Consider the following 72089-nt stretch of genomic DNA (forward strand, 5'->3'; position numbering starts at 1 on the left):
CACGTCTGCTGCCTTCTTGTGGAGGACAGAGGACAACTTGCACGAGTCTGCTCTGTCCTTCCATATGGACAGACCTGCTGTCAGGATTACCTGGCAGGAGCGGCAGCCACCAGCCAGTTTGTCAGACTCTGGCTAGCTGGAGAAAACTCCCTTCTAACTGAGCTTTCTCAGGGCTTCTCACAGATGCTAGATCTCACCAAGTAAGTGTGCTTCCTCCCTTTGCAGACGAGCTCTGCCTTCTGCTCCCCAACTATTTAGTATGCAGTACCTGATTTTCTTATGTTAACTACATCTCACTTCACCGTGTACCCTAGCCTTGCTGTAGATCATTGTTCATGACTTTATCTCCACTGTTGCTGGGATGCTGACCTGCGGGTTTTTTGTAATATTTTGTCTAGGCATGGTATAACTGGGGTGATGCTGGCTTCACAGACTCGGTAAATGTACTCTGTTTCCTTATTAATGAAATATTTGAGGTAATTAACTTATAACCCTTTATTCTTCCTGTCAGTCTGGAGGCTTCAGGGACAAGAAGCCCTACTGAAGGCAGCACACCCTCCTTTTCTGTTTTCTTCAAGTATCCACAACTCATCTATAAAGCTGTCACGAGCCAAGTCCAAATTCTTATTACAGCAGTCCCTGCCCCCCCACACACACACACACTTTTAAACTGTGCATATGTGTGTTTTGTCTGCATGACCCACAAGTGTGCAGTGCCTACAGAGGCCAGAAGATCTCTTCCAGACTGGATTAGTTTTGAGTCATCATGTGAACGCTGGGAATAGAACCTGAGTCTTCTAGAAGAGCCAGAGCTCTTAAGCACTAAGCCTTACCTCCAGGCTCAAATCTTTAAATCTTTTCATGATTATTTATTATGGTCTCAGTCTCTGTCTGTCTCAACAAGGAGCTTAACATAGGACAGTAGCGGGACTGGGATGTAGCTGGTAGGCTAGGGAACCCGGCCCTGGGCTCGCATGGCCCAGCACGGGGGCTCACCCCTGCCATCCATCACCCTGGAGTAGCAGCAGGGGGATGCTCAGGATTACCTTCTGCCATACAGTGAACCTGAGGGGCAGCGTGAGGCATGTGAGATCCTAACACGTAAGTTAGAGCATTGAGATCCTAACACGTAAGTTAGAGCACAGATCAAGCTCTGGCTCAGACTGTTTAGAGCGAGTGAGTTGGAGCTGTACCTCAGAAATACAGCCCAGACACCTGAAAAACAGCTCACAGATAAAGTGCTTGCATGCAAGAACCCAAGGTGCCCTCAGAATCCAAACAAGAAGGTTTATAACGCAGGGTTCATCCTTAGTATTGAAACAGGCTGACTCCATGACAGGTTTCAAACTGACAGTTCAGGAGACTAGGCCTGAATCTGTTTCCAAGAACCAGGCGAGACCAGGTCTCAGAGGCTGTCTCAGAGGCTGACCTGAGGCAAGGACAATGAGTCAGCAACAGTTTTCAGCACCCCACGCCTCAGCAAAGATTCTAGAATGTTCCCAGAGACAGAGCCAACAGATTAAGATAGAGGTCACATAACCCCTCCCTGGAGTTCCCCTAATGTGCTTTAAACCGGGCCTGTGAGCTCACTGGGGTGCCTCCATCTTGGAAGATGGGAGACCCCAGCATGCTGGACTTCAGCAGAATAAAACTCTTTGCTTTTGCATACTACCTGAACCCAGGGTACCACTTTGGCAAATCATGAACCCTTTAAGTATTGCCTTTAAAGACCATTAAGGGGGTTCCTGAGAGCTCGGCCTTAAGAATGCCCGCTGCTCTTGTAGAGGACCTGGGTTCTGTTTCGAGCACTCACGTCGCTTCAAGGGGTCTGCGGGCCCACTGGCTTCCTTGAGCACTATGCACACACTAGTACACACTCTCTTGCAAACTCACACTCACACACCCTTTTAAAAAAAAGCTCAAAATTATGCTTAAGTGACTCTTAACTAAGAATTCTTAGTGTTAAGAAGCTTGTACAGGCTTTACTTTCCACCTAAAGATTGTTACAAAAGGAATCTGTTTTTTAAAAGGGGGAAATAATAGTTTCAGACTAACAAATCACGTGTTTATTGAAGGCCCCTAATATTAACTCTGAAAAAAAAATTAACTCCGTTCAGTACTAAGCCACCATATAACGAAATCAAAGCTACTGTCCTCTCTACAGTGTAAAGAAAACACCGACACAGCCCCTGGCTCCCAGAAGTCCCACCTCAACGGCTTCTTTCCTCAAGATACATTAATCTTTTTACGAAGAACTGGACAACATCTCACAGTATCCCCATCAAAAGCATCAGGCCAGCAGTGCTCACAGGAACAAGGATTAAGCTAAACACAGCAGTGTACCTGCAATCGCAGTACAGACAGGCTGAGGCAGCGAGATAGTCTCGGATTAGATTGAGAAACACAGTGAGGACCTGTATCCAAACAAAGGGTAATTTGCCCAGTCACCTCGAATACAACGCCCAGAAAAAAGAAAATTAACACCCCACTCTTCAGCCCCACTTGGATACTACAAAACCTGAGTGGTTTAAGGGATAAGGTTAAGGAATTGCGGGCCGGCAAGCTGTTGTGGTGGGTGAACATGCTCCCCAAGCAAGCATCGACCTGAGCTCGGACTTCTAGAACCTAGGAAGGAAGGAAGGAAGGAAGGAAGGAAGGAAGGAAGGAAGGAAGGAAGGAAGGAAGGAAGGAACGAACGAACGAACGAACGAACGAACGAACGAACGAACGAACGAACGAACGAACGAACACTGGGTATGGCACTATAACCCCTGGGCTGGGGCATGCAGACAGGTAGGTCCCAGAAGCCTGTTGGAACAGTAAATGCCATTAATCAATTTAATGTAACATAAAGTTGGACATTGCGGCGCTCCATGAGAGATTCCCCGATGAACATTTGAACCCATGCTCTCTAGTTAGCAGCACTCTGTGGGTACTCGGGTAGGCTTAGGAGGTGTGGTCTTGCTGGAAGTATGTCACTGTTGACAGGCAGGCTTTGGAGTTTAAGAACCACACTCAGTGCCCAGTTTACCTTGTGGCTGGTTTAGCTTGCTGCTCCAGCTGCCATGCTGTGACCCTGCCATGACTCTTGAACCCCTGGCACCCTAACCCCCAAGTAATGCCCTTCCTTCTAGAATTTGCCTTGGTCATGGTGCTTTATCACAGCCATAGAAAATAACAAAGACAGAAACTGGTAGCAGGATCGGAGTACTCCTGGGAAAGGCCTCACCATGCTGGCCTCTGGGTCAATGTGGAAGACTGGCAGCTTGCACTAGAGAAATGGCTGAAGATATATGCAGAGCCTAACGGGGACTATGCTAACAAAGCCTGGAAGACATCAGTGTCGAGCCCCGAGCTTTCAGAGGGGAGCAGTATGAGCAACAAGGCGGACACCGTTCCTGTGATATCTTTGCAAAGAACGTGGCTTCTTTCTACCCATGTCCTTCATGAAGGACACACAAAGGGTTGTGCAGTCTTCCCCCATGGTATCAGATGGGCCACTGAGGCCAATGATGTGGGTACACCTCTCCCATACACTTCAAAAAAGAAACTTCCACATCATGAAGACAGAAATGAGAACTTGGGGATTTCTCTGATAGCCATGGGAAGGACAGTGCATACGGGGCACCAGAGGAGCTGCCGCTGGCAGTGCCCAGCCAGCAAGCGGCCTGACCACTGTTCCGAGGATCTGGTGGAACAATGTGACTCCTCGCCAGCCAGCACTCTGCTGTACAGATAACCAGCCCTTGCTGAGCTTTTGAAGTATCTCAGACTGCAGTGTCTGCTAAGCCAGCAGCTGCAAACCATTTACTTCCCACATCCAAGAGCCACACCCTGGAGCCACACCCTCCCTTGCAAGGACTGGGATGCCTGCCGGGCTGAACGTGGTTACTGGCTCCTCAGTGCAACATGGGGAAGAGCCCTGGAAGTCATCCACTCCAGCACAGACAGTCCCGGCAGAGCAGCCTTGTCAACAGCCAAGTCTATTCACACAGCAGCATCACAGCAGGCATCATGACAGACCGACAGGAGTTTCTTAGGCCTCTGGCCCACTTCACTCCTATTTCTGAAATTTAGCAAAAGTAAGTTATTCTCTTCAAAACAGAAACTCCTATTATTACATATAAAGGAACTAAGTGTTCAGAGATGATCAAGAAAATCCTGTAAGAGGCTCAGAAGTGAAGATCAGAGCCCGGAGTGCCAAATCCCTGCCAGAGGCTAGTCCGTAAAGCCTGCTCATTTATTCGAGAAGTCTAGCAGCTGTTCCATCATGGCTTTCAGGTTGCTCAGCATAACCTCAGGGAACTCCACGGACAACTTCTAAACATGTCACCGAGGCCGTAGCTCAGTGAGGATAGTGCTTGCATAGCAAGATGCCTTGGGTTTGGTGTGTTGGTACACTTACAATCTTAGCATGCAGGAGGTGGACTCAGAAGCATCAAGGTTGTCTTTAGCAACATAGTGAGTTCATGGCCAGCCTGCAACACAACACACTGTCTCATAAGACAAACCAACAAAAGCTTCCCAAAACTTGTAACAGAAACAAATCTTAGAAGTCATTTCTGCTGACTCTGAGGTTCAACGGGTGACATACTTTACAGTTCATATTATCTGGGGGAAAATGCAATCTTCAACACAAATTAAAAACTCATAATTAAATGGAGAAATAGCAAGATTAGCCACATACCTATTTATTTTGTTCCATTAAGGTATTTTATGCTCCACCTATAGAGAATGACACAGGAGAGGGCGTAGCTCAGTCAGGAGAGCTCTTGAATGTGGCGGTGCACACTGTAATCAGACCATGGGGAGGCAGAGGCAGAGGCAGAGGCAGAAGAACAAGTCGGGGCCATAGGAGGGTTAGACGGGAGGGCTGGGGAGGTGGGAAAGGGAAAGGGGGAAGGCTGAGTAGTCAGTCAAAGGAAAGCACAGTTGTGCCAGGATCTGAGGAGCATTAGAGCCACAGTGGGAAGGCCACCAAGATGGCTCTCTTGGCAGGAGAGGACTGACTCCCACAAGCTGTGCCCGACACCCGTGTGGTCATTTGTGAGAGCTAATAGTGTTCTCCACCCTAAAGAAATGCAATTAAAAACATTTTTAAAATCAACCTAGACTAGAAACAACTTATAACAAAGTCTTGGAGGACATTAACATCTGAAACCTTACCCTAAACAAATTTAAACACTTCCAGGTGTGTTCTCTAAAGCGTGGGACTGCTTATCCTTTTGAAAGGCAACCTAACTGTCCTCCCTTGCAAGAGCCAACCGCTGACCACTGCTGGCAGCCACATGGTGCACAGCACCACAGCCCCCCGGGAAAGAACATGGCGGATTTACAATTACACCTTAGAATTTTAAAATCAAAACCATTCCGTGCTTGGAGCATCCGTGAGCAGAATGAGATGCGGGGGGGAACAGCAGCTGGTTCTTTTCAGTTGGCGGATGAAGAACCACACAGCATAGCCACACCGCGAATGTTTAGCAGTCAGCATCCAAAATCTAAGGTGAATTTTGAGTCGGGAAATTTTCTTCTAGAAGCACAAACCTACCAAACCTCTACAAAGATGAGCCATTTGGAACCTACTAGGGGGTGGATGACTGGAAACACGGCACAGGAAGAGCATTAACGGAGTGGAGGTTAGCGCCATGCTCCTGCTTCACACACACCCAGCAGCACCACATTCAAGGAATGTGGCCAGGAGTCCATCCAGAATGGCTTCCGTCTTCTGCCGCATAGCCTGGTGCTCCCACTGTCAGCTTCATCACCAAACACAGGTGCCTTCTTCCACAAAGCGAGCTTCCCAGGTCTCCTTGGCCTCAACCGGGCAGAGGACCAGAGTCTATTGTCCTTGCGGCTCTCGTGTATTCAGGAAAGAACTAGCTTGCTCAGACACTGTCAGGATGACACTCGTTCCTATGCCCGACTGAGGACCGCAGCCCCGGTGTGGAGTCGACAGAACATCTCAGACACTTTGAACAATTAATGTCTAGTTCTCCCCCGCAGGTGGAACCTGTAAAAATTCTTCTCCTTCCTAGTGTGAAGAGTCAAACTTAGATGAAGAGGGGTGAGAAACTGCTCAGTGGTTAAGAGCATCTGGGGCTCTTCCAGAGGGCCCCAGCACTCACGTCAGCTTGTTTACCACCACCTGTAATTCCCAGGGTAGCAGCACTCTTCTGGCCTTTAAGGGCACCCACTTTCACACTCACATACTCCAACACAGATACACCCACACTTATTACTACACATAAAATGTTCTTAAAAATTAGATTAATAAGCCCATGGTTGAAACCACTTCACCACAGAAATCAGGGGGAAAGTTAAAATCAGGTCTCCAGAACTGGCAAGATAGATCAGTGGGTGCTTACCACCAAGCCCAAAAACTTGAGTTTAATTCCTGGTACCCAAATGATAGGAAAGCCAGCAGTTGCCCTCAAACTTTCAGACTACCTGTGGCACATGAATACTCTCCCCATTAAAGAATAAAACAGGTAAAGTAAATAAACAATAAAAAACAACAAACACTCCAAAACAATTAAAAAGAAAAATAAAACCCAGGTCCCTAGTAAATAGCATACCCAGAGTTAACACAGCACTGAGACACAGGACAACTGTCTCAATAAGCTACAGGCGCTGTCCCTCTTCCTGGGTATCCTATGTCAAATCTTCAAAGTCCATGGTAACAAGTTCAGGACAAGAGATTCCAACACTATTTCGAGTATTTGAATCTGTGTATAAGCACCCTCAGGAGGTGCGCCCGTCCTGAGTCAGCAGCAGCAGCTGTCTATGTGAACTTCAGGATCTGAACATGACCTCCGACCCTCTCTCATCAGCTGGCTTCCGCAGTTCCGACAACAACAGCACTCTTAAGTCATGTATAACTGGCCACTCTTAGATGGACTTTGGGCAGTTCGTGTGCACCTAAAGCTTAGTTCTTTAAAGAGGTACAAAGTCAAAGGAGCCACAACCTTTCAAGAATTGGGATGAGCCTATTTAACCACTGTGACAGCAAATGCAGGAACTGTGACCTCACCTAATGAAGCAGATAGGACATCATTCTTAGGTAATCTCGTGTACTGAGATCAGACCCACCTGCTGCGGCTTATAGGTTCCAGTATCCACCAATCTGAAGACAGCTGTCGATCTGGAAAGACTAGTTCTCTGAAACACTGTAGCTGGGAACTGGTGTGAGCACAGGACAAACCACTCAGCATAAAAACTAGTATAAGAAGCATGCACTGGGCCTAAGAAATTCCTTACACAATGTTAATTTCTTTAAAAATTACAGTGGACTAGGCATGGTAGTGCATGCCTGAGATCACTGTGGCACTCAGGAGGATTAGGAGTTTGGAATCAGCCTTGGCTATGAAAATCCTGTGTTGAAAATCCAAAGTGGGATGGGGTGAGAATATGGCCTAGAAAGTGTCTTCCACAAGAGAAGGACCTAAGTCTAGATTTCCAGGGCATATGTAAAGAGCCAGAGGTGGCTGCACACATCCGTAACCCCCGCAGTGAGGGAGATGACGCAGGCGGGCTGGCATCCCTACCACTCTGGCCAGCCAGCCCAGATGAACTGGGGACTTTAAGCTTCAGTAGGAGACTGTGCCAAATAGAACAGGGAGAAATAAGACGACGACGACGACGCCTGCCTTCTACTTCCAGGCGCTACTGGAGTTACCCGCACTAGCAAGGACACACACAGAATACACACGGAGCCAGGGAATGAGCAATTAAATTGAGAGCAACGTCGGAACCAGTTCTTAAAGTTACAGAGAAACAAAAAGCCAGGAGACCAGGAAAACCGTGGGTCAAGTTCAAAGCCCTTTGCTTTCTTGCCAGAGTTGGTGGTGACCCACTCCTGTAACCTCGGCATTCAGATCATGGATTTGAGACCAGCCTGGGCTAATGCGAATCTTTACCTCAAACTACAGGCATATAAACATGCATGATCTTTCTGGCCATCACTCCTAAGTCTAAAAAGAAAAGTGATTCTGATGCATTAAAGTACTGTCTATTAAAGTAATTAATGATTAAGCCCAAGGCCTTGAGAGACCCAGACAACACAGGGTATAAAGTCCACAGTTCCCTAAAATCCTAGACACAGTCTCCATGCCCTTCTCTGCCTTTCTCTTCAAAGAACGGAGAAAAGGATTATTAGGAGAAAAGGATTATTAGTAACAAAATGACAAGACAAAACACTCCAAGGCCATTGTCAGCAAGGCCCTAAGTAAACATCTTATTCAAGCCTCATTAGTATTGAGTAAGTTTGTTTACCATCAGGTTAGCTTCCGAGTCTCCCACAGAGCCACAGCTTATTTAAATACATAGCCCATTCGCAGGCTAGGAGTGCCCAACCTTCAGATTAAATTTTGTTACTTTTTCCAGAAAATATTTACTGAGCTGTACATTTAGTACACAGCAGACAGTGACTCTCATGCCAGACTCAGTTGCTGGGCTCACGGCACCCACCCCCCACCCCAGTTTCTGACGGCCTGGCTGCAGCCACTCACTGTGACCCCAGCAGCACCAAGCCCTGAAGAGACCAAACACAACCATTCTAACAGCAGAAGAATGCAGGGATTTCCCTATCTCAGCCTTAAACACATTAGTCATGAGACACTAAAAAAGAATCTATTTAAAAACATTATTAATTTTCTACTTTCTGCATGGATTCAGATTCCCATAGGACAGAGTACAGGTGCGAATAGCACCTTACACTACCAAGTCTCACTGACTGGTATTTAAGAACAAGAGCACTGTAGGCAACATTCGAAGGATGGCTGGGAAGGAAAACACTCCACACAAGTTAGCAAGTTCTATGTACAGTGATTGCTTGAAGTTTAAAAGTCATGGTTAACTAACATTTCTCATTAATGTCAAATCAAAACATCAACAGTTAGATCCGAGATGACGACAGCTATGCCTGCCCAGATCTGATGGCACTCCTGTCACCCAAAGCAAACCTTCACTTCCTTCTTTTTCTACCAACCCTGACATTCCCATGTGGTGGGGACACTGCATGACTTCAGGACCCCTTTTAGCATATTCAACACAGCGGCACAAAGCTCACAGCCACAAGTTGCACATAAAGGGTTTATTTTGAATGTTTTAAGGGAGGATAGAGTTACATCATAATTATAAAAATTACTTACAGAATTAACAGAGTTGTACTGTGTATACTTCTAAATGCAGAGAACAGGGAACCATCTACACATTGTATAAAATAAAATTAAAATTAAAAATGAATTCAAGCTCAAAAAAATGAGGTCGTTTACCTAGTTTTAAATGTGAACACGAAGACCTCTGAACTCTACTCGTTCGTTCGAACTGCACCAATGATGGAGAATACAGAGAGCGCAGCATTCCCAAGGAACACAGACATTTCAACCATGGTCACTTTGAGTGTTTGTCCTGTGTCATCTTTGGAGGACTTTTATCTCTCAGACAATCAGTGTAAGTGTTTTCAGGCACTACAATTTGTGACGATCAGAACAGTCTTCTTTCTAATGGGTCTACAGTGTTCAGAGATTCAGGCCCAATGCACTTTGGGGTTTGGCACATAAAACAAGAATAGAAATGAAATCTGGCTTAGAAGCAACTGTGATTTTTAGAGCGTGCACAGTCCCTTCGAATGCTGCGTGACATATACAACTGGAATCACCTTCTGTCGGCGCTACGACTGCTTCACCAGTGCGTCTTTACCCTACAACCACTAGAACAGCACAGTAAGCAAATATACAGGAAACCAAAAGCAAACTGAAAGAAAGAAAGAAAGAAAGAACCTAGGTCTCATTAACATGCAATTTTAGTTAGTTACATTGAACATTCTACTTAGAAGAGAGCATGCAAAAATGGATGGTCTGCTTTAAGGTTCTTCTCTGAAGTTTACGTGGCAGCCTGACGTCACACACGCACGCACACACGATACGATACTAGAGCAGGTAAGTGAAGAAGGCCAGTAAATTTTATACACAGATTCACGGCTCGTGTTGCCACAAGCCCCATGAAAATTTTGGAAATTAATGCTGAACTCCTAAATGAGGAATCAACATTCAGATACCAGAACAATGCAAGCAATGCATGCAGATCTGAACCGTGAGCCTGAGGGAAGCCCAAGGTGGCAGGCTCAGGAGGCCGTCACCAGTAAGGGTGGTGGAAGCCACCAAAAGAAAAGAGTGGGGGTGGGGATAAAAAAGACAACTAAAATACAAACAAACAAAATCTTCCCCTTCTCTCAACCTTATATAAAGGCAATAAATGGAATAGTGATCAAGGTCACCATCATCATGTTGTATTCCTCCAGTCCGGAGTTCACGGGGAACCAAAGTTAACTTAGGTTGCTTGCAGAAAACCACAATGCAAGTCATCAGATAATGGCAGACACATCGTAACTGATCCAGTCCTCGGGACCTTTCAAAAGGAATTTTACTTTCCAGGCACCATGCCATGTTCTGCACCGTTAGTGCATGCAGGGCACACTCACCCATTTGTGCCACAGATACCAGTGCGGGCTGTAAGAGTCAGACTCAGCTTGGAGATTTACATGCAGGACAACACCTGGTCACATATACTAGAGGCACCGAGGACTTGGGTCTATCACACTGCATTGAGAAGCTTGTCCCTGGTGCCTATGAAAACACTGAGCACACGGTGACTGCAGCCAGGGACAGAACTGAGGTACTGTGTTCACATGGTGAGCAGTTGTGACCACCCAGCAGCGTAAGGCAGTCAGCCTCTGTGAAGACTAGATGGAGATCCAATAACCATGCGCCTTCAACAGTGAATAATTTCTTGCATCAATCAGGAAGAACTCCAACCAAGTAAGCATAACTACCCTTGGCCAAGCCTCTGGTGTTTGCTTGACAATATCCAGGACTATCCAGCCAGATAGGATTTCCAACCTCCATGAGAAACTGGTTTTACAAACCATCTTTCTCCCAGCTGATGAACTACCAGGGTTCTTCCTAAACAAAGTGAGAGCAAACATGTTTGGCTCATCAACCGACTGCATTTCAGTTCTATTTCAGCTTCAAACAGCCTCACAGGAAATCATAAATGCACCTGATGGCGAAGAGCTGCGACCCACCCGTAACTGGCAAGGATGACCTTCCCAGCAACACATCGGACATGCAAAGCCAGAGGCCACCAAGGGAATAACCTGCATGAACAGCACACTCGGAGCAAGAACAGACACTGCCACAACAGGACCAAGGCAAGAAGCCATACTGGACTAACATTCTCTGTGGGGGGAGCCAGGAGCAGCGGGGGCAAGTAAGGAAGGGGAGAAGAGGCCTTCTGACCATAATCAAATATCAACAAGAGTAGTAAGAAAAATTAAAAAGTCCCAGAGAACTTGATAGAAGGCAACAAGGCCATACTTAACACTTACATTTCTAATACAAATGCACTGTTCTTGTGAGGATTACCACATATACAAACCACTGATGTACTGTTGCCTTTTAAGTCCATGTACTAAGATCCTGATGACAGGTGTGTACAAATGGACCAATGTGCCATCTAAAAGCACATCGATATTAATCCATGTGAACCAAGGACCTGGGTTCTACTTTAAAAGTACTTATGATTAAAGAGTAAACAACAACAACAGAAACAAACAAATAATAACAAAAACCACAAAAAAAACAAAACCAAAAAACCAAAAAAAAAAAACAAAAAACCAAAGCTTAGAATTGAAGGCAGCCTTTTACCCAGATTTCTCAACAGTTTACTAAATTCTACTGTGGGTCATTGACTGTTTATGGCTAATTTATACCTGGACTCAGCTAAAAGCCTCCAGATTGAAATGGTACTCAGAAATTCTGACTTTTGAAACAACCTAATGTCTCTGTGTGCTTCCTGTGCCCAAATTTAATTTTAAACAAAAAGCAGGCATATTATAAATATGACTGACTTGGGTCAAGCACTCCTGTTGAACTGGAGAAAACATTATCACCCCGACCCCAATCCGCAGGGAAAGGAGTGCCAGCGGTGAGTGCCTCTGTGTGTGTATAATATATACATAGGCACACAGATGCAGATCTAGACAGGTAGCTATATAGATACATAATCTCTCAAAAAAGGCAGTAACAAAAATAACAAACTATGCTTGCATTGTGGCAGCAGAATAAGACAGTGTCAGAGTGAAGGGAAAATGGTTACAACCTATCCAGGTTTAAATGACTATGATACTAGCTTAACTTTTCCACCTTGCTTGTAACCCCCAACAGACAGCCTTCTTGTAAGAGGGAGGACCCCCTCACACAGATGCTTTGAAGAGGGAGGACTCCCCTCACAGATGCCTTGTGTTCGAAACAGTCTGCACTATTCAGAACAACACCAGCTCTGCTGGTGGAGATTGTGGGTTCGCAGGGACATCTAAGCTTTCATTAAACTGGAAAGCAATCAAGTCTTTATGTCTACAAATTATACATTTAATAGTTCCACAAATTTGGCAAAGTTTGTGATGACATCTAGGATGTTTTCACCAAATCGTAGACGTAAATATGGAAGTCGTCATCAAACTTGATGAAATACACAGAGGGCTTGGCCTCTACTTGATGGATGACCATGCCAGTCCTTTTCGAGCCATCTTCTTTGGCATATTCCACTTGCTTGCCTACCAGGCTGTCCACAACTTCTCCTGGCTCCCTTTCTGCTGGAGGCGAATCATCTGTATTTAAAAGAAAAAAAAGAAAATGAGAAAGTCAATATTTAGACATGTCACTACCACATTTTGCAGCAAATATAAACTCTTCTAAGATATTCTGAGTTCATCATGATCTAGTCAAGTTAACACTTTCTTAAAGGGCTACTCTGTAAATATTTCAGGCACATGGTCTATGTCCCCAAACTCCCATCTATGAGAATGCAGCACCAAAGTAGCCAAGGGCAGTCCGGAAGTTAACTGCCAAGATGTACTTTAGCAAAACCCTTCTCTCGTGTTTGCTGAACCCCATCCCATAGATTTATGAGTGATTTAAATATTATAACCCAAACTCCTTGGGAATCACACTGAATTATATAACTGCAGTCATCTAAATTAATTTAACTGGCTTTGAAAATGACTTCCCTGCAAGGCTTCCTGAGGCCACACTGCCCATTCCCAGTGCTGAGGCATCACTGGGTCTACCTGTGGGTCTTAAAACAGCCAACCATCTTCCATCCAGTTTCAGAATAAAGGAAATAAAATCTCCATGCTTTACAAGTAAGCACTAGGTAAACTCCACCCAGGGCAGGATAATGGAAAATTAGATCCCAGGAGAGCCCAGGTATCAGCATCATTCCCCAAGAGCCCTGGGTTGTAGTTACCTCTGGGAAAACACAGACTAGAGCCACCACTGCCCAAAACAAAACAAGCTGGGGTGGAGACAAGACTATTTTAGAGCTCTTACAGGAGTAGGCAGGTTTGCAGTGGCCAGAGGTCCCAGGCACACAGGGCAGCCTCTGCTTTTCGGAAGTTCAGGAGTTCACCAGCACAGCGACCTAGTGTGGCTCATAGAACATGTCTATATTAACAATCTTTACCTCCAACCACAGCAAGTCTCTCACTGACTGACAATGTGAACTGAAACCCATCACAGTGATCTCTGATACAAACACACATAATAGCTAGAAACTGGACATGACCACATGGTCAGTTCTTTTAAGCTGGAAAGTGAAAAAAGAAATACTTTTTCTCAAAAATTCATTTCTTTTAGGTGGCATGATCCTATTACCACATACTTGCACAGAATACTTCCATGTTTACCAAGAAATTCCAAATGCATGATCCCAACTGATTGACAGAAACTCTATAGAGTCCAGATCTTCTCCTGAGGCTTCCTTAGCCAGCAAAAGGACTGGATTCAACCCACAAGGACAGCGCTGGTTCAGAACTACCAGAAGGTCAGCACTATTCTAATGAGAGACAAACTTCCATACAACTGACAGGAAATCCAGAAGCTTGGAAAGGCATGAGAAGATCAAGGAGTTGGAAAAGATTCAGCATTATGTGTCAAGGACCTGCATGCCTATTCTTAGATCAAGAGCACTTGTTTTGATGGACATCTCTCTATAGGCTGCAGAATGCTTTTAAAGGGCAGGGTTCTGAATATAAATTCTAGAGTATATAAACAATTTCCTTTACAAATATGAACAAAAACTTTTTAAAAAATGAAGCAGTCATTCCAGGCCAGACATGTTCATTAGTAATTCCTCTTAACTGGCTTTCTTATAGGAAGAACTTTTTAAAAAGGTTATCAAAGAAAAATAGAAATGACTGTCACACTGCTAATAGTGTATGCCTGCACACACTCATGTGTGCAAGGTCTCATGTGTCTAGGAAACGGTTTAGCCTGATGTGCCACAGTTCCAGCACTCAGGAGGCTGGGCTAGGGAATTCTGAGTGTGAGGTTTTGCTAAAATAGCAAGACACTCTTTCAAAAAACAACAACAACAACAAAAACAAATCAAATACTAATTATTGAATAAACAGGCTTATCCAAAAATCACATAAGAAAATAATTCCATTTATGGTAACTTAAAAAAAATTCTTAGGGGCAAAAGAAAGGAATATTTAGTTAGACTCTCTAAAACATTGCTGAAAAGACGTCACAGATCCCAAAGCTTTAAAAAGCATCCTCGGGCTGGAGAGATGGCTCAGCAGTTAAGAGCACTGACTACTCTTCCAGAGGTCCTGAGTTCAAATCCCAGCAACCACATGGTGGCTCATAACCATCTGTATGTAAGAAGATCAGATGCCCTCTTCTGGTGTGTCTGAAGACAGCTACAGTGTACTTAAATATAATCAATGGCAGAGGTCTCACACTTCTGCTTCAGTATTTACCACAAAACAATGTAATGGAGTGTGGGAGCTGCAAGGAGAGATAGAGATATAGGTGAACAGAACTGCCGATTCAGACACATTGACATATGCACAGCAAATGATGTTCAACAAGATGTCAATGCTATCTATGGAGGAATAGTCTTTTCAATACATGATGCTCAGTCACATGGGGATCTACATGAAAGAGTGAGCTGACCTCTTATACCCTGACCTCACACTACCACATTAGTTATAATCTTAGATTTGGCAGTCCTGAGAACAGCAAAAGCACAGTAACAAAAGACAGATGAACTGGACCTGAAGGTTAGCAACTCGGGTGTCCACGTCCATCAAGATGAGAAAAGACAGATGAAATGGCAGAGCACTCCTGCGATCCCAGCATGGGGACATGATCAGTGCAGGATGATGGAGACTTTAAGGCCAGCTTGGATCATACAGTTACCTGCAGGCCAGCTTAGGCAACATAGCAAGGATCTGATGTGAGGCACCCCCCCCCACCCCAAGTGAAAAGATAGCCCACAGAAGGAGAACATCAGTAATCTGATTTCTAATCAAAGGCATGTATCTAGAATATTGACTCTAAGCAGTCAGACTCTAAGACTCTAAGAGTTATACAAATGTCCACTAAGCATACAAAAAGATTCCTGTGACATCACTGGTCACCAGGGAAACACAAAGTAAACCACAACAGGAAACTACTTCATCCTCAGTAGAAGAACTATTAGAATGAAAACAAGCTCGTGCTGGTGAGGAGGGGAGCAGACCCTCACCCACTGCTGAAGGCAAAGCACAGAGGTTCAGCTGAACAGCGTGAGATGTTCATCTTGGAGATGCCACCAAGACTGAGAATTCCACTTCAAAGTACGAAAAATAAAACACACACCCACGGAGGATTTCACATAGTGTTTATAAAACACCAATATTCATAGTAACTAAAATACAGGAACAACCCAAATATGAATCAACAGCTAGACAAATGAAGTATGATATAACCCTAAAGCATGCTCTAACATGGGGGAGCCCTGAAATCATACTAAATAAAAAACGAGTCACAAAAGACTACACAGGACCCATTGACATGAGCTCTACAGCAGTAAAATTACTGCTTACAGCTGTGAGTGAAGGACAGGGAGATCAGAAATAACAAAACTCAGCATGGTGGAGGCAAGGGGATGAGCAATTCAAAGTCATCTTCAACTAAGTAGAAAGGTCAAGCTCATGCTAAACCACCATCACAGACCACAGGGTGGTAAGCAGCACGGCCTTCTGATGCAGCAGTGCTCAGAACATGGGGTGGTAAGCGGCATGGCCTTCTGATGCAGCAGTGCTCAGAAGCCGACTGCCTAACAAACACATGCAGCTGTCAATGTGCTAAAACACACTGGGTTGACTTTACACACAAAAATTAATTAATTAAATTAATTTTAAAAAGCCCAATAAAACAAAAACCAAACCAAACCAAGAGCAAAATGATGCCACTCTATGTTTGAAGCCAAACCTGCACAGACCTCTGTGCACTCTGGAGCCCAAGGCAGGAGGATTAAATTCAAGGCCAGTCTGAGTTCTAAGTAAGTTGCGGGCCAATCTCTGCTACATGGCTCCCCAAAGAACAAGGCAATGTAAGAGCATGCCAGCACCGCCTCCCACTGTCTCTAAGTCAGCACGATGGAGAGCTCTCGCCAGCTCAGCCTCGATTCTGTGGTGCTAGGGATGTAATGTGGCCTTATGAGTATTCAGCAAGCCTCCTCTCTAGCACTGAGATTTCAAGGCTCCAATTAACTGTTTTCTGAAACCAGTATTCTTGCAATTTCAATATCCACAGATTAAATTATCAATGTCAACGACCTGCTTCAAAATAAACTATCTGGGGGAAAGGACTACACTTACAATGATAACAGCTACTAAAAAAATGATCAGCTACTAAAAACAACAGAACGGATTTACTTTATGCCCTACATAGCCACATAGTTCCATTAATAAAAGAAATTTCACTGAAATGTTTCTAAAACCTTAAAACGACCTAAGTGATCATTTTACCATCTAAGTTTCACAAGGAAAAAATTTTACTATGTACACAAAAAAAAGGCCCAAACGCCCCAAAACACACCTGCAAACCTGTTACTCAAATGCTTTAGTTAAAATACAAACTCCTTTCAAATTGCCAAAGCCACAAGTTGCCAATGTGTCGGACTTACTGGAATCAGGCATAATTCGGAGGTCGCCTTCTTTGTAATCGTCTAGGAGCTGGTACATGTACAAGACGGGGTCTTTCTCGTAGGTGATGTAGAACCATGTGCTCATGACAGGGGCCCGAGCCAAGACCATCCCCCTCCACTCATCTTTAGAGCCGTCCTCTGTCTCAAACATGTGCTCCACTGCTTTGCCAATCATTGTGTCCGCTAAGTGTGCATCGCTGATCCGAGATGTTGCTGGAATTAAGAGAGCAAAATACTTCAGCAAGTGTTTACCAACAAGACTCAGCTTACCAAAGGAGACCGAGCTTTGCCTGTGCAATGTAAGTGAACATGCGATCTAAGGATCACAGATGAGTAACTAAGTACCAAACCAAATGCCAGGGCCTAGCACAGACGTGGATTAAACAGGAAGACATCTGCCCCAAGGTGGGGAACAATCTGTTTTGTTACTTTCTGGACTCACTCGCTCAGTGAGTGGCTTCATTATTGGTTAGCTAGCAGTTACTTTGAGCTATGAGTTAGCAAAAGACTCACTGAAGGACATACTGCACGCACATGCACACATAAACACACACACACACACACACAATGGCTTCTTAAAACCAGTAATCACTAAAAATTTAGTAAAAGTAAAACAATTTCACATTTTTGAAATTGTAATGTCTAGTTAAAAGTGTTTAAGACATTGCTTGTACGTGTCTGTGTGTATATGCATATAAAGGCCACAGAAGGGCACCGGATTCCCTTGGAGCTGCTGTAATAGGTATTTGCTGGATGGAGCCTGTCCTGTTCAGCAGGTGCTGAATTGGCTGTGGTCCTGTTGAATGCTCAGCAAATATTAAGTGCTAAGCTCCCTTAATGTATAGTTTTTAAAAACAATTTCATTTAAACTATCTCGTTTTCAGTTATATGAGATACAGCCCCTCAATGATCCAATGTTGAAAAATAGTAATTCTCAGTTTTTTCCCAGATAATTCTAGCTATTCATTTGATACTACAAATTATACATAATAGCTCCTTATATAATAATAGCTCCTTATATAGTAATAATATATAATAGCTCCTTAAAGGGCAATTGCAACATGGCCTGAAACAGTTACCACTAAACTCTTCAAAATGTTACTCATCTGTCTTAAGAATATACAAAGAACTACAACTCCTCCCACCACCATAGCAAAACTCTTCTGATTAAAAAAACAGAATTTGAAGGAGCCCTTCTGCAAAGACAATATACATACATACAGATGGCTAACAGGCATGCCGGTGCCCTGACACCTATAGATGGCCACTATCAAAACAGAAGCACAAAGTAATGCCAGCAGAGCTGGAGAGCTGAAACCCTGTGTGGTGCTGGTAGGGCAGGGCTGTTAGACAGTCAACAATGTAGAAAACATTGTGGCAATTCCATTGAAAAAATATAAATTAGAAGACCCCAAAATCAATCGAAACTACTTCTGGGCAGGTGGTTTTATTCTTTACCCAGAAGAACAGAGAAACCCAGGGTTTCAGAGAAGTCGGACAGTACATTCACAGCCGCTTCCAACATGGAAGGGCACATAGATAAACAAAATGGGATACTACTGTATACACCAGAGTATGACTTTCAGTACTGAAAGGGAAGGCACTCCTGCCGCACTAGTCTGTGAGTGAGTCTTGAGTGCATGGCACTAGATGAAATAAATCAGTCAGAGAAACCCAATTCTCTATGACACCACTTACAGGGTGTGTATACAAGAGTAGCCTAAAGATAAGAGTAGTGGGCACTAGGGGCTGGGCAGGGACAATTACAGAGCTTCACACCTGCAAGATGAAGAGGCTCTGGAGATGCTGCAACCTAACATGCTAGTGTTAAACTACACATGTACAAATAGTTCTAGATAATAAATTCTGCACTGGAAACCTCTGCTCTTTATTCCCTTTATCAGGCCCTGAACGATGGTTTCAGAACATCTGCTCTGGGTCAGTTCTGTGTTTGTAAGTGATATTTATCAGAGGTACTTGAGTTCTGATACAAGTTAAAACATTGATAATTGAATGCTTTTTGATTCTCCTTATCACTTTTAAAATGTTTTTAAAATAACTTTAAAAGCTTACTGACTCACCGGGCGTGGTGGCGCACGCCTTTAATCCTAGCACTTGGGAAGCAGAGGCAGGGGGATTTCTGAGTTGGAGGCCAGCCTGGTCTATAGAGTGAGTTCCAAGACAGCCAAGGCTACACAGAGAAACCCTGTCTCAAAAAAACAAAAAACAAAACAAAACAAAAAACCCAAAAAACAAAAGTCTTTAAAAAAAAAAAAAAAACAAAAAACTTACCGACTCTATCAGGGAGGACTTCCAGTGCAGAAACTCTTTCATCCTTATTAAGTTCTAGTCCATAAACACAGTCAAATCCATCGTACTTTATAAGATACAGGGAAGGATTCACAGGCACCTGGTCCAGGACAGTCCCCTTCCACTGGGTGACAGGGCCGTTGCCCTCTCTCCACCCATGCTGGATCCTGCAGCCTACGATGTTCCGCCGGGGCTGGGACACAGGCTTGCTTGGTCCCACACTGGTCCGATGTTTTCTGTATTCACACATACAATGTATTATTCTCACAAGAATGCATATCTGGACCCAATAGCCACCAGCTTGCATGCTCTTCATTACATGATCCTAAGGAACAAACAAACTCCGAATGGTGAGCCAGGATTGCCAGTTTGAGGCCAGCCCAGGCTGCATAGCAAAATGTGCTTCAAAAATAACAGGATAGAGAACTGCCTCAGCAGGCAACATTTGCTGATCTTGCATATAACCCAAATTTGGTTTCCAATATCCATAAGGTATTTTATAACTGCCAGTACTCAGTTCCTTTTCTGGTCTCCTCAGACATCAGGCACACATGTAGTATGCATACATATATAATGGAAGCACTCACAAGCATATTTAAAAAAACAAACAGTATTTTCAGTCCTCCTTATGCCCCGGTAACCTTAAAACTAACTGTAAATGAGTTGGACTGTGTGTGTGTATGCACTACAGTTCACTTAGAAACACAATTTCCTCACATACTTGAATGTCTCACAACCATATTTTAGTAGTTTATGACAAATACTAACATATGAAAAATATTGCAGTAACATCAAACGAGGGTGTTTCTGTATTACTAGTGGTTGAAATATTTACATAAAACGCTAATATTCTGGCTGTGGGAGTGCACATGCACATATAAGAAGGTGTCTTCCTCTACTGCTCTCCACCATATTTTTTAATGCAGGGTCTCTCGCTGAATCCGCAACTTGCCATTTAGGTTAGACTGGCTGGCAATGTGGTTCCCAGGATCCACCCATCTTAGCCACACCCCCAAACAATGGAAGTTATAAACAAATGGCCCATCTGGGGATCCAAACTTATTCAGAATGCACTTTACCCACACAGTCATCTCCTAGGGCCCCATCCTGGCTTCTGATATTGGGTGGGGGGCAGGGAGCGGGGCGCACACTTCATTTCACTTTGAAATAGGACAAAGGACAAGACTTAGCTTGGACGCAACCCAGGCCAAACCAACTTGACAGATGCTGCTAATGTACTGAGAGCAAAACAGGTTTCCTTCCCATTTTACAAATACGTATGACAATTACAACTAATTTCTTTTTTTAAAAACAGTTACAATAATAGCTAAAGATATATAAAAGAAAGGTATTGTCTGCATGCTCTTAGCCTTGTCAGAGACTTTGGAAACAATAGTCTCTTGAAAACATGAGGAAGGATTTCAGAGCCAGTAAGGATTGGGAGGGAGGGAGGGAGGGAGAGAGGGAGGGAGAAGTCCAGGCACTGTGGGACTGGGAAAAGAGTGGGGAAAGGGCAGCTCCTAGGAGCCAGACTTCACACCTCCTTCCCCATGCCTGCTGTTAAAACAGCACACCTTCCTCCTGGCAGGAGCCATGTCCCCAGGCCGCCCCACTGCGGTGTAAAACCCTAACTAAGCAGGGTGTAAATAGTAAAGTCTAGAGGCAGGTCCAGAAAACCAAGCAGAGCAGTAGACACAGGTGGAGAAGGAAGAGCCCTGTCTGAAATAAGCTGAAGCAGCTTGGGAAGTCGAGGCAAAGGGGACAGACAACTGCTTATCTTCTCCCCTTCATTCCAGCCCTGGAGGCCTGCTGGACAATAAGCAAAAGTACCTCAAAGAGGAAAGAAATGTTCTTGATTGAGTTGTGATTGGCAGTAGAGGCTGGCCAGGAAAATATATCCATGGAGTAGCTAAAACTGCTTGCTACTGGCACTGAGCAAAGGAAAGAGAAGCTGTCCGTTTGACTGTGCCAAGAGGTGCCCAGACTGGATGTTTGTTTCTGGGTGTTGTCTGAGAATGTTCTGGAAAGAGGTCAGTATTTGAACTACTGGACTGAGGAAAAACAATGTGACCACAGCAGTGCAAATGGGCTTCACGCAGCCTGCTGAGGGCCTGAACACAACAGGCACGAATATGGTTTTCTGGCCCCTGGCTCTCCAGCTCTGCACTAGGACTGAACTCTCCGATCAGCTCACACACTGCAGCCCGTGAGGACTTCCTTGCCTCCACAGTGTATGACTCAACGTCTCATAATCAAACAGTGCTCCTCTATCTCCTACTGGTTCTCTGGCTCCAGAGAATCCTCACATAGGAACATGTATCACGGACTGGGAGACCTCAGAATGAGATAGCTAGGTAAGACACCATGAAAAGCTAGGCAAGGGAAGAAACAACCGAGAGGATTTGGCCGTATAGACAAACCTAGAGGAATGTGAGGAAATGGGCGCACAGGTAAAACCCTGAGCTGGCAAGGGTAAGGACCACAGCAGGAGCTGTGTGCAGCCTGCAGTCAAAGGCCAAGGTAAGCAGCATCTCTGCACACAAGCATGTGTGTGCCACAATGCAGTGTGGAGGTCAGAGGTGAGTCTTGTCTGCCCCATTACATGTATTTAGGGAACTGAACTCTCACCAGGCTTGTGAGGCAAGCACTTTTTCTCTCTGAGCTATCTCACTAGTTCCCACAAGATCACTTATCGCGGAGGTTGCTGGCGCAGTGGAGACAACTGCTCTCTCAGGGTCGAGCAACTTTGGATGGTGGTGATTCCAGTAGAACTCACAAGACTCTAGTTCACCTAACAGCAAGAGGCAGTAGCTGAGGAGGAGCCTGGAGTAGCAGAGCTGACAGTTGCCCCTCAGGATACTCCAATATGGTGCTGCTCCTTTACATGTTTTTATATGTCTCTGAAAACGACAAGTTTTTAAGTGCTTGTGCAATTCTCACATATTTTGTCCACTTAAAAATAAATTGTGTATTTTATGGCAATAAATTATGAGAATATTGTCGCAAACTCTTTTATACATGACATACTTTCTTTATCCCCTCCAATAGTCACAAACCCTCCCAGCTTAACTTCAGGTGTAAGGGACTCACATGTCAGTCTCATAGTACTTGAGAATTAATCAAAACATATAACTGTTTTGACACTATAGATTTAACACAATTCTTAATTTCACTCGATAGCCCAGACTGTCTTTGAATTCACAGTGATCCTCCTGCTTCAGAATCCTGAGTGTCGGAAACAAGGTGCGCAGTCCAGGGCTGTGGTGTGTGAATGAGAACAGTGGATTATTTAGGAAGGCTAGGAGGTGTGGCCTGCTTGGAGGAAAGGTGTCAGTCTTAGGGGTAGGTTTTGAGATTTCAGAAGCCCACACCACACCCAGTCTCACTGTGTCCCTGCCCTGTGTGGGGGTGAGATGTAAGTTGTCACTCAGCTGTTGCTGTGCATGTCTGCCTGCCACAGCACTCTACACTATGACAACCATGGACTCACCCTCTGAAACTGCAAGCAACCCCCCAAATAAATGTTTTCTTTTAAGTTGCCTTCAAGGTGTCTCTTTACAGCAACAGAGCAAAAACTAAAACATACGCCTAGTTCAAGATACCAGTTCTTTTTTATCTGTTTATGAAACAGAGAGAATCTTTCTCATGAACCAGTAAGGCACACGTGAAAGTCTCTCCATGCAGAACAATAATATCCCAAGGGACTGCATGTTTAGGGCTTTACTGAAACAAAATAATGAATATTCACTGACTCAGTTAATGAGGAAACAGAAAGATGTTAGTAAGACACCTTACTGACCAAGCTAATTACAGTCTATCACTACACCAAAATAACAATACAGCTTTAAAGTTAAAGGAAAAGTCAGAGCTCACTGGTGGAGCGCTTACCTACGTTATCCAAGCTATGGGTTTGATCACCAACTCCATGAAAGAAAAGAAATCTAAAATTTTAAGAACTTAAAGATGTTTTAAAAACATGAATATAAGGCACGTTTTGCTTCTAACTACAGAGTCCTTCCAATGAGGGTGGAGACGGGTGTAGGTTGCTTGAAGGCCTTGTTAAAGACCACTGCCATACTCCAGCAATCCCAAGCACCTTCGTGCTGTTGAATAAATAATGAATCCCAGGCAAAGCAGAAACAAGGGACCCAAGACAAAACAATGTTCTGTCCCAAGAACTGAGAGAGACTTTGCCATCCACAGTGGCTTACTCAAAAGCAACCATCAGAAGAGAGGCTCCCAGTTTGTGAAGGGTTAGGGAGTGATGGGATGGAAGGAAAGTATGGGACGGGCGGGCTGCAGGAAGAAAAGGAAGGGATGGCTGAAGTGTATTTCAACTAAAACTACATTATATAAAATCCTCACAGAATGAATAAAAATAGTTTTAAAAAGGAAAAGACAAAAGAACTGAATGTGTAAGTGTGGGGAAGGGAGGGTGGAGAAGGCAGGCCTAGGAGGAGTTCAGGAGGGATGGATAGGACCAGATTACATTTATGAGCGTTCTGAACAAGCAGGGGGAGAGGAGCCTGTGAAGCGAGTGAGCTCCAATCTCCAGCCCTTACATCAACAGCATCCGGTGGAGGAGATGAGACCCCTGGGGCAAGCTGGCTAGGCTAACTGACATGGCAAGCTCTGAGTTCAAGTGAGAAGCTATCTCAATATACAACATAAACAAATTTTAAAAACACCCCATGCCAATTACTGGCTGCAGATACACATAATGCTTCCCCAAGTCCACCCCACCAATGTGAACACACAGACAAGACTGAAAGAGTAATCCAAGAAACATTTGCTCTTGTGATTAAAGAAAACCCATTCCTCTCAATATTGGAAAAAAGTGACAGAAGCAGAAGATCTTTATGAAGCTCTTAAATTAAAAAAAAAAAAAAAAAGGAAAAAATTTGGAAGAGAGTATCTTTTGAGTGGAGAAAATGTAATGATAGAAAGAAGAAAATAGAAAAGGAAAGATTAAATGGACAAGGTAGAGGAAGGAATGTGAAAGGGATAATTAACATCAGAACCCTTTAAAACTACATATGGGGTGGGGGTGGGGTCAAACAGACAGACACACATACATGGAGGTGGGGCAGTCAGAAGAGGTCAGACTCCCCAGGAACTGGAGTTTTTAAGTGGAGATTCCAAGCTGCCATGTGGGTGCTGGGAGCTAAACCCGGTCTTCCTGAGGGTATTAAAGTGCTCTTAATTACAGAGACCTCTTCCCACCCCCAAACCAACACAACAAAGACAACCTGGGAAAAACTAACTTGGCAGCTGGAAGACCTCTACAATGGAAGATTTGTAAGATCAAAGAAAGAAGATACTAGAAGATGGAAAGATCTTAGTGCTCATGAACTGACAGAACTCACACTGAAAACTAAGCCGCATACAGATTCCGTGCACTCATCAAAATCCCAATGACATTCCTTAGAAAACTAAAAAGAAAAAACAATCACCAAACTGGTGTGGAAGCAGCAAAGATCCAGACAGATAGGCAGAGTAATCCCACCTAAGCAGACCAGCAGAGCGTCAAAGACCATGTTCTCTCTCACACTTGGTCCCTGGATTTTAAGTTTTGCATTTGAGAGGGAGTACAACTAACATGGACAATGAAAAGGGAAAAAAGGCTCAAGGGAGAGTTGGGTACAAGAAAAAAAAAGGGTAACAGAATACAGACTGCATGGCATGAAAGCTGAGGGGTACACAGGACAGCAGCAGGGAGGGACAGACAGGGGTCAACAAACTGGGCATGTACGAAACGCACACAATAAAACTTGTTACTAATTTTAAAAGAAAAACAAAAAAAGAAGTCCTATTCTGGTAGCCAATACTAAATCCATCATATACGTATGTGATGGTTTGAATATGCTCTGCCCAGGGAGTGGTACAATTAAAAGGTGTGGCCCTGTTAGAGCGGGTGTGTCATGTGGGTGTGGTCTTTAAGATCCTCATCCTAACTGTCTGGAAGCCAGTATTCTTCTAGCAACCTTCAGATGAAGATGCAGAACTCTCAGATTCTCCTGCACCATGCCTGTCTGGATGCTGCCATGTTCCTGCCTTGATGATAATGGACTGAACCACTGAACCTGTAAGCCAGCCCCAATTAAATGTTATCCTTATAAAAGTTGCTTTGGTCATGGTGTCTCTTCACAGCAGTAAAATACTAAGACAACCTTGTCAACTACCACCATTCTAACATTAGTCAATCTACCATACACTGAACGTGGCTGTATGGTTTAATTACTGGTAAGTCTTTCCACTGTAGTTGAAGTTGGTACTGTTAGGTCAAAGCACCTCTTTTTTTTTAATTCTACAACATAAATGAATGAATGAATGAATGAATATCTTCATCTTTTGCAAGGTACAAACAAATAAGAGAAAACATGCCTCCCTAGCAGTTGTTATTTTGTAAAATTCCTAGGTGATACTGTCATTTCTTGATTTGAACTGACAACATAAAACCAAGATGAGATAGAATGTCTCTTCATTCGAGTCCCCATGGTTTCCTGTAAACCCTGTGAGAACAGCAGCATTGCCTGAGGAAACTTGTATTATCTATGAGTTAACCAAGACGGCGAGTGTTCCTCATTCTGACAGGCCTAACAGAGTCTATTAACACTGTGGTTCACCAAGTGCAGCCTAACAACAGTGCTTGTGACTCAGCCATATTCAGATGAGGCAAGAAAGCAGAAGCAAGATGGCTGTGACGGGTTATTTAACCCACTCTGGCTCAATCACTGATTACTAGTCAAGCCTCAGCTGAGTTACTCCATCTCTCTGAGCATCATCAGTTCTTGAATCTGTAGTGCAGAGTTCCCGACTCCAGCTTGACAAGGGTACCATGAAGTCAGATCACAGCACAGAGCACCACAGGGGCAGTGGATGACACTCTCCACTGGTGGTTGGTGGCTACACTTTATTTACAGCTTACTGCTTTAGTGGACACTCCTGTAGACATCTGCCTGTGCACATGCATGCACATATGTATGGAAGCCACCTTATTTTCTGAAACAGAATCCCTCACTAAACACAGAAGTCAGGAGGTGGGGTAAGGTGACCAATCTGTCTCAGCACTCCCACTTACCACCCCAGTACTGGGACCACAACTGTGCACTACTGCAGCCAACTTTTTAACAAGGGTGCTGAAGTTAAACTAGGGTCGAAGCCTTGCCAGGCAAACAGTACAGACTGTCAATCTCGAACATTTACTCTCTAAAAGCAAATTACTGGGTTGGGTGTGGTGGTATTCACATTTAATCCTAGTACTTGGGAGGCAGAAGCAGGAGGATCTTTTTGAGTTAGGCCAGCCTGATCTACATGAGTTCCAGGCTAGCCAGAGGAACATACATAGTGGGAATTTTTATCTTAAAAAAACAACACAACAAAGCAAATTAGTGAAACACATGACACCTCCTTTTGTCAAGACAGTACCTTGAAATGAAGACTTAACCCCATTTAAATGGTGGAGGGGAGAGTTAACATGACATCTAAAAACAAGGGTACCCACTGCATCTGCGTTCACTTGGATGGTTTCCCAAGTGACTTCACACTCAAAGCAACAGCATCCCAAATAACTTCATGGGAAAAAAATGCAGAAAGGCTTGCCTTGATGCTAACCTCCCAAACCCAGCAGGTACCCAGATGATCTCCACTGAAAACTAAAAGCTGGCTACAGCACTTGCCTAGCTGGCTACAGTACTCCTTTTGAGGCCCTGGATTAGACCACAACAGAGACAGTAGTCAAAACAAATTCATGATTTCCTTTCCTTTCTGCTGCCCAGGTGGAGCTGAAGCACCTCCTAGGGACAGCGTGGAGCTCTGACGCAGCTCTGCTGACTCCCTCAGCATCTAGCTCTAAGGTCGCCCTGAGCCTTCCCACTCCCTGGAGAAACAACAAGGCAGCACTGTCACGCATGGAGTGATGAGAGAAGCTGAGGTTCTGAAGATTTGCATTTAGTTTCCTTTTTTAAAAAATTGTAGAAAGAACCCTATGCTGAAAAGATGACTGCTCAGTGATCTGGTCCAACCCCCAGCATAGGAAGAATCTGCAAAGCACAGTATCTGTCCTTCTCACTCCATTCGAGATATTTATAGCCAGCACCCAACATAGGAATGTTTGCTATTTCTCAGCCTCTGTCCACCTTCAAATCTCCAGTGAGGACTACTTTCATTTCATTCCATTTCTGGGGCACAGTAATGCCCTCAAGGATTCTGGCCTTAAATGAGCCTATGAACCCTCAAGTGTCTTGTTTTTAATTTATATTTGACAATTTTATACATGCATGCCACATAGCTCAATCAATTGCACTAACAGTGTTAAGAAGTGGGTGTTTAGCCGGGTGGTGGTGGCGCACGCCTTTAATCCCAGCACTCTGGGAGGCAGAGGCAGAGGCAGGTGGATTTCTGAGTTCGAGGCCGGCCAGCCGGGTCTACAGTGTGAGTTCCAGGACAGCCAAGGCTATACAGAGAAACCCTGTCTTGAAAAAAACCAAATCAAAAAAAAAAAAAAAAAAAAAAAGGCGTGAGTGTTTATTTCTTGAGCCTGAAGGGGTCAGACTCAGGAGATAATGAATGCTCAGCGTTACTCAGGAAAGGGACTAGAACTCCCTTATGAAATGCACACAACACTATGGAGTCAAACAAATGTCTAACCTCAAGCCAATGAAATTTTAACCAACAGTAATTATTTGAAAATAGGTTTCTAAAAAGGGATGGGGCACTAACACACTATACCTTAGTATTCCTAACTTCTTTTAGGTGGCAACTTCTAATCTGAGCGAACTACCTCGATCTCACAAAGGTGGTATTTCACTTGTCTCCTACCCACTGCATAGTATTTGTGGGTTCCATCTCTGCCACTTGAGTCGGCTTGCCATTTATACCAAGCCAATGAGCAGAGCCACCACATACTGATCACATCACTGGACACAGCAAAGCCAGGGAGACAGTAAGAAAAGGGGAAGTTTACTGTCTCAGGGAAAGGCACACTAACTTTCAGTTTTTGTTTTCTAGGTCATTTCTTTAGGTGAGTATTACATTTAATTATGTATTCATCTGAATGTGGCAAGCCTGGTTAAATCATCAACCAGTACTGAAGACACTCCTGTTTTACAAGACCATGACCAAGAAACCTATTCTCTTGAGCTCCACTGAGGCAACTAAAGGACTCAATACTACCCCGTGAGTTGCTTGGAGTAATTGTGCAGACTGCTTACAGCGTCAGATAGGAGGGCCTTCAACAGTAACTCAACTTCCTTAAATTCTCAAGTCAGTGTTGAGTGGTACATCCATGATGGTGGAATGTAGTCACCACTGCATAGAAACTGCAGGGCTGGGATACACTTGTCATTTTAAATACACGCCAACTACCAGGCCTGGTGACGTATGCTTGCACACATGTGATCCCAGCAGGTTGGAGGTTGAGTCAGAATTACAAGTTTCAGGCCACCTCAGACTACACAGAGAGACAATGTTTTAGAAAACAAGATGTTTAATTCTATTTTAAATGGAATTTAAATTATATCTTATAAATTATATTACATATAAATAAAAATACTAAGTAATAAATGTCAGGTACAAGGCAGACACAGCAGCTAGCTAGGTACACCCTAGCATCAGACACCTCCAGTCAGCTCCTTGGCTAACAGCAGATCAAGACCTGGAGGTTTAGGTTTCACAGTGCCCCCTCCTCCCACTGCTGTTTCCCACCGTGCAGCTGGCTCCCATTAAGACAGAGGATGACCATGATCAAAGACCTCCTAGGGACAGCCGTGGAGCTCAGACCCAGCTCTGCTGATTCCCCTCAGCATCTAGCTCTAAGGTCGCCCTAAGCCTTAAAATCTGAACATAAATAAACAGCTGAAGTGCACACCTAGCCCACCATCCAGACCAGGAAAAGAGAATGGACTGGGGTGGGGGAGATGACACAAGACCACAAACAGTTACTAGGCTTTAAGTGGAGATAAGATAAAAAGCCCAGGCTTAAGAGATCGTCCTGGTGCTAGTTATCTAAACAACGGGTGTAAGCATTGCTTACTTGTGAGATGTCCTCTTCTTCATCATGTTTGCAGATACTCCAGCATGGCCTACAAGAGAGGTGAGTTATAGTCAGCAAAGAGTGTGTTAACAACAAAACCCTACTTCATAAAGCTTGAAATTGATCATTAACCACCAACATGTTAGAGCTGCATGCTTACTGACTTCTGAAACGGGGATACTTTGTGTAGACAAAATGACTAGTGGTTCTTCACTCCCAGATTAGCCATAAAAACAAAACCAGTTACATGTATAAAATTAATGTTCACTCCTGACCATACAACAATAAATGGTACAGAACATACTTGTTTCCCTCCTCATAATCTAGAAAAACTTAGGAGCCGTCTGGCTTGAGACACCAAGTAGCAAAGGCCTACAGGAGCTGAGAGCTGACCAACAAACAAGGAGGCCACCACTGACCCTGACTCCATTTCGAAAAGCCTTTTTTTGGATCATGGTATGTGTAGTAGGTATGACCTTACCAAGCAGAGCACCACAGTGGAGTTAGGAAGGACTGTCTGTTATTAGCATGTAGCAATGCAGTGTATACAAGGAGACGTACTTAGAAAAGAACTTCCAAACTTACTGGACTGGGGTCCACATTCTGGCTAAATGGAAATCTGAACATAAATAAATTCTGAGAAATCACAAATCCAATACACTAGTCACTTCTTAGACATGTTGAGTAATCAGAAACAAAACTAAAAACAAAACCAAGACTCCTATATAGCCTACATGAAAGAGAATCAAATCTACCCTTAGCACCGGCCTACAGAAAACAGAATACCAAATCAGCCCTCAGCACCTGCTTGACAAACTTCAATGTTGTTTAAAATGTCCAGCTACCTTTCTTAAAAATTATTAGACAAGAAGAAAGGCCTTGGTGTCTAACCTTCTGCTCAAGCATTTGCTAGAATACACAAGACCCTTGGTTTGACCTTCAACACACACACCCCACATAGGGGTGGGGGGACCTAGCTTGGTGCCACATGCCAGTAATCCTAGCATTCAAAGGGGTATTCAAGTAGGTTTAAACACCAAAACAAATGTTTTGTATGCAAGGACATTAAAAGATAAACACACCCAAATAATCCCTAAAATCTGGAAATATCAAGAAAACAAGTCAAAAAAACGTAAGCTCCCTGCACTGTGATTACAAAGTAGACTATGTAGATCAGTAAGGTCAACCCACAGCACAGAAATACAAACTCCCCAAGTGTACATGCAATGCATGCATACACGCATACATATGTGAAAATGAAACCAGTCCTGTCTAGGAACTCAGAGAGCAACACCCACAGGCCTGAGGATCAGAGAAAAGCAACAGGCAAAGCAGAGCTTTGCTGAATCTCCTAAGCACGGTTGCCGACCAAGCAGGAGAGTAGCTGTGCACAGGACCCCTAGACTAACTTTGGAACGCCATCGACAGCATCTTCGCAAGAGGAAAACAAACAAAAGTACTTCTACACACATGAGATACAGGGAAATGAAGATTTGCTGTCAGGCAGAACTTAAGCCAGAGACAGCAACTGCACCCTCAATCCACCCACTGGCAGGCAAAGTATCTTCCAGCCACGACAGTGGCACTGCATACACACAGTCCAGCTGCACCAAGACTGAGACAGATTTAAAATTCAGGACAAATGTCTCCATGGATCACAAAAGATACTTCAAAATGGTATGGTTAATTAATCAAAAAGCCACAATAACCTTAAGTACACATAAGCCTAATTACAGAGCCCTGAAATCCAAGAAAAGGGGGGCCACACCTGCACCAAGTATATTTAGTTATATAAATTCTCCTCTTAAACGGGCGGTGGTAGAGCACACATTTAATCCCAGCACTTGGGAGGCAGAGGCAGGTGGATTTCTGAGTTTGAGGCCAGCCTGGTCTACAGAGTGAGTTCCAGGACAGCCAGGGCTACACAGAAAAACCCTGTCTCGGGAAAAAAAAAAAAAAAATCTCCTCTTGGTAACTTGGTAACTACAGACAGCCTGACAGCCATAGCACATGCATCTCCTCTGGAGCCCAGGTTAACTTTAACCCACCCGCCATGTGTCTAATAATATCCTTAAAATACCCTGAAATCACACAAAATATATTTGCTTACCCAGGTCAGCATTATTTTGGAGTAATTATGGAAAAAGCTCTCTGAGGAGTTAAACCAGGTCCTGAACTCACAGTGTAAGACAGTCACAATGAAAATGGCAAAATGTAAAAAAAAGAAAAAAAAGTCTCAGAGCTTAGACACTGCAAAACAAGCGGCACTTTTACTCATCAGGTTTCCACACTAAATGGCCGAGTATGAAGAAGAAGGCTTTAACTCAGGGCAGAAAGATGACGTTGTGGGAAGCACAAGGGCTAAGACAGGAAGCTCTTCACTGTTTGCAAGCTCCCTTCTCTTGGCCTTATCTGAAGTGGTGGCACCTATACAACTTCAACACTAGAGGTACTATGCAGCCACTACCGCTTTCAGTCAGAGACAAAGATGGCAAGCTGAGACCTGGACCCACTGAGGGAAGAACAAAGGGTAAGGAGAAAAGGAGAGTTAGTGTCTGGCAACACAGGTAGGCCAGGAGTGAGAGAAACCATCCCTCAGGTGTCCGTAACACCTCTGACAAGGTGCAGAGAAAGGAATCAGTCAAGACGCCAGAACTAAATGTACTGTACCCGGCATGTCCACCCTCTCTCCCATCCCATAATATCCTAACCCTCGCCCCACCCCCACAATCCTACTCTGGGCACACAGCATGCTGGCTTCTGGCAATAGGCACCTCAAGGCGCTTCATGGCGCCTACAGATCATGCCCCAGTACTGACTTTCTACTAAGAACCTAGTTTACTGAGTAAGAAAAGGTAAGCACGAGGCCAAGACGACCGTCAAATCCTAGGCGTGAACACACAACTGCACAGTGAGATGAGGCACTGGAGGCAAGCAGCATGGCTTCCTGAGATGACCTGAGAACAAGAGTGCAGTCAAGGGACTGATGTGCCAGGGGCCATGCAAGGCATCCAAAGCTCCGAGAAATGACACCATAACCAAGACCATCTCCAGTTTCTGGCCCAACGTGTACAGCATAAGTTGTTCCTGCTCCTCTGTTTATCACAAGAAAAACACTGTAAATCTCAGCCATGCGTCTTAGAGTGATCAGAGACTAGAAGGTCACAGGACAAGCACCCACTCTAAGTTAGAGAGGAGAGGATGGCAGCCCAGGTGGTCAGAACCCACCCAGGACGCCATGCACAAAGAACCCCAACTGGTGCTGCCTGGCCAGCCAGCGGGGTCAAGGGCACTCTTAAGGGGCCCACACTTCAGCTTTATCTGTAAAGGCTGATAATCTGACTAAGCTGTCCTGTACCCTAAGGCAGGACACCCTCAAGTATAGATTTACCAAGAGGTTGAGCTAATCAAAGAACCAGGGAATGAGCTAACCAGAAAAAAAGTGAATCACACACACACACACAATTAAGAACAACAACAAAACAAAACAGACCTACCAGTAGGAGAAACAAAACAAAATCATTATAAACAAAGAAAAAGGCAAGCATGGCCACATACCTATAATCCTGGGAGTGGGGAGCAGGAGGCCCACATCTAAGGTCAAGGTCAGCACAGTAGGCTCGAGGCTCTTATCTACCAAAGATGGACTTCTTTAAATTGGAAATACTGTGTGCTGCCTGTGGTACCCGTGGGCAAGGGAACCAAGGACATAGGCCAGGCTGGACAACAAGTTCTGAAACACTTGCAACCTCACTCAAACCCTATCAATGTTCAAATGCCACCACGAAGTACTCAAGAATTATTTATCAGCATAGCATGCGCAACATGCCTGTGATCCTAAGGCAGGAGGATCAACATGTTCAAGATCCTGTGGCAGGAAGGAAGGAAGGAAGGGAGGGAGGGAGGGAGGGAGGGAGGGAGGGAGGGAGGGAGGGAGGGAGAGGAAGGCAAGGCAGCTAGCTTATTTGCTAATTTTATAAAACATTCCATATGGTCTCTTTTTGTTTGGGGAGAGATGGCTTTAAAAGCCTACACTTTTAAACCAGGTGGTGGTGGCACATGCCTTAACAATGCCAGCACTGGAGTGGCGGAGTTCAAGGCCAGCCTGGTTTGCAGAATGAGTTCCAGGACAGCCAGGTTAACAAACACCATCTCAAAAACCTCCCCTTTGATTCCTGCTGCTTTTAGTCATGTGCCACAACAAACAGTTGAGCCCTGTTGCAGAGGTGCACAGGCTCGGCTTTTATTGTTTCTGAGACAAGACTTCATGTAGTCCAGGCTGGCCTGGAACTTGCTATTGTAATAAGAGGATGGCCTAGAATTAATTCCTGGTCTTCCTGACTCCACCATTTCTCCAGAGCATTGGAATTAAAGGTTCATGAGGTCTCTTTCATTTCAGATTCAAAGCAGTATAGCTGCTTTACATAAGCATACAAAAACTGAGTAAGATCCTACTTCTAGCTGGGCAGTGGTGGCACATGCCTTTAATCCCAGCACTTGGGAGGCAGAGGCAGGTGGATTTCTGAGTTTGAGGCTAGTCTGGTCTACAAAGTAAGTTCCAGGACAGCCAGGGCTATGTAGAAAAACCATGTCTCGGAAAACAAAAAAGCAAACAAAAAACAAACAAAGAAGATCCTCCGTCTACCCTAAAGCGTCCCAATCTCCTGAGTCTCACTAAATCCCACAAGCTAACATCTCACCTTCTTCTCATAAAATAAAGCCTCGATTCCACTATATTCTGCTACTTGAAATTCACTTGTTAGCCAGGCAAAGGCAGGCAGATTTCTGAGGCTAGTCTGGCCTATAGAGTGAGTTCCAGGACAGCCAGGGCTACACAGAGAAACTCTGTCTCGAAAAAACAAAAACAAAAAAACAAAAACAAAACAAAACAAAAAAAGAAATTCACTTGTTTAGCACTTATTAGGTTATACAGAAAACAATCTTTGGCATAAGGGTTCTCTTTTTCAAGAAATCAAAGGTCTCTTTCACACGCAGCAAGGCATAAACCATGGAGAAGGGCACACACACACTGCTTAGGTGACCCCGAGGTTCTCAAAGGTACAGCGCGCTGACACACTCAGCACTCAAGTGCTTACCCGCATCAGCTCTGGACCGCTGGCCAGGTGTCTTCCCGAATGGGGTCTTCATTCATCTGTATCTATGTGAGCAGCAGAGCTGCTGGACTAGGGTGAAAATCCAATGTTCTCAGCTAGGAGACTGCCCACAGGTCAGTGTTCTTGTTAATCCACCATCCAGGTGTCTCCTTCACAAGTTCAGCAAAACACATGGAATCCCAAGCACTCTGTAAAATGAGAATCAAGACAGCAAAATGCCTAGTGAGCCTCTAAATGTAACAGGAAAGGTAAGCACAATTCTCAAGTAAAGGCACTGATCCCCGGAACAATGACACGCTCCCTAACCTTGCTGCTGGGACCCAGGATAGGTGAACACCAGGATTTAATGGGGCACAACCTTTTTTTCTGGGAGAGATGATCAGGGTACAGGTCACTCAGGGAGGGGAGATGCATCTGGCAGGCCAGGGCTTGGGGAAAAAACAACATAACTTCGTTTTTCCCTGTCTGCTCCCAACTTCTCATAAAGATCCATTAAACCCAAGAGAACTTCCAAGAAAAAAATGTTCCCACCCATGCACTACATTGTTTCACAAAACCAGTACCATTTACATCAAATTTGGTCCAGGAACGTTCAAGCCCAGATAGTAAAACTTTTCTATATATCCCTTTCCCAGTCGGACAGCTTTCCAAGTGCTATAGTGTCCTGGTGCTGCTGCTCCTGTGGGCAGGCTTGTACATTACTTGTAGCCGCTAAATAAACAATTTCAGAGTTCTGTGTACCACCACCACTCCGAGGCTTTACCATCTTTCCCTATTCAGTCTCTAGCTGAGATTACAAGGACAGGGTCCATGGCAACCCACAGGTCCTCCCTGCTGTGTTCAGTTTCCCTCTGCCTTCTGCCCCTGGCCCAGCTCCCCTTCCGCTGTGCTTACAGATAAAGCACTAAACATGAAGGCAAAACATGCAAGCTCTTTTAAGTAACCTGAGCAGCATTCGGCACTGCTGGCCACAACCCAGCACACAGGCTTGCACTACAAGTGGTGACCCCTAAGTGGCAGCAGCAGTCCGGGGCCCCTTGCTACTTTAACACTGCGGCACTGTCACTCGCTCAGCCAATTCTAACCTTCCTCTAGTGAATTTCATCACTACAGCATCCTCAGCATATAAGAAACATGAGCAGTGTATTGGGACTTTAAAGGCTGACTCCTGGGCTACAACGCAGAAGCTACAATTGCAAAAGATCTGACACTCTCTTCTGACCTTGGGACCAGGTAGACACATGGTATACGCAAAGGAAGGCAAAGCACTCACTACACATAAAATAAAAGCAAATCTTTTGTCTGACAGGGTCTTACTGAATAACCAGCCTTTGCTGGCCTCAAACTCAGAGACATACCAGCCTCTGCCTCCCAACATTTTCTGAAGTGTGTGTCCTTCTCATTAGGTTTCAACTATCATGGCAACATTTTTGCTATTTGAAGTTGAATTTAACAAACATTTAAGAGAAACTGAGGACTTGCCAATATGGGTCTTGTTTTCTGTTTTCATGTGTGTATACACCTCATTTATGAGCATGCAGAACAAAAGTGCAGAAATCTGAGGGCAGCCTGGGATGTCCATAGTCTTTTCCTCAGCTGTGCCTGACCCCATGAGCTGCTGGGTCCCTCCTGTCCCACCTCTCCGTAGGACTCATGCTATGTCTGCCTTACATGGTAAGTACTCTGTACCACTGAGCCATCTCTCAGCTCTACACGAGGACTGACTTCTAGAGCAAAATAATGTGCAGTAAGGTTCCTAGAAAAAAGCCACACCTACTGCTGACTAATTAGAACTTCATGATTGAGGAATGAGCCAAAATGCCGAGGTCCATCCTGACCTCGCTTTAGTCCCTTTACCGACCAGTCACGGTCCACCTGAGTGTCTGACCTAGCTTCCTCATTCATGTCAGGTAAAACCTTTGGGAATGTACAGAGTGTCTGAAACATGTAACAGATTACCTCCCTGATATTTCCACCAATATACTTGAAACTGTTTTGCCTTATGACTTTTTGTTCTCATTTCATAAAAATTCTGTGAAACTGCTTCCACATTGAGATATAGCATTCAGATTAGTCTGAAGCTCTTTCACGGGCCAGCTACAAGAATCAACATGTTTGAGGTAAGAGCTGTTTGTTTCCTATCGATAACGATGCAACATTCCTTCTATCTTCCCGAGTAACAATCAGTACATACAGTCTAGGCTCATCCCAACTCCTGTTTAAAACCATCAGGAAATAGTCTCCTCCCCAACACTGAGTGGAGCTGCTGAGCCCTGTTCATGTCTCACTGGATGTCACAGAGTGCTTTGAAGTCAGATAAAGAGCAGCATCCTGAAATCAGAATTGCGCTTTTGACAGAACTAATTTAATTTATTCAAGTTTTCTAGAGACACAGATCATTTTTATTTTATTATGCAGTTAGTTTAATAAGGAAAAAATAAAATATATGTATTCATTTCTAGGATAGCAGATGCTATACTGATCTTTCTATTCCAGTGCTACAGGAAAGTCACTAAGTGGAGCTTACTGGCAAGTTGCTAAAAAGGATTGGGGGAGGGGGGCGGCTGGGGAAATGGGTCAGTGATCAAGAGCACAGCCTGCTCTTCCTGGGTTAAATTTACAGCTCCCACATCACATATAGCTCACAGCCATCTGTAACTCCACCTCCAAGGTATCTGACACCTTATGGCTCCTCCAACTATGGTTGAACATAATACAGGAGAGCAGAACACTCACACATGTATTAACAACAAAGGTAAGAAATGGGGAACAGACAATGGAAAGGTTCTTGGGTTACCTACTTTCTCTCTCTCCCTATACACGCAAGCAGGATTCTGGCTATGGTGAGAACGCACTCAGGAAATAGTAAGCACTCACAGCCGACTCTTGACTCTACAAGCTAGGGTCAAATGATCTGAGACTCAAAACATGCACAAAGGTACAGTGAATATGGAAAAGCAATATTCACCAACACTCAAGACTTTTCATAGTAATACAGAGTCGGGGGAGATGCTATCTCTTCCTGAAGGCCATCTTTGTTGATTGAAGATAATTCCTCACACAGACTGGTTACTGACCATTAACATCTCTCTCAGGAGGTTAATTTCCAAACAAGATTACCCTTCAGTAATGATCCCAAAGATTATTTATAAGGTGCTGAGGTGACTTATAAAAATGCACTGTTCTGAGTGGGTGCACATGGCAAACACGACTGGGTGGTGTGCTTTCCGTGGGCTCTTTCATGCCTTCCACACAGCAGGCTGCAGAAACCGTGCCTACATCCCCCTGGAAGCATCCCCCTGGAAACTGAAAAGGCCAGCAGAATACCATAACCTAATCAAGGTCATAGACCCTGCTGAAATACATGCTCTACTGTAAACAGACACAGACAAGCAGGCATGGTAGAGCGTGCCTGTGACCCAGCACTGAAGGTGCAGAGGCAAGACAAAGCCCTCACAGCAAGCCTGAGCTAGTGAGACTGTGGGTAAGATAGACACACCTAAACCAATGACAGATACTGTACCATGGAGGTTAAGAACAGGCATTGCAATTCCTCAGACATCAAGATCTGTCCTAAACCAATGACAGATATCCTAGACCTAAGTCTAAAGTAAGTAACAAGCAGCAATAATCACTGTGAAGGAGGAAATGAAAAGACTGCTATCACCAACACTGTTTATAAGGAATCCGACCAGGCCAGGCGGTGGTGGCCCATGCCTTTAATCCCAGCACTTGGGAAGCAGAGGCAGGCAGATTTCTGAGTTCAAGGCCAGCCTGGTCTACAGAGAGTTCCAGAACAGTCAGGGCTACACAGAGAAACCCTGTCTTGAAAAACAGGGGAGACAGAAGGAGAGGAGAAGAAATTTGGTCATTGCTGAAGCAAAATCTTAACCCCGGGTCCTTTCCTGGTACACAGGAGTACTAACAACTAAAGCCACCACATGTCAAGGGTAACCGCCAACCAAATGAGAAGCTTAGAACTTTCAACCTGTAACCCAAACCTCCCGAAAAGGGGCTGCAGACTCATCCACCAATGGCCAATAGTGTGCCCAATCCTGCCAGGTAACCTGCCAGGCTCAACTCTCATTTCAGAGTTTCCATGTAGGTGAGAACAGAGGTAGGTATCCCAGAGGACCTTTGTAATAAACCAAAAATATAGCAAATACACACCTTTCCTGAGGCCCAAGCTAATCTAACAAATCATTAAATTTAATAAAGTACAGCCTATGGTTTAGAAACAAAGATGACAACCTAGACTCATAACTTGGCATGAAATGTTTGTGTCTCCATGAAGACAGTGTCAGAACTAACTAAAATTGTAAAACCAACCAACAGTCAGTGTGCACAAGAACTTGTAGGTTTGAAGAAAAAGCCCACACTCGGTGACAGAGAAAAATAACCTTTTTTATCTAGCATGGCGGGAAAAACATACATTATCAAATACATTTATATGAAAAGGAGAATCTAGTCAAAATCCGAATATAAGATCTACTCGGGACAATAAGTTGAGATTAATTTTCTTAGGCACGGCATTCACTTACAAAGGATAACATGGTTGCTTAAAAGTGCCATGACATCTGCAAGCTAAGGCACCTTTCAGTCTCTGATGATGGAAGGTAAACCAACAGCCAACAAAACCTTGATGAAGACAGAACCTATCCACTTGGAGCCACAGAGAGTAACTTCAATTCTTCCCTGTGCAGAATGCCAAGCCAGTCAAGGATACCAACCCTACCTTAAAAACAAAACCAATAGAGACACCAGTAGGGAACCACCTGCTGTTACAGGGCAAAGTTGCAAAAGCCTGGTGATAACCTAATGCCTTCTAACAGTGATGGTGTCAGCTCTGGTCAGCTGCTTCTTGAAGTAGACTACAGTTGCCCCAGAGACTGTAACCGTCAAAGTGCTGGAACAAGCGTGCCAATGCTCACCCTTTTCTCTTCTGTTTATTCCAGACAGGATTTCTGTGTTGCCTTGGAGGTACTGGGCTCTGTTGACCAGGCTGAACAACTCAGAGATCCACCTGCCTCTACCTCCAGAATCTTGGGATTGAAGGCATACATCACCACACCCAGCTTTAAATAGGGCATCTTTATCACTCCCTCTGCAGCTCAAGGAACTGCTGCAGGAGAAATAATGGGAAGGAGGTGAAAGTTCAAGAAGAGGTGTGCTGCAGAACACTTCTAAGCATTACATGGCTGTCTCGCTCTTGAATGTTAGCAGTGTCTGCCTAGAATCTGCACAAGACTAGGCCAATCAGGCCACGAGGGGGAGGGGCTCATGAGGCCTTTAGGCTTAAGGAATCTGAGCATCTTAGATCCATACTCCTTTAGGTAACCCAATCCTAAGTAAACTCAGTAGTTATATAAAAAATAAACATAAGTAAATGACATGAAGAGTTGACAAGTTGCTGGTTGGGAAAGGGAATGTTAATGATGGCACACCAGAGCTCGAAGTCTTTATGTAGATCCTCAGGAAGTTCCTCTATATCCTGAAACTTCCAAGGATGAGACTGTCTCAGAGTCAAGGTGAACTCCCAGCTCATTAACACTAATAATATGATTGGGAAGGGGGGCTGGCCACACAAAAGGACCAAACAAGGGATTGGAAACTGCAGCTTTGAGCCCTAGACAGCAGCCAGACATCTAGGGAAAGGAGATAGCACTCAACCAATCAAGATGACACATGAGCCATCAGTAGTCTGTGGACACACATGCTCACATGAGCTCTGCTGACTGACAGCACTCCGGATGCTAGTGTATGGATGCTGTGCCAGCAATAGTCAGGTCTGATCCTCAAGAGGATGCCCTCACACCTCACTCTGAGGACCTCCTGTGGCTGCTCCTTTGTATCCTTTTCTGACACAAAGCTATAATCATAAAAGATTGTATTTTCTCTGTGGCTACTTAGTCAATTATCAAACCACAATGACTCAAGGAGCAGAGGCGCTAAGTGTGTTTCAGGGCTTTCTCAACTTTTGCAAGAGAAATTTTTACATAACCCTGAGGATAAAAATATATGATAAGTAAACAAATTACCGTTATTGAAGAGTCACAAAGAAAGTTACTTCAGAACAATTTGGTAGACTAATTTTATAATTAAAAATTAAAACCAAGTTTCATACTAATAAGAATGCACTTCATGCTGGGCAGTGGTGGCGCACGCCTGTAATCCGAGCACTTGGGAGGCAGAGGCAGGCGGATTTCTGAGTTCGAGGCCAGCCTGGTCTACAAAGTGAGTTCCAGGACTACACAGAGAAACCCTGTCTCGAAAAACAAAACAAAACAAAACAACAAAAAGAATGCACTTCATTTTTACACAAAGAATTAAATCTTAGCCAGGTGGTGGTGGCGCACGCCTGTAATCCCAGAACTCTGGGAGGCAGAGGCAGGCAGATTTCTGAGTTCGAGGCCAGCCTGGTCTACAGAGTGAATTCCAGGACAGCCAAGGCTATACAGAGAAACCCTGTCTTGAAAACAAAACAAAACAAAAATCCAAAAAACTAAAAAAAAAAATAAAATAAAATAAAATAACAAAGCAAGCAAGAAAGCTGTAACAAACAACACAGGTGAGTACTGTCAAATGCCTCAGATTCATTCACTGTTTCTCGCTGAATATCTTTGGTCACAACACATGCAAAAACCTTTTGATGCTATTAACACCCCCAAGTTCAGTTCTAGAACAGATGCTCTCCACAACTAATGCCAAGTATCCACTAGCTACTTTTCTCACGCCTTGGGGGGTAGGGGTGAGGGTGGTCAGTTTAGATGAAGGAAAGATTCCATAGCCTTTAGTTCATTCTAATAATAAAATAAATAAAGTGCAACCTTGTGATGGTTTATATATGCTCAGTCCAGGGAGTGGCACTATTAGAAGGTAAGGCCTTGGTGGAGTGGGTGTGGTCTTTAAGACCCTCACCTTAGCTGCCTGGGAGTCAGTATTCTGCTAGCAGCCTTCAGCTGAAGATGCGGAATTCTCACCTTCTCCTGCACCAAGCCTGCCTGGCTGCAGCCATGTTCCTGCTTTGAGATAATGGACTGAACTTGTAAGCCAGCCCCAATTAAATGTTGTCCTTATAAGAGTTGCTTTTGTCATGTTGTCTGTCCACAGCAGTAAAACCCTAAGTCAGATGTTGGTACCAGGAGCAGAGTACTACCGTGATAGGCCTGGCCATGCTTTTGTTTGGAAGAAAGTGGATTTTGGGACTTTGGGTTTAGAAAGCAGTGGAATGCATTAAATGGGGCTTATTGGGCTATCCTTATAGAAATATGGAAGACTTTGTTACTGAGTGTGATTTGAATTGTATGGACGTGGCCCAAGTGGTTTCATTGGAGAATTTCAGTGTGTGGCCTAGAAACTGTTTTTTGTGGTATTTTGGTGAAGAATATGACTACTTTCTGTTTTTGTCTGAAGAGTCTGCCTGAGGCGAAGGTGAAGAGATTCAGATTAATTGCATTAACAAAGGAAGTCTCATAAATGCCCATCATGGATTTTGTTCTCTGCTTAAGTTTCATGAAAAGCATTTTAAACAAGACAAAAAAGCTGAGAAGGGGGGGGGGGGGGAGGAGAACATATATGGTTCAAGTATTAAAGGAAAATGGTGCTGAATCCTGTTCCAGGATATTAAATTGAATTAAGGGAGTAGTGACCTTGAGGCAAGACCCCCTCCCCCCTGCTAAATTTAGGTCCAAGCATAGTAGTACAACCTTTAATCCCAAGAAGCAAGCAGATCTCTGAGGTCCAGGCCAGCCTAGAACATAAGTTCTAAGTGAAGAAAAACTTAAATCCAGGCTCGGTGGACCACTTCTTTAAATCCCTCTGAGTTCAAAGTCAGTCTACAGAGCAAGTTCCAGGACAGCCAATCTTAGGCTGTGAAGGAGTTGGAAAACAGGAAGCTGGTGATAATGTAATAGAACAAGGGGGCCCCCGTTCCAGTCCCAGCAAGCAGACGACCTCAGTGGCTTCGGTCATGTGTCTCTGGCTTTAGAGTCAAAAATAGAAGGGACTACTGGGACAATTGATGATGGTTAGCTGGAGCTAAGAAATTAGCGGTGTTTTATTAGAGACCAGGATCACTGAGGTGAAATCTTCTGGGAAGTGTTTTCTGAAAGCACAAAGAAACTGTGTTCCAGAGATAGCCAAGGTTGACCTTATACTGCAGCTGTACTTGGTAATGTGTAAGAGTCACCCAGGTGGTACTGGTTTTGAAGGAATCAAGGGGTCATGAAAAGGACTTGAGGCTTGGTAAAGAGAGCCTATGAGAGGCTATTGGTGAGGTCTGGTTGCGGCAGAAGACCCCAGCATACTGAGATGCCAGTACCATAGGATGATCATCAAGAACAGCAGTGGCAATGGAATGGATTAACCTGAGCTTAGAGTGCTATAGAGGGCAGAGCTGGAGAAGTGATGCCAGCCTTTTGGAGAAGCCCAGAAGGTCATATGTGGATCCCAGACATTGAAACAAGAAGCTGTAACATTGACATTGCCGTGGAGATTCCAAGATTTCTGAGATACCAGAGCTGTGGGTATCCTTCCTGTGAGCTTCCTTCCTGTGAAGGAGTTGAGGAAAGCTGCTAACAGGAAGTGGAACCAGCCCAGGAGAAAGAAGTTTGTTGTAATTGACAAAGATCGTATGAGTGGAGGTTTGAAGACTGCTTTGACATCAAACATGGAGATGCAGAGTTTGGGGTTTGCCCAGCTGGTTTCCTGTCTTGCTTTGGGGATTACAGTTAAGTGATTGGATGAATCTCAGAACAGACTTTGAACTTTGGACTTTTAACATTGTTGAGACTGCTATAGACTATGGAGACTTTTGAAGTTGAACTAAATGTATTTTACATTATGCTATGTTTAGGTATGGCCCTCATAGACTCATATGTTTGAACAAGCCTATGGGGGTCAGGGAGTGAAATATGATAGTTTGTATATATTCAGCCCAGGGAGTGGCACTATTAGAAGATGTGACTCTGCTGGAGTAGGTGTGTCACTGTAGGTATGGGCTTTAAGACCCTCATCCTAGCTGGAAGCCAGTACTCTGCTAGCAGCTTTCAGATAAAGATACAGAACTCTCAGCTCCTCCTGGATGCTGCCATGCTCCCACCTTGATGATGGTCTGAACCTCTCAACCTATAAGACAGCCCCAACTCAATGTCCTTGTAAGAGATGTCTTGGTCATGGTATCTGTTCACAGCAGCAAAACCCTCAGATACACCAATTATCAAAGGGAATAAAGAACCTAAAAACTAAACCTAAGAATTTGTTTGAGAAAACGATATTCAACAGTCTGAAAATAGAGGCAGGAGGGTCAGGGGTTCAAGGACAACATGGTCTACACAGACCATGTCTCAAAATCCAAGGAGTAAGATGAAACTGAGTCTCCCTGAAGTTCACCAGTAGGAACAGAATGGACAGCTACATACGAAAGACACTAGAGTCTGGAGATCTCAATTCATATGGAGTTTGTAGACTGATTTCTGCATACAGCAACTAGTCTAAATATTTCAGGTACAACTAATTAATTTCATCACTACTACAGTTAAGAATTTTTCAGAAGAAAGCCAGATAAATCCAAAATGAAGTAATACTGAGTCAATATTTGTAGATATACAGAGAAAATGAGAATGCCCACTAAGGAAAACTAAGGTGCCTTTCAGGAAGATTGTGGATGCCCACACTAGAGAACAGGGGCGCAGTCTGACCCCCTGACTTCCAGTGTCTGGTACCTCATTTGCCACACACAGGAAGGATCTTGCTTGGTACAGCTCAGTCCTTTCCCTATAAGTGAGCTGTCCCGATGGAAAGGCATGCGGTGGTCACTGTTTAGCACAGAACAGACAGTGCTTTACACTAGTCTCCGTTCTCTACTCTGCCCTGAAACTGTGCTCAGACCCCCACACCCCTCAGAGGGGGCCCTCCCTGTACTGGTCCCTCAAAATCTACTTGAAATGCTACAACAATGCCTTCCCACTAAGAGCCCTGGGACTTTAGCAGCCACCAGAGTTAGATCCCATTTTTAACTCTATTCTTCATGTTTCCTAGCTCCTCTTCCTCCTGTTACTGGTAATTCCCCAAGCCCCCTTTGAACACTTTCCCTAGCTTAGTCTCAAAGTAACCAGAAAGCAGACTATCACCTGACAAAGTATATAGGACAGAGAATGTAAAATATAGCCTAGGCCTTTAATCCTAGCATTCTGGAAGCTAAGGTAGGAGGATTGCTAATTTGATGCTCGCCTGGACTACACAGCTAGGTCCACACACCAGCCTTAGCTACATAGCAAGAATCTGTCAAAGAAATGAATGTTATCATCAGTATATTAGCTCTATACCTGAGATGTACAAAAACTTGGGCTTGGGGTATCTATGAATCACCTTGTATAATACACAAACCTGTATACATCTTTTGTGGATAGATGTTCTGTCCATAATTATTCCACACTTCTCTCAGATTTTTGTTTGCACAGTGGCAAGACTACAATCTTCTGATAAGTCACTTCATTATATGTCTAGAAGATTGGTGGGGCAGGTTGAGAGTAAAACCGCAGAAGAGGAAGCAGAGATAGGTCCATGAGGGTTAGACCAAAAGGCCACTCCCACTGGCCCATCAGCTCCCAAGGTCTCCAGCTCAGCTGATTCTGACCACAAAGCACTGGAATTGCTGGTTTGGCTTCAGTGCTGTCCAATCAAAGCCCTCATCTCCTGTAGTGGAGTGTTTCCTCAGGGTTAGACTCACTACTGCAGTCATGAAGCAGAGGGGCTGAAGAAAGACCCATGTGAGGCCTTCAGGAGATCCGATATGGGGCCTATAACATTTTCTCCTAGAGGTCTGGTCACAGGACTCAGGAGATACCCTTCCCTTCTAACAACCAGAAAGAGGTAAACAGGTGACCAGGTTGGAATTTCTTAGTAGAGGAGAGGCAGAAGTAAAGCTCTGGTAAAGTAATTCAAATAAACTCATTGTTTCACAAAATCCTTTCTTCGGTCAGCAGGTGCCCTTTCTTAGCTGAGATGAGTACATCTCAGGAATATATCTTTCCCTCTCAGGAAAAGCTGTGTAACTTCCACCAGGACTCCAGTTGCACTACGGCTGTCGGCCCTGAGGCAACGCCTGGGCTGGGTCTCTCCACCCTGAGCTCACTCACCACTAGTAGCAATTTGTAGAGTTAACCTCACCTGAGCTTAGCTGCACCCCAAACCTCCTTCCCAGCTCTTCCAGCTTAGACTGGCCGGGGCAGCGATGCCCAGGGTCAGGAGCGAGCAGCAGCAGCAGCAGCAGCAGCAGCAGCAGCAGCAGCAGCAGCAGCAAGGCTGAGCGCTGTGCTGACTTCTGACCCAGGCGCCCTCAAGCTTCTCCACCTCAGGAACTAGGTGCAGGCACAGGTTGGTGACTGTCCTGGAGGCCTTCAGAGTCAGTCACCAACATTGAAAAGAAAGAAAAGAATAAAAGCTGTGATTGTTTCCGCACCTGTCACCACATGGTGAGCCCCTGTACAGGGACTAAGAACTGTAAACTCACAGCCTTGAGTCCCTTACATTCACATTGTGCACAGAACCTAGAGAGTGAACTAGGAAAGGAATCAAGGGCAACACTAACACAACCTCTGCTAGTACAGAGCTCAGTCTTTTTGAGAAAACTAGTCAACTGTATCAAGCAAAGTAACACTAATTTTGAGGACTAAAGGAAGAACTGTAGAAACCTGCCCATGACCGCCAAGACTGGGCCCATTAGCATCTCCACTCCAATTCACACCCAACAAAGTAAGGCTTCAGCAAAACATCCAAAGGAAGAGAAAGAATTTTAAAGAGAAAAGCAACCAATACCAAGATCCCTGAACGTCCCTAAGAAGGCAGAAGGAAAGGTACACCGGCTTCCCTCAGGTGGGGTCAACCACAGCACAGCGCCACCCTGTGCTGCCCAGAACAGTAATTACCCTTCTGTCCACCTACCTATGCAGTGCACTAACTACCCACACATGAATCACTTGGTGGGCATAGGGGCTCTCAGATCCACACTACTGCAGACCCTGCAGGCTCATGTTAAGTCTTATTTTGCTTAGTAAGAGTACAGGCCGGGCAGTGGTGGCACACGACTTTAATCCAGCACTTGGGAGGCAGAGGCAGGCGGATTTCTGAGTTCGAGGCCAGCCTGGTCTACAGAGTGAGTTCCAGGACAGCCAGGGCTACACAGAGAAACCCTGTCTGGAAAAAACCAAACAACAACAAAAACAAACAAACAAACAAAAACAAAAGAGTACAAATACAGTAATGTCAGTTTGGATATGACAAAGAAAAGTCATAGCATACTTCCTTTAACAAAAAAGGTGGCAATTCTACGCTTAAAGGGAAAAACAAAACAGTAAAAAACCAGTATGCCAAAGTTGTCAGGCTCTATGGTAAGAGTGACCGCCGGGCTGCAGAGACGGTTCAGTACCTAAGAGGCGCTGCTCTTACAGAGGGCCCAAATGCAGTTCTCAGCACCTCCACAGGGTGGCTCACAACTGCTGATAACTTCAGGGGATGTGAGGCCTCTTCTGACCGCCACCAGGAACCACGGACACGTGACATAAATACACTGCAACACAAACACATTTCTATGGAAATAAAATAAATCTTTTTTTAAAATCTTTATATTTAATTTTTTTTAATTTTTAATTTTTTTAAAAACTAAACTCATTCTATTTTTGCTGTTGAACCTCAAACTGCAAAAGTTAGTCACAGTGAAGAGTCACTGAACCTGGATGGAAAGCAAGCAAAAAACAGCATTTGTACCTGATAACAGTCCACTGCTCCACAAAGCACCGAAGCAGTATCAAGACTTCACCATGAGCCCCTAAAATCGTAGACATCAATCAACCCACGCGATAAAAGAAGGAAATTAAAATACATGTGTTTCTATTTTCAAAACTCAAACACCAAAGGAGGAACAGAAACATATGACGGACCAACAGAGAGATTACGCTACTGTTCTGAATTCTAAATTACATTAATGTTCACAGGGATATGTGACATGGGCAAAAAATAAAAAAATAAAAATAAAAGAAAGCAAAAAAACAAAAACAAAAAAACCCCCAAACAACACACACACACACACACACACAACACGCAGTAAGAAACTTACAGCAGGCATCATGCAGGGCCAGGTCTGAAACCCTAGAACTTGAGGAGCTGAGCCTGGAGGATCGTTTAAGACCCTGCCCCAAAAAGCCAAACATTAAAAACAGTTTATGAATCCATAAAGACTAAGAAAGGATTTAATGCAAATAAACCAAACTTATACCACAACTCAATTTTTTTCAAGGGAGCTTTTATTTATCTGTGTGGTGTGTGTGTGTTCTCATGACGCTGGATATGTGGAGGTTGATTTTTCCTTCTACTGTGAGACATAAGGATGGAGCTCAGGGGGGGTCAAGTTTGCCTGAACAAGTGCTTTTACACTAACTACTGGGCCATCTTATCAAGCCAGCAATATTTTTAGATAGCTTTCTGGTTCAGAATATCAACAATACAACTGATGTAGTTAAGGTTCTAAAGACACAAAGAACTGTTAAGTCACAGAACCTACAGCTGCTCTACTGACTAATTTTATTCTCAAACGACTACATATGCAATATGTGGGAATGCAACTGCATTGATGTTGCTAAGACTACACATTTCAACATCAAAGAAAAAGATGAATTCAATGTGAAACCTTAAAGTACTAGCCTTGATTCCACACAGCATCAAAATGTACGTATGCCCCAAGTCAGTTCAATGGAAGCAGGACAGTAGCAGTAGCAAGGACATAACAGAGGCCACAGGCCCTGAACTCCACTCCCAACCACAGGAGCTAAAACAACATAAGCACTGGGCAGAAAACTGAAACTTGAACCCCAGACATCTCACAGTAGGAAGCAAAAACCCCACGTAACATTAACACACGTCAAATAAAGGCCTACTATGCTCTCAAGTTGGGACAAGCTGAAGAAAAGGACTGTGTGATTAAAACACTGGAGATATAGATATATCATGAGTCTACAATAATCCAGATGAAAAAAAGTACACACACACACATACACACACACACACAAGAAAAAAGACCACTGCATAGTACTACAGCTTCTTGTCTGCTACTGTGATAAAATATCCTGGCAAAAGCAACCTGAGGGAGGAAGGTGTATTCCGGCTCAAAGTTCAAGGGAAGGACAGCTGCAAATGGAGGCAGCAGGAGGCTGAAGCTGCTGCCACCGGCGGTGGCCTACCAGATGAATGCATCTGCTCTGTTCTTTATTCCTACAGTTCAAGATCTCAGCCAGGGACCCATGCCAGCCACAGGGTGGGTCTCCCCACAGCAAGTAACTTCAGTAAGATACTTGTTCTTACACAAAGCTCAGAGCCTTTCTCCCAGGTGACTGTAGATTCTGTCAGGTGACAATTCCCAGGAACCATCACCTGTGTCAGGACCCAACTCAAGCCAGTTGTAGCAATGTCAGTATACAGTAAGACTGACAAACCCAACATAAAACATAAAGCTGGGATTTTACAAATGAAGTGGCTACCGGCCAAAAAAACAAAACAAACAAAAACCAAAAACCTACCAACATATACAGGAAGTATAAACCTGAAATCCCAGCTCTCTCAGCACTGGGGAAGTGGAGACGGGAGGAACACAAGTCTGAGTCTAGCATGGACTACAAGAGACCCTGACTTAAAAAAAAAAAAAAAAAAGCGGCGGGGGTGGGGGTGGCTCTGTGGTTAAAGCACTGGCTGTTCTTCCAGTGGTCCTGAGTTCAATTCCCAGCAGCATAGTGGCTCACAATTATAATGGGGTCTGATGCCCTCTTCTGGCACAAAGATGCACATGCAGATAGAGAACTCATAAATAAAATGAATAAATCTTTAAAAAAACTACAACCTTTAAAAAAAAGTATTTTGTTTAAATACTTACTTGTCTGAAGACCTTGTTCAGCACCAAGCCTGATCCTCAGTACTTAGAAAAATAACAACCTTTGTTTTTTCATTTACTCTGCCAAAATGTGACTAATGTCCACACTGACTAAATCTACTTCAACATGACATGAACATGCTGGTGGGTCCAGACCCACTTCCCAGCCTCAGCTGACTTCATCACTTCTCTAAGAGTCCACCCATCTTTCACGCTGCTCTAGAACAGAAATCTAGTCCTGGTCCTATGTTAATATGATGTCCTGTCCTAAAAAACAAGCACCTGGCAACATGTTGAGGCTTGTTCCTTTAGCCTCTGCACCTGGGAGGCAGATCTCAGTGAGTTCAAGGCCAACCTGGTCTACAAATGGAGTCCCAGAGAAGCAAGGGCCGCACAGCTGAGAGTCCAGGTTCTGCCCCACTGCTGGGTGTGAGACACACAGCCAGGGAGGCAAAATGCAGGGAGTGTTTGACTGCCTGAGGCTCCCTGTATCAACGCCGTCTGGTTCTGGGCTTTAGGGTAAGTACTGAGACATACTCACCAGGGTGAGTTATGCTTACAGTAATGGAGTTATGTGCCCAAGAATATCTGGGAAGAGAAAGATGTGCAGTAAGAAAGGAGAACGTAGTCTAAACTGGGGAAGCCAAAGTTGGGTTCCCTGACCTCTGGCACCCAGTCGCCACTGGGGTTCCACAATAGTCAGGCCTGAAGGATTGGGGATCCACGGGCTGAGACCGTTGGGGGCCCCCATGGAGCTGAGAACAACAAACCCAGGGCACTCCAGCTTAGCTCGTCATGGAGGGTAGGCAGTTGCCTGAAGCACAGAGAGGCCTTCTACAGGAGACTCAGTGTTGCTCTGTAGGCGACAGCCTTCTCTCCAGGATGGTTTTGATGGGGGAAGAGAGTCCCCTGTCAACTGACTGTTCATCGTGGAAAATGGACGCATACCAACTTCTCAGGGCAGACCAGAAATTTTGCAGGGAGGGATGTCCAGGAAGGGAAGCTTATTGGCTAAACTCTCAGGGCCTCTAGGTACCTCATTAACATGGAGAAATCAGTTCTGGGCTCTGTGACCTACATGGGGAGTGTAGTGACGTGGGGAGTGTGGTGACGCATTCTGGCTCAGGAATCTGACAGGGAGCAGGGAGGTACCTACCATCTCAGGTGGTTACTGCGGTCTCAGACCCGCTCTACCTTACCAAGTTTCCTAGCGTCTGTCCCACACTCAGTGAAACACTGTCTCAACACCAACTACCAACTATGTTCTACTAGAAATAAATACCAGCTACATTCATGTAAAATTTACTATTTTCAAAACCTGGCCCCAAATTTGTTTTCATACAAGTACCAAACACATGAAACCACAGGTGTTAACACATCTCAACGTCCACTGGAGTTACTGTGTGCCAAGAATGAACTACAGTGAACTTTGGGCTGCTCCTGATAAGGTACTCAGGCCTCTGGGGAGTAAAGGTAACTTCCACTAACTTTTCAGCTAGAATTCAAAGTGTGAATGGATACATAAATTCCTCTCCCTAAAAACTATTAACTGCTACCAATGTCAACTCTGTCCCACCCACCATCTGAACTTTTCTTTCCTACTGCACATCTTTCTCTTCCCAGATATTCTTGGGCACATAACTCCATTACTGTAAGCATAACTATAAGTTCCCTATAAGCTATTATATTGTAAAGACAAACTTATGTACATTGTTCCTACAGGACTCATGGAAAGAGCAATATTATTTTTTTAAAGATTTACTTCTATCTCATTTTCATGGATGTTTTGCGTGTATGCATGTATGTATATGTGCACCATGTGCAAGCAATGCCCATGGAGGCCAGAAGAGGGCAATGGAGTCCCTAGAATTGAAACTACAAATCTCTGTGAACTATCACATGGGTGCAAGGAACCAGATAGGAGTCCTCTGCAAGAGCAGGAAGCGCTCTTAACAGCTGAGCAATCTCTCCAGCTTTGACTCAGGACTAATTTTAAATTAGGTACCCAGTAAAAACAACTTAAACTAGATTCATTACAAAGGCACTTCCAAGCAAGCTGTTTACTTCATGACATGACAAAACAGACACTAGTAACTGGCCGAGCTGGAAATGAAGGGGAAGGGATCAACACTGACTTGTCCAGCTGTGGTTTAGGAACTACACTGAGGAGAAAGACAGGCTTCCTCCCAGGGTGCAGCTCAGGGGCTGCAGGCTTTAAGTCTCCCGTTCAGATGTATGCCCAGTACTACAGAGAGGTGAGTTCCACCCAGAGAGGAAGGTTCTGAACAATGGTTGTCAAAACACCAAGCTTCCAAACTGAACAAAGCAGCTGGGGGATGGGGGAGGAAGCAGCTTCTCATTTTAGGAGAAAGACATTTTAGCTGAAAAATACTTGTTTTAAAATTTCTTCCATAGAACTAAGGTTCTACTAATGTCCATGCAGATATCATTTCCATCCTCCAAATTCTCCACAACAATAGGTCTGTGTTGCCTGAAACTTTCATCTACCTGCCTCCTCCATCCCTTAGTCCTGAGATTACAGGTGTATGCCATGCCTGGCTCCCTTCATGTTATTTCTAACACAGTAGAAAAAGTGCTGCAAATAATTAACAATACAATCAGTCTAAGCATAAGTCTGTTAGCTACCCCAAAGATCAAACTACAAAAGTTTTTCCAGGAGACTAATAACTCTCACAAATAGTTTAAGGGTGAAATTTTGGACCACCCACAAAACAAAGAGGCACACACAAATCACAACAATCGACATCACCATTCTCTAATGGGAGGACTACTACCTGAGACACAACATAACAACACTGTCAAATAAAAAGTCCAGGAGTTGCTGGGCGGTGGTGGCACACGTCTGTAATTCCAGCACTTGGGAGGCAGAGGCAGGTAGATTTCTGAGTTCAAGGCCAGCCTGGTCTACAGAGTGAGTTCCAGGACAGCCAGGGCTACACAGAGAAACCCTATCTAGAAAAAGTCCAGGAGCAATGGTCTTCAAGTTTGGTCTTGCACCAGACTGCCAGAGATCAAAACAGTCACTATGGAAGCTACCCAAAAATGAAACTAAGTTGTTATCTGACCTTTAGAAAAATCAAAGACAAACCCAATTTCCCCAGCAGGCCAGATCAATCCACAAGACAACATCAGTCCCTCTCAGTGAGGTGCTCTCAGTTTTGATCCTTGGCAACCCCATCCTGAAGGACCGGATGTGAACTAGGCTGCTTTTCTATGGACTTCTCCCAGTTTCCACTTTGCAAGGGAAGTAACTTTAAGTCCACCAATGCCTTTCATTCTTTGTTTTCAGCCCTCTTCTGCCCCATAAAAGGAAGTTCCAAGCTCACTAATAGCAATATTTTTCAGTGTTCCCAAAATGAAAATGTGAATTGTGATCCTAAGGAGAAAACAGGACACCTCGTCCCTCAGAATGACAGAGAATGGCGGGGTCTCAGGCACAGGGCTTGCCGACTATACTGCCCTGCCCTGCTGTCTGCTCTGGAGCTGGCAATTAAAAGACACTACCTAAATAACCAGCCCAGCCTCCATCCACAGATGGGGGGGGGGGGAGCACAAGCTGGGGTGTATCAACAACATGAAAAAAAAATGCCTTCATTCCCCAAAACAACCTACTCTATTTAAGGGATGTTTACATGGTAGTTACTCTGTTGTACTGGGTATGTGCTTGGCAACTGCTCTACCACAGGCTTCTGACTTTTTGAGACAGGATCTTACATTATCCGAGCTGGCCTAAAACTTCCAACCCTCCCCAACAGTTTGGGTTACAGTCCTGTTACTAGGCCTGGTGAAGGGTGGCCAAGTGCAAAAACTGGATGTGCAATGCAGGACAGTAGACTCATCCTATCCTATGTAAGAGATGGGCAGCAACAGGGCTTAGCAGGCCCAGAAAGTCTTAGAACATCTCCTTTGAACACTAAATGTGGACTTGACTAGAGAAATTCCAGAGTGAAAAATCTATTTTTAAAAAAATCTTAAGCCTGGCTCAGTGGTTAAGAACTCGCTGGCTGTTCTTCCAAAGGACCTATTTGGTTCCCAGCACTCCCATTTGTCTAACTCCAGTCCCGGGAGTTCAGAGCCCTCTTCTGGACTCCATGAGCACCAGGTACACATGTGGTACACAGACAAATATGCAGACAAAACAGCCACACACATACATTTCAAAAAGCCCTAAGTATAAAAAGATGGCCGCGCATTGACTGGCTCATCCTCCAAGCTGAAAAAAGGATACTGAGTTCAAGGCCAGTCTAGAGTACAGGAGACCTCATACAAATGAATTTAGAAGGAAAGTCCTTTTGCTTGATTCATTTTCTTAGGCATTTCAGTAGGATTTTAAGCCAATACCGTTTTACTTATTGGGAGAAACACGACACGTTTTTATAAACATAGCAGGCAACGTTAATACACAATGATCAAATCTGATAACGGGCATCCTGTAAATCGTGCTCGCCCATTAACTAATACTGAAAGGGTGAAAGAGGCTAAAGATTTGCCTCCTCTCTTCTATCCTTCCAAAATTTCACCTCAGAAGTGTGCTCAGGACGTGTAGGTAAAAAACGTCTACGATCCGGTTTCGTTTCACTCCCTAACAAAAGCTTTGCAGAAGGCAATTACTCTCCATCAATCCTTTCCGGCTACAGCTTCTTCCAGAAAATTCCAAGGAAAGTTAGTGAGGCATTCGCATTTCGATACGGATACCATCTTTCTCGCTAGCCACACTGAAATCTTTTACAACACTTAAACGTATCTCTTATGGCTTTTGGATGTACACGATAAATAGCAAGCCTTTAAACCAGAAGACTGCACACACACAGGAAAAAAAAATCCTCACAAAACCCGAAACCCAATTCACATATCATCGAAACCAAGTCAATATAAAAACAATTGCGTAAACAAACTTTGAGATGCGCATGCAACGTCGCAGATGACTGAAGCCATGTCTCAACCCGACACCCCCTCCTCCCGGAAAGGCCCAGAACGCACCATCCGTGCAGGAAGCCGCCAGGGACTGCGACCCCCGGCGCTGCGCAGTATCCGCACCGCACATCCATCGGGCGCATTCCGGGAAGCAAACCCAAGGTCACGCAGGCCCGAGCCCCCAAGGCAGGGCGTCATCGGGGTGACCCTCCGCGGGGGTCCCGCCACGCCCCTCCCCCGCCCGGTTACGCAATGCCCCCGCCCCCGCCCCCCGCCCGGCACGGAACAAAGCGCGCGGGAAGCGGCCGCGGGGCTGGGGCAGGGACCCCGCGAGCGCCATGTTGGCGGGGGCGGCGGGTACCAGGCGGGGGCGACGAACAAAGGAACTCGCGCACGCCCCGGCCCCAGCCCGCCGCGCCCCGGCCCCACCGAGCCCGGCCGGCAGGGGGCGCTGAGGGGCGCCGCCCGCGGACAATGCGCCCGGGGCCCCGCGGGCTGTGCTCACCTGGGTCTGCGCGCCGCGAGGCCCATTCGCTTTCACCTCACAGTCCCGCACCCGGCCCCACGCGCGTCTCACCTGTCGGCCACCAAGGCTGCCCACGGGGCCGCCGTGGCTCGTTCGTGCTCCCCGCCGGCCCAGCCCGAGCCAGACGGCGCCTCCCCACCCCCGCTCCTCGCAGCGGCCGCCGCCCGCCCCCCGGCCGCTACGGCGCACGCGCACTGCGCCCGCCGAACTGCGACGGCCGCGCCGCCCCGGCGCCCGGCGCCACCGGACGCACTACGCAGGCGCGGGTGGGAGGCGGGGCCTTGCTGCGAGGGCGGGGCCTGGCGCTACTCACCTGGAGGGGTGGGGCGCGCACCCGTAGCTGCCAGGTACGCGCTGGGGAGGCCTGGGCCGGGCCCAAATCCCGCTTATCCTAGAAGCTGAGCGGGGTGGGGAAGACGAACGGAGAGTTGCGGACATTGGCACTTACTCTTGCACGGAAGGACGGCTTCCAGGAACTATCCTGTCTCTTTGTCCTGGGACCTTAATGTCTGCTGTCTTGGGGCCTGGCTAGCTGAGGAGATGCATGAGGCTAGGTCACATGACCTTGCGCAGCGCAGGTGCGCTCTCGACTCTGCGGAGCAGCAGCTTTGGGCTGCAAGACGCGAGCCCTTTAAAAATATGGATAGGCTCCCCGTGCTCCCTTGAAGACACGCCGCCTTGCTGCACGCCGCACTGCGCAGGGGCTGAGGAACTAGGCTCAGCTTGCAAAGCTCAGGGCCTCTTGCGAACACCTGCTGAGGGTACCTGCTGCAAACACCTAGCCTTGGCCTAACTGCAACCGCTGCTCTAGAACTCACCCCGGAGTCCTCGCGAGACTGCAAGCCAGGACTTCCCACGATCGCACGTGAATCCGTGCGTCTCTGGTTCCAGTTAAGACGCCTTTTGAGGATCTGTTTGACTGTGGGCAAGGAGAGAGAGAGGAAACGTCCAAGATGGTTTGGTTGGAGTGGAAGTCAAATGCGGGACCTGAAGGTTCGTTTGGGTCTGCATCCAGCCTGGCGCGCTCCTGTCTCCTTCTCTCCTCAAGCCCAGTGTCTGGATCCAGGCGGTCACCGACCTGGTTCCTCGAGTGCTGTAGTACTGCCGCATTGTAATAAGCCTCCTGCCAGAGTGTTAGGTCGAATTACGAGACGTTATTGGAAAGCCCTTTGCGCACTCCAAACCTGCAGCACGGTTGTTAGTTCGCCGAGCAGTTTGGGATTTCACTGGCATCCTTTTTTTTTTTTTCAAAATAAGATTGATATGTGCCTGCTCGAATTAAAATGCTTGTCTCAGATGACATTCTTGGCAGGAGCAACATAGTCACAGACCAGAGAGCGGAGAGAGGGCTACTTTCAGTAGAGACGCAGTCAGCCTGGAGAGCATTGAGAAACGGTTAGCTTTTGTTGTTGTGTTTAATGTTTGATAGTGGAGGCTGACAGGAACAAGGAAGGGTGTGATGGGAAGGAGGCTGGAGTGACCGTTTGGAACACTTCCGTTTCCTTGGTGATAAGCCTAGGTTTTTTTGTTCTTTAGAGGAACAGACCTTACACAATGAATATATATATATGGAAAGGGTGTATATTAGAATACCTCACAGGCTGTGGTCCAGTTAGTCCAACCATGGCTGTCTACCAACAAGAAGGTCCAGGAATTCAGTATTGTTCAGTCCCCAAAGCTGAATGTCTCAGCTGGTCGTCAGTATATGCTGGAGTCTCAAGCAGGCTATGATGCAAGTGAAGAAATAGACTTGCTAACGAGACAGAATACGCAGGCATAGAGCAAAAGCTTCCTAATTACATGTCCTTTACATAAGCTGCCAGCAAGTATGCCCCCAATTAAAGGTATGTCTTTCTCAAAAAGATCCACATTAAAGGTGTCTCTTCCCGCCTCAAAAGTTCTGGATTAAAGGTATATCTTTTTACTTCAAAGATCCACTTCAAATGATTTAACTAAACAGAAATCCATCACTGGTGGGCCCAGCCATTTGGGGGTTTTGATTATTGATGTAGTAAGGTTGACACTCGAGGTAAGCCGGGCGGTGGTGTCGCATGCCTTTAATCCCAGCACTTGGGAGGCAGAGGCAGGAGGATTTCTGAGTTGGAGGCTAACATGGTCTACAGAGTGAGTTCTAGGACAGCCAGGGCACAGAGAAACCCTGTCTCAGAAAAAAAAAAGGTTGGCACCCAAAAATAGCCTTCACATCTGCCTAGCACTTACATTTGGGACCTTGGGGGAAAGAGCATTGGGTTGTTTTGCTTGAAACAGGGCCTCACTATCTAGCTGGCCTAGAATGTGATCGGTAAGCCCAGATGGGCCTGAAATTTAAGGTCTTCTGTGCAAGCCTCCCCAGTGCCTGGCCCCATGATAGGGTTTTAAGGATGACTGCCCTGCGCACCATAGGGCATTTGGTGTCACCCTTGGCTTCTGCCCGCCTGAAGCCACTTGCAGACCCTACTGACGGATCAAACCCTTCAGGCCTTACTCCCCCACCCCCCAAATTGGATTCAGGGACAGAGTTGGTTGGTTGGTTTTTGTTTTTAAGATGAGGTCTCATATAGCCCAGGCTTGTCAAAACTTCTATATAGCCGAGGACAATCCTGCTCACCTAAACACCGTTCTTATCCACCTGCCCCTTCCTCCCAAGAGCTGGGATAACAAGCAGGTACCCCACCTCCGAATCAAATTGGACATTGCTGGGCAGTGGCGCATGCTGTGTGTCTTAGCACTCAGAGGCAGATTTCTGAGTTTGAGGCCAGACTGCTCTACATAAAGAGACCCTGTCTTAAAAAAAACAAAACAACAACAACAACAAAAAATTCTTCGGACTTGGCAGGAAGCGCTCTCATCCACTATCTGCTGGCTTTAAAAACATTTCTATGGAGCTAAAGCAAGTGTTAACAGCGAGTGACTCCGAGTGACAGGTTTGTTAATTGTCCCTTCGGGCCTTTCTAACTTTTCTGAATAACTGAAAATTCTCTCAATATGACATTACACAAATAGGTTCAAAGTTATTTTATGAACAATTAGTATCCTTAGCCAGAGGGCCTACATACAATTTACTCCCACCACAAGCTGATTACGCTGGCTAGTTTTATGTCAGCTTGACACAAACTAAAGTCATCTGAGAGGGAATCTCAATTAAGAAAATGCCTTCATAAGGATCAGGTTCTGAGAATTTCTGTAGGGTATTTTCTTGATTTGTGATTGATCGGGAAGGGCCAATCCCTTTGTGGCCCCTCCCTTGGGCTGGCGGGTCTGAGTTCTATAAGAAAGCAGGCTGAGCAAGCCAGTAAACAGCAGCCCTCCATAACCTCGGCACCAGCTCCTGCGTCCAGGTTCCTACCCTGCTTGAGTTCCTGCCCCGACTTCCTTAATGATGGACTACTGTGTGGAAGTGTAAGCCAAATAAACCCTTTCTTCCCCAAGTTGCTTTTGGTCATGATGTTTCATCACAGCAGTTATCCTGATTGAGACACTGGTTAAATACAACGCAAACATGAAAGGTCTCAGTCGACGCTAGGATGAGATCTGCTTTGTCGCTGTGTTCCTGGACTCCTTGGGACGTTTTCCTGCTCAAGGAGGGATATACACTTGTGATACAGAAATAAAAGAGATAGCTATCAAAGGTATGCGGCTTGGTCCCTCTTTTGGTGCTGTTAAAGGGTGGGAATTTCAAGGTCTAAACAGATATTACTGGGTCTCTGGGGCCAATGGAATTGCTCAAGGTGTAAGGAGGCTTGGAGCCAAGCAACCTGACAACCTGAGTGTGATCTGGAATCCAGGTGGTGAAAAAAAACCCAACTTCTGAGGGTTATCATCAGACCACCACCAAGTACACTGCAGCTCACGCTAACAAATAAAAGATTTAGAGCCAGGCAGTGGTGGTGCACACCTGTAATCCCAGCACTTGGGAGGCAGAGGCAGGCAGATTTCTGAGTTCGAGGCCAGCCTGGTCTACAGAGTGAGTCCCAGGACAGCCAGGGCTACACAGAGAAACCCTATCTCGGAAAAAAAAAAAAAAAATTAGCCTGGTGGTGGTGGTGTTGGTGCACGCCTTTAATCCCAGCACTTGGGAGAGGCAGGCAGATTTCTGAGTTCGAGGCCAGCCTGGTCTACAGAGTGAGTTCCAGGACAGCCAGGGCTACACAGAGAAACCCTATCTCGAAAAATACCAAAAGGGGGCGGGGGGGGGGGGGGACGAAAAAAAAGAAATAAAAAATTTAAACATAAAAGAATATAGAAAATAAATTTAAAAAAAGAGAAACTGGGTAAAATTTTTAAAAAATTTAAGTGTTACATTGAAAATCTAATAAACTCTAGCTTTGCTCCCTCTTCTCCTCCCCTCCACCCTCTGCAGTGAAGTCAAGGATCTCCCTTAATATTCCTGAGGGCCTCTCAGGGATAAGTGAACTATTTGGGCTGCTGGTAGCAGTTGTAGACTGTGTCACCTATGGACAAATATCTCACGGTAAAATAGTGACCTAAAGTAAGGCTGCTGGCTCTCCCACTGGCCCCGGCAATACAGATTTTCCAATCTGCTTGTCGGCCTGGAGGGTCTGGCTGTGGCATTGGTCTCACAGGGACAGAAGCAATTCTCTTGGGCCTGCATGGGTACTAGAGACAGATTTCTTAAAGCCACAGTCAGTATACTCTCTTTAAACTAGGCTTGCCCCACAGCCACCTCTATGCTAAGGATAAAGTTTAACCTAGAGCAGCCTCAAAATGGTCAACTGAACCCTAACTTGATGTGGGAACCGAGTAAGCTGTTCAGGAAGAACTCTCAGCCACTCCCTGCTGAGTTTCCCCGGAGTGCAGACTCCTGAGCATGCTCAGTAAAGCAAATGTGGGCTCTGAGTCGCTAAAGGTATTTTCTATAGGACGCATCCTTTTCTCTGGCCACAAGCGTGGTCTGGGAAGAGGCCAGCGTAATTCCAGGTATTGCTCGCCGACCCTCCCCCCCATCTCACTGCAGGTCCTCAAGCGCCACCTTGTCCGTCGCAGTGGAACCACCTGGCCTTCAAGAGCCCCATAAAGGTTGAGATAAGAAGGCCACAGCCTACTTCCTGCTATCCACCACACCCTAGGGTGGAGAACTAACCCTCAATTTACAAATTCCTCCTTTATTATCTCCTGAACTTCCGCCCGAGGGCTCTGCTTGGTAATAGGTTCTAATCTTCTGTCTCCTCCTCTTTCTCTGCTCCTTCTCCCTTCACTTGTGTCTAGCTCATTCTCTCTGTAACCTGTCTCTGTTAAAAACTGCTATACACACACTGCCACCACCCTTTTTCCTCTCTTCAATACCTTCTCTCTCCTATGCCATTCTTGTATGAATTGGACATATCCTATCTCTGATTTGTCACATCAAATCTTTCTTTGATTGGCCACTTTGCCACTCAAGTAGATGCCACTTTCAAATATGGATGCTTGACCCTTCAAGGTCAGGGACCGCTCCAAAGAGGTTAGAAGTATCCTCAACCCCAGGTGAATAGGTTGCTTTGGTGTATTTCTGAATTCTGAGGTCCTTTCCTTGTTATTTGCACACCCTGTGACACCAACAGTCTGGATAGATGGTAGGGCCAAGCACGCTAAACCCACTTTGATTCAGAATGCTGCTTGGTTATAGAATGTTTGTCTTACTCATAGAGTGCTTGTTGTTTGATTGCTTTCTCGGATGGAATCTCATAGATTTAGGCTGTGCCTCCAGTGCATTAAGTAGCCAAGGAGGACCTTAAACTTCTGACATTACTGCCTCTACCTGTGGAGTGTTGGGGTTACAGGCATACAATGCCACACCTTGTTTATTCTGATGGGGATGGAACCTAGGATTTCATAATGCTAGGTAATCTGTCAACTGAGCTGCCTCACCAGCCCCAAAGATTTTAAACTAACAATTGAGCTTTTCTAATACTCATTATGAAAGTGACTTGGGGTGTGCGGAGGTAATTAGGTCTCAGGTCACCAAAGCCTGTCTAGAAGTTGAAAGAGGTCAGAAGGTCACAAGCAGAGAAAAGATGGGATCAGACACAATTGAGAACAGCCAAGGAGCTCTAGCAGGATCCTCTTCAAGTGCCTGCCTTACTTGGTATCATGGTGTAGAGGAATTTTAATCTAACAAGATGTGTTCTGGCAAGGAATCACATCCGAAGACCTGAATGTGATCTGGGATCCACTTGGTGAAAAGAAAACCAACTTCTACACTCAGGATTCCTTCCAGGAATGGCCTGGATGGAATGCAGGCACGCCCTTATCACCCACCTTTAATCCCTAATGCAGGTAAGGTTAGTTTGTAAGAAGGAAGCAGCCATATTTGAAAGTGGTGACTACTTGAGTGGCAAACAAAGTGACCGAAGAAAGATTTGATATGATGAGTCAGAGATAGCATATGCCCAACTCACACAAGAATGGCATTGGAGAGGGTATTGAAGAGGAAAAAGAGAGAGAAAAAGGTGGTGGTGGGGTGTGTGTGCACAGAGACAGGTGACAGAGAGAATGAGCTAGACACAGGTGAAGCCAGAGAATGAGACGGAGCCAGAAGATTAAAACATATTACCAAAGTTAGTTTGTAGCCAAGCAGAGCAATTCAGGCAGACATAGAGAGAAGCTGGATTGAATCTGTCAGTTTGGAAGATTAAATTGTACAGAGACTAGAAGCTTCCAGGCCTAGCCTAGGGTTAGTTAGAACAGAGAAAGAAAAGCCCTGGGCTCAGTCCAAATCATGCATTTGGATATAGCTCTCATCCCTTCATCAGAGGAAGTAAAAGGGACATTTACATAATAGGAGGCTGGAGGAGATTAGAGAGTATGCCCCAGGCCTTGTGATGCCTAAAGTTATGTTTCAGGTTTAAACTATTGTGCTTAAGACATCTACAGAACAATAATGTCTCTAACCTATAAGTCCCACTGGCTCAAAGCCTAAGTTCTGAGAGACTAGCCAGGGACTGAGCCAAGCAGACTCCAAACTGGTAGTTTAAGGACTCTAGGCCTCCTAACACTGGACAAGTCCAAAACCAATCAAATTCCAGGAAAAACCACTCCTGGCGGGTAACCAATCAGGAGCCGCCCTGCCACCTGGCCTGAGCCCAGCATGAGTCAAGCCTGAGCCAAGAGTGGTTAATCAGCAAAAAAATATGTGGCTTGTTATCTTACACTAAAGGAAGTGTGAGGGTCCTTGTGACTAGACAAAGAGCTTTTATTATGGAGAAATTACCAGCAAGCAGGGATCTCCATCCACGAAAATGGAGATGCTGAGAGAGCTTAAAGGCTTACTCTTAAAGCCTGTTAGGGGAACTCCAGGGACATGGATGTCTCTGGGATAGGTTAAGGTTCTGGGGGATTTCTGGGAACTTTCCTCAACTCCACAGGATGTACTTGATCACAAGTAGGCAGGAAGTATGTACGTCAGGATGTGTTCTTGCCCCTGATTGGACGAAGGTGTTTTACCAGTCTCTCTGACTAATGTAATTTGGTGCCATTCGCTGGGAATCCTGGGTTGGGCCTAGTCAATATTTAATAAAGTTGCTTCAAGTTTGACTCAGAGATTGTTGCAACCGTCTTATTGTCAATAGGTAGATTAGCAGCCTTTGTTACCTCATTTTTCCAGGTTTTTTTTTTCCTGTAAGCATCCTGTTTCTGTCCTCCGAGGTGTCTCTGCTATCTAGATCAAAGCTTTATTCAGAAAAGGGATTAACCCTGTGTGGTGGTTTGAATATGCTTGGCCCATGGGAGGTGGTACTATTAGCAAATGTTGCCTTGTTGGAAAAGATGCTTCTTTGTTGGAGCAAGTTCTTTGTTGGGGGATGGGCCTCGAGAGTCATACCTGGCCACCTGCAAAAGAGTCGTCTCCTCTCTCCTCCCTCACCACCTTTGGATCAGGTATAGACCTCTCAGCTCTTCCAGCACCATGTCTGCCGGGACACTGCCAGGCTTCCCACTGTGATGACAATGGACTGCACCTCTGAAACTGTAAGCCAACCCCAATTAAATGTCTTCTTTTATAAGAGGTACCTTGGTCCATAGTGTCTCTTTGCAGGATTCAAACCCTAATTAAGACATCCTGGATTTCCTGCACAAATGTCTTACCTTTGCAGTGATAAAATATCCCATCAAAAGCGATTTAAGAAAGGATTTATTTTGTTTCACAGTTTGTGGTACAGACGGGGAAATCAGAGTAGAAGGAGCTCAGAGCTTCTGGTCAGTCAGAGTAAAGAGCAAAGAATCCATGCTGCTCCTCAGCATCCTTTGTCCTTGTGTAGAGTCTAAGATCCAGCCAAGAAATGGCATCCTCCACCAGAGACAGACCCTCCCACCTTGTTAAGATAATGTCTCCACAAGCTGGGCGGTGGTGGCGCATGCCTTTAATTCCAGCACTTGGGAGGCAGAGGCAGGCAGATTTCTGAGTTCGAGGCCAGCCTGGTCTACAGAGTGAGTTCCAGGACAGCCAGGGCTATACAGAGAAACCCTGTCTCAAAAAAGAAAAAAAGAAAAGAAAAGGAAAGGAAAGGAAAAGAAAAGGAAAAGGAAAAGGAAAGGAAAAGAAAAGTTGATTCAGGAGTTTATCTTCCAATAATAAAGTCTCTTTGCTACTCAGTTGGTCTGGATCCACATTTCCAATCAAAGGAGGAAAAAACTGTGTACTTGGAGGGTTCATTGAAGATTCTACTAAAGAATGATTAGGACTTGTAGATGGATTCCTTAGATTTTTCAAATTGATCCCGGCCATATCCCACAAGGGCCGAGGTGAGACAGAAAATAAGGGGGGAGGGGGACAGACACTGAAAGGAAATGGAGCCCCTTCCCCCTGCTGGTTGAGAATTTAGAGAGAGCCAATATTCCACAAATCTCTCCCCCCTTGTAAAACTTGTTCTAGGCCTGCTGTATTCCTGGGATTTAATGGCCTTCCCATTTCCTTCAGATCCTTTCTGCTGATTCTTTTAAAGTTAACCAATCATGAAAGACTGTGAGATTAGCCCCTCTATAGATAGGAAAAGACACAAGCTTTTCCTGCATTAAAATACAAACCAAGTGAGCCTCCTGCACACACACACACACACACACCCTGTGCTTTCTAACATGGTTTGGGCTGTGGAGGGAATTGGATTGTAGGCATGCTTGACCACACCTGGTGTATGTGGAGTGCTGGAGTGAGGGATCCGCATATGCAAGGCAAGCACGCCACACCCTGAGCTACATCCCTGGCCAAGCACAATCATTTTCTAGCATAGTTTAATGTCTGGGAACTGGAGAGTGGCTGGCTCCTCTAGGCTTCCCACCCAACACCACTGCGGAATGGAGAGAGCCACAGCCCTTCCACATCCTGGCCAAACATCTATTAAATGACCCCCCCCCCCAAGAGATCTGGAGGTGCCCTCCCCAAGGAGTGTGCATGCTCAAGCACGTTTCTGCTGTGTGCAGGGAACACCACATGGTGCTGGGGAATATTTACTGAGTGCAAAACTCTAAAGACTGGCACAGCAGTAGGATGGTCAGTCCCTCCCGGTCCCTACCTGACTTTCTTCCCTGGTCCCCTGGTGCACTGCCACCCGCTTGAGTTACTTTCTGCACAGCCCACAAATAACTTTTAAGAGTTACCTTCTCTGAGAGGCTTCCCCTGACGGTGCTCCCGACGGTGCTCACCTGCATTGGATGGCACTGATTCCTTCTGTCATGCCAGTATTGGTTTGTTTGCTTTTCTATTTCCTGGGCATTCGACCACGATAAAGGTCAAAGGGCAGGGATGACATCCACATTTATCATCTGTCTACTCCCTAGACAGTGGTTGGGAATCAACCCCTATCTCCCATAGATGACTGTAGGATTTGTCCTGAGGATACTGGGTCACCTGGGTGTGTTAGGTCAGAGAGTCGGTGAAAGCCTTTGGATATGAGGCTATTGGGGGCATGGGTTAAACTCTTCTTATTCACTTTTAAGAGTTGTGTCAAATATCAAAAGTTCAGAGAGCTGGTGAGATGGTTCAGTGGCTACAGCCTCACAGGTGAGGACCAGAGATGGGATCCTCCGCACTGATGGACAAGAAGGTGGGCATATGACAGCCCTCGAGATGCCATAGTACCAAGAATCGGGCATAGGCCTGGGGGATTGACAGAAGACACAGACTCGGGTCATTCAGTAAGGAGATTGCCAAAGCTTTATTGAGGGACCAGCAATATATACCAGAGACCAGGAAATACAACAGGAAAAAACAATCATAGCCTTAGGTCAGGCACCTGGGAAGTCCCTACCACACCAGGCCGGAAAACAGGAATCAAATTAAGCCGCAGGGTGTTCTGCAGGATGTTTCCTGTGCAAACAGCTCTGCTGGGGGTATTGAGCTAAGATCACTGATGCCCCACAGGCATGGTCTTTATTGTGCTGTTTGAAGTCACCAAGACACTGAAGCTCTCCGTTCTAGACTTGTTTGTTTGTTTGTTTGTTTGTTTGTTTGTTTTTCAGAGACAGGGTTTCTCTGTGTAACCCTGGCTGTCCTGGAACTCACTCTGTAAACCAGGCTGACTTCGAACTCACAGAGATCTGTCTCTGCCTCATCAGTGCTGAGATTAAAGACAAGAACCACCACCGCCCAGCTCCATTCCAGACTTTTAAGCAAGTTTAACTAAAAGTGTCCTCCAAGTCCACTTGTCTGAGAATGATGAGCTGGCCAACCCCAGAAAGAGCAAAACAGCCCGAAATGAAAAACATTGTGTCCTTGAGAACAGATAAAAAGTACACTATTTCTAACCCAGGTTACTAATTGTTTATCCCATGATACAAAAGCGTCTGCATGGGGGTAAGGCAGAAGTTCTCCCCAGGAGGCTCAGCCTTGGAGCGGAGGACTCAATTAGAAACTCCAGCTGACTGCCTCGACTTCCCTGGTCAGCTTCTTCTGTGTGTCTTGGGCACACTCTTTGATATTATCTGTCTAGTTCTATTTGTTCTTTTACTTGGAAGCTTCCCTGAGGGGACACTCTGCTCTGCGTGGGGATCCTCTGTTGTGAAATCCAGCTGGCTGTCTCAATGACACCTCTTCCTCTGCTGATTTCTGTTTTATGTTTTCAACACCACACTGGATGTTATTCTTCCAACCTGCCCATCTCCCTAGCTCCTACTTTGCCTTATTATATACCCAGTAAACTCATTCAAAAATGGCAGCATGACTATTGAAGATCATTGCACACACTGCACAGAACAATACCCTTCCGTTCCTATTCACAGTACCTATTGTTTTATGTGTGTGTTCAAATATGTGTCAGGTCTGAAGGAAACTCCATTTTCCCAAATCCAAAAGGCAAAAGGGACTCATGAGTATCTGTGTTGCCTGTTAGCAAACCAAAGCACATGCTGGACTCCAGGCTTCCTCAGTAAATACCTGCTACACATTTCAAAACCCTTCTCCCCCTGCCCTAAAGTCCGCATATCTTGGCTATACTCTATAGTGAGAATTTTGGTTTCTTGAAAAAAAATCACAGAAATATTATAAAAATGTTTTCCTTTTATTCCCAGGTGTAGGATGTGGGGATGCTTCAGATTGTTCACATCAGCTGACTAGGATTTGCCTCGTGCTCTAGCAGAGGCATGGTTTCGCCAGCTGCAGATAGTTTCTGTGATTATGTGATATTGGAATTCTGGGGACTTTTCAGAGGGTATATAAATGCTAGTGCCCTGATTGGGGGGCGGGGGAGCGGGAGCGGGAGCGGGAGCGGGAGCGGGAGCGGGAGCGGGAGCGGGAGCGGGAGCGGGAGCGGGAGCGGGAGCGGGAGCGGGAGCGGGAGCGGGAGCGGGAGCTGTTGGTTGCAGTTCGTAGTTCGTTAAGAAGTTGTGTGCAAAACAAACAAGAAGAAATTAGATATCCATCTGGTGAAGATCAAACTCGCCGCAAGGAACTCAATGCTCCTAGTCAGCAGGAACTTGTGTAAGGAGTAATCTAGTGATAACATTGGCCCCCATTCCTCTATCCTTTTTTTTCCTCTTATCTAGTGTTAGGGGTTTGAAAGGGTGGGAAAAAAAAGGTGAAGAAGAGGAAGAAAGAAAAACCCACAAAGTAGCAAGCACAGGCTACACGGCTCTGGGTCTCCCTTGTCTTTCTGTCTGTCTCTCTCCCTTCCCCTATGTTCTTCGCTTCCTATTTCTCCTCAGCTCCTGCTTCCCTCACTATACTTCCTATTCCCTCTCTCCCTGCTTTTCTCTACTCTCTCACAGATAACCCTTGCCAGGTCTGCTGGCCAGGTTCAGTCTACATCTTTCTCTCTCTGCTCCGGACTCTTCCAGATGCCTCTGGCTGTCTCTCTCTGATATCCACTATAAAAACTTTCCCTTAATCATACCTTGGAGTGGTCTTGTTGTCAGTTTATGTAATATGTGTATGTAGAAGCCAGGGGTCAACACTATCGGTGGTGTTCTTCAGGCAATATTTACTTTGTATTTTGAGATCTGGTTTCTCATGGTAGTTTGGAGCTCATAGATTTGACTAGACTTGCTGGCTAGCAAGCCCAAGATTCTCTCTGTCTTTGAATTACAAGCATGTAGCACCATCTCTGGCTTTTAGTGAGAGTTCTGGGGACTGAAATCAGATTCTCATGCTTGCACAGTTTATGGACTGACTAAGCTATCTAGTCTGGTAAATATTTTTAACCCAACCCAACATCTTGGACTCATTGTTCCTGACACGACAGCTTATATATCTCCAAGGACCTTGTACCTTCTGTTAGAAATGTAAGTGAAACCAGTTTGTGTGACTTGGGATAATATAATGCCTGTGAGAAAGGAGCCTCAAACCAGACAGCTAAGAGCGAGACCTCAGAAGCAGGCTCTGATGTGTTCATAGACCAGGCACAGGGCAGATAAGAGCCAAACCCAAGACAGGCCCTGATAGGCTACAAGAATATGCCATTGATGTGTTAATTAACCAACCTGAAGCTTGGGGCCTTTATAGCACAAAGCTACCACCCAGTGAAAAGATACAAAACTTGGAACTTTGGAAATGAGAGACCCTAAGGGCCTTTTCCAGTCCCACACCCTTCTTACACCTTCCCCACTCCTGCCTGGGGTCAAGGATGGGCCAAGTTCCATTCTCCACCCACCGGAAGATTCTTAAGTAAAAAATTCTCAGAATGTACTGACTGATAGTCACCTGACCCTCAACAATGTCCCAGGTAGAGCCATGTCATACTTGCTAGCCAATAGATTTAAAGGTCAATATGCTTAGCCAATAGGGTTTGAACTGTAAGCTGATATAACCTATGCCCCTAAAAAGTATAAAAACTGCTTGTAATAGCCATTTGGGTCTCCTTCTAGTCACTTACCTGGAGGGACTGGTTAAGGGTTGACCCCCATGCAAGGGAAAATAAACCTCTTGCTTTTGCATCCAACTGCCTCTTGGTGTAACACTCTGGGGCATCTCAAAGTAAGTACCACTGATGGTGGGTCAGGGTCTTACAGAAATGGTCTCTAGGATCACACTGCCATGCTCCTAAGATGTAAGACCCGAAAAACGAGGGCACCCCATGCCTCGGAAGGCGATACCCATATTACTCGCAAGAAACGGTCTGGATGCAATAGGAAGAGATTTTCTTATTCCAGAGCTCTGGGGTCCACAGTCATACACCACATAGGGGTAGCGGACTGTGAGACCCCGTGCAACTGAAATCAGGGGTATTTAAAGGGGAAAAATCACAAGGCAAGGGGTGGAGGACTAAATTCACAGAACAGGGAAGTACAGAATGAGGAAGGCTGGCATTAGTTTATGCCTTAAGGAACGTTAGAGATTATCTGAAGCAAACGTCCTTGGGGCATTGTACAGTTAAACATTGGGCCAGTCATCAGATGTGTCAATGTGGTGAGCTAGTAGTTCCTGGAACAGGGTGGGCTTAAAGGTTAAAGTTCAGCCAGGCGGTGGTGGCGCACGCCTGTAATCCCAGCACTTGGGAGGCAGAGGCAGGTGGATTTCTGAGTTCGAGGCCAGCCTGGTCTACAGAGTGAGTTCCAGGACAGCCAGGGCTATACAGAGAAACCCTGTCTCGGAAAAAAAAAACAAAATCAAAAAAAAAAAAAAAGGAGAAGCTTTGCAGGAAGTTACCTGAGTACAAGATTCCTTCCTCCTCCCAGGAAGCCCCCTGTAGGGAGACAGAATTAACATCAAAATACAAACCACACCAGGGCTATCCACTACACAAGCTTGTAAGCTTCTGAAGCCTCCTCCCTGGAGAAGATTTGTTAATCCCAATGGGCTACTGTAGGTACTCTGTCTGGACTCCACCCCCCACAGTTACCTGGCAACAGCCTGGTGGGCCTGGGCCACTATAAAAGGGGATGCTTAGCCCCTCCTCTCTCTCTTACTCCCTTGTCTCTCTTGCCCTCTTCAGCTCTTCCCTTCCCCGTTCCCTTCCCCCCCCTTCCCTTCCCTCTTCCCTTCCCCCTTCCCTTTCCCCTTCCCTTTCCCCTTTCATTCCCCCTTCCCTTTCCCCTTTCATTCCCCCTTCCCTTCCCCCTCTCTCTGCGTGGTCATAGCTGGCCTCTACTTCTCTACTCTTTCCTTCTCTCTGCCTTTCTCTGCCTCTACTACCTTCTTAACTCCCTTCCCCATGCCCGATTTTCTCAAGTTCTCATACACAGGAACATTTGTCACACCTGGGTCTGGCAGTCAGGCCTTTGCTGTTCCGTGTAACAAATGAAGACCTCTGCCTCGAAACGAAGGCACCGAGACCATGGGAGTCTATAGGGCGATTGTCCAGGTAGCTGGTATCATTTTAATTGATGCAGAGGCCATTTGGGTTACCTTTTATAATTTATTCTTTTTAGATCTCTAGTGGTGTTGAGAGCTGGGTGTCATTTTGGCAGCAGAAGGCAAACCAGCTGCTTCCCCAAGGCTGTAGCTACCTTATTAGTTTACTTACTATGTAAAAATCAGGCCTTGCTTTTCTAGAGTGTTCTCCTACCGAGAAAGACAGGCAGGTTTGCCCTGCCATAGGCTTCCTGTTAAAGGATAAACATGTCTCAGGCATCCTTTATTTAAAGGAGCTTTGCAACGACTGCTCAAGATAATCAACCACTGAGTCTCACAATAAATAAATGGATGAAAAGGTTTCAAGTTCAAGTTTTCAAGTTTTGAAAATCTAATAAAGTGTTTTTAAGATACATAAATACAAGTTGTAAAGGTGTAAGAAAGTAGTTTATGGTAATGAAAAAACATTTCAGATTTCTTTCTCCCTTCAATGTTCTTGTTATACTAAGATTCCAAAGGCTTAGAGTTTCTGATAAGCTATTAATCTAGCCCTGGTAAAGCACTGACTACCCTATAGACACCAGCACAAAAATTCAATTTTTTTGGTTGTCATCTAAGTATAAACTTAAAGGTGCTTCACACTGGGCTAAAAAACAAACTAACAAACAAACAAAACCCGTGTATGAGGAACTTGAGAAAATTGGGCTATGTTAACTTAGGCAGAGTCAGGCAGTCTGTCCAACAGTATCCACAGTTTGCAGGCAAGGCACAGGGCAGTTTCTCCCAGTGGTTAGCATCATCACAATCCAGGTCTGTGGCTCATCTGGCTTCTAAGGGTCATAGCCAGGAGCTGGCATTTTGTCTACCACAGGACATTTCTCCCATTAAACATTTTAAATGCCTTAGTCAGCAGATCTCTGATAAGTTTAGAGGGCTATATATTAAGGATACCTGATTTTAAACAAACTTCCTTTGAGTTTTAGTTTTTATCTATGTTTTATTTGCTTTAGGCTTGACCATAAAAACATTCAAGAGGCTAAATAAAATATATATATTTTTTTAAAAATTTATTTATTATATGTAAGTACACTGTAGCTGTCTTCAGACGCACCAGAAGAGGGCATCAGATCTCTTTACGGATGGTTGTGAGCCACCATGTGGGTGCTGGGATTTGAACTCATGACCTTTGGAAGAGCAGTCGGTGCTCTTACCCACAGAGCCATCTCTCCAGCCCAAAATATTCTTCTTTTTTTTTTTTTTAAGATTTATTTACTATATGTAAGTACACTGTATCTGTCTTCAGACACCTCAGAAAAGGGTGTCAGATCTCATTACAGATGGTGGTGAGCCACCAGATGGTTGCTGGGATTTGAACTCAGGACCTTTGGAAGAGCAGTCAGTGCTCTTAACCGCTGAGCCATCTCTCCAGCCCCATAAAACACATTCTTGTTGTAATTAATTGCATTAATACTTAGCATGACTACAGGTATGATTCTGAGATCATTAAAGAATTTGATCCTTTACAAGGTGACTGACCATAATCTTGTATGTTTTAGTCATCTTTTCAGTTGACAATAAGTTAGAAGCTTTTTTAAAAACTGACAATTTTTGAATTGAAGCTCTTTTAGTATCAAAATAAAACTTTAAATCATAAATACAGTCCATACGGAGACTTGCTGTAAGACCCCAAAAACCGGGGGTCCCCCAACAACCCACATCCCGGAAGGCGACACCCAAATCACTCGCGAGAAACGGTCTCGATGCAATGGCATGAGGACTTCTTTATTTCCAGAATTCTGGGTTCCATAGCCACCATGCACCAAGCAGGGTCAGGTGACTATGGACCATGAGTGCCGAATTGAGACAGCTTTTATAAGTTTACAACAGAGCCCTCGAATCACAAACCAATCATTTCTTAGCATGGAGAGCCCGCGAAATGCGAGCCAATTGATTTGTACCACTCCATAGTTTGTAGGCCAATCAGTTTAAATTATCGGAGCCCGCGCTCAGTGAACCAATTAGTTTCCTATAATGTCTACAGCTGCGTGAACTCCTGCTTAGGGGTAATGGCGTAAGTTTACAGAAGCAAGATAAGCTTAGCCCATTTTCAGTTACCCTATGGGGCCAGGATCACCTATTCAAGGCCTTTCTGCTAGATCTAAACAAAGGGCGGGCTCTGGAATGTGACCTTTTACCTAGTTTCTAACAAAGTGAGATAGCATTTTAAACTACTGATTTCTTGGGGTCATTAGAATTAGGCTGTATTATTTTTTATCCTTTCACTTGCAACTTTACTTTTCTGTTTTACATAACACACCATTACAGAATATTCCTGTTTCTTGTAATTAGTGTTTGGTGCTCATAGCTGTGGCCCTAACTCTGTAGCCTTTTATTTATTTTCCTAAGATTAAATATTAATAAAGATATCATAATATAAAATATTTTAAAACTTGAAATGCCTCACAGCCTTCTAAATTTAAATATTTAGAGAAAATACCCAG

General features: G+C 45.1%; 1 protein-coding gene across 3 annotated transcripts; it reads right to left on the reverse strand.

Annotated features, from left to right (window-relative positions):
* Positions 1-9072: 9072 nt before the first annotated feature.
* Spin1 (spindlin 1) lies at positions 9073-55042 on the reverse strand. Of its 3 annotated transcripts, none has more exons than XM_052156710.1 (6): positions 54924-55042; positions 34477-34682; positions 29381-29429; positions 19330-19583; positions 17017-17250; positions 9073-12667 (listed from the first exon to the last, which is right to left on the reverse strand). In XM_052156710.1, the coding sequence occupies exons 2-6, from the start codon at positions 34526-34528 to the stop codon at positions 12468-12470; spliced, it is 789 nt and encodes a 262-aa protein (XP_052012670.1). In that variant the 5' UTR covers positions 34529-34682; positions 54924-55042; the 3' UTR covers positions 9073-12467. The 3 variants fall into 3 exon arrangements, with proteins under 3 accessions (XP_052012670.1, XP_052012672.1, XP_052012673.1); XM_052156712.1 differs by having other exon boundaries at positions 54852-55042; XM_052156713.1 differs by lacking the exon at positions 54924-55042 and adding an exon at positions 54413-54548.
* Between the last annotated feature and the right edge of the window lie 17047 nt (positions 55043-72089).

The sequence above is a fragment of the Apodemus sylvaticus genome, chromosome 14 (genome assembly GCF_947179515.1).
Source record: "Apodemus sylvaticus chromosome 14, mApoSyl1.1, whole genome shotgun sequence".
NCBI lineage: Eukaryota > Metazoa > Chordata > Mammalia > Rodentia > Muridae > Apodemus > Apodemus sylvaticus.

Bases quoted from the DNA above. Each gene is read 5' to 3' on its own strand.
- Spin1 (XM_052156710.1), bottom strand. From the start codon at position 34,528: ATGAAGACCCCATTCGGGAAGACACCTGGCCAGCGGTCCAGAGCTGAT. The intron at 29,430-34,476 runs GTAAGCACTTGA...CCTCTCTTGTAG, and splicing joins GCGGTCCAGAGCTGATGCGG to GCCATGCTGGAGTATCTGCA. The intron at 17,251-19,329 runs GTAAGTTTTTTG...TCTTAATTCCAG, and splicing joins AGTCCTCCCTGATAGAGTCG to CAACATCTCGGATCAGCGAT.